At 42.4% G+C, this 72,089-nt stretch overlaps 4 protein-coding genes across 5 annotated transcripts in view; 1 reads left to right on the forward strand and 3 right to left on the reverse strand.

Annotated features, from left to right (window-relative positions):
* Nucleotides 1-260: 260 nt before the first annotated feature.
* On the reverse strand, nt 261-11,878 carry LOC311110956 (NFU1 iron-sulfur cluster scaffold homolog, mitochondrial-like). Its single transcript, XM_084153604.1, has 8 exons — nt 11,557-11,878; nt 10,833-10,933; nt 10,514-10,649; nt 9,486-9,552; nt 8,989-9,100; nt 7,539-7,602; nt 3,179-3,353; nt 261-1,637 (listed from the first exon to the last, which is right to left on the reverse strand). Exons 1-8 carry the CDS (start codon nt 11,619-11,621, stop codon nt 1,566-1,568), a joined length of 792 nt encoding a protein of 263 aa, XP_084009730.1. The 5' UTR covers nt 11,622-11,878; the 3' UTR covers nt 261-1,565.
* A 1,371-nt stretch (nt 11,879-13,249) lies between these two features.
* On the forward strand, nt 13,250-26,728 carry LOC311110761 (transmembrane protein 150A-like). The gene is made up of 7 exons (XM_084153324.1): nt 13,250-13,354; nt 16,400-16,447; nt 17,104-17,166; nt 17,500-17,567; nt 19,986-20,116; nt 24,512-24,689; nt 25,194-26,728. Exons 1-7 carry the CDS (start codon nt 13,290-13,292, stop codon nt 25,379-25,381), a joined length of 741 nt encoding a protein of 246 aa, XP_084009450.1. The 5' UTR covers nt 13,250-13,289; the 3' UTR covers nt 25,382-26,728.
* Nucleotides 26,729-39,938: 13,210 nt separating this feature from the next.
* On the reverse strand, nt 39,939-54,354 carry LOC311110957 (eukaryotic translation initiation factor 4E-like). Of its 2 annotated transcripts, none has more exons than XM_084153605.1 (7): nt 54,283-54,354; nt 52,868-52,968; nt 47,533-47,628; nt 47,076-47,139; nt 44,930-45,043; nt 44,407-44,546; nt 39,939-41,517 (listed from the first exon to the last, which is right to left on the reverse strand). In XM_084153605.1, exons 1-7 carry the CDS (start codon nt 54,313-54,315, stop codon nt 41,403-41,405), a joined length of 663 nt encoding a protein of 220 aa, XP_084009731.1. In that variant the 5' UTR covers nt 54,316-54,354; the 3' UTR covers nt 39,939-41,402. The 2 variants fall into 2 exon arrangements, with proteins under 2 accessions (XP_084009731.1, XP_084009732.1); XM_084153606.1 differs by having other exon boundaries at nt 54,298-54,342.
* A 751-nt stretch (nt 54,355-55,105) lies between these two features.
* The window catches only part of LOC311110697 (uncharacterized protein), an 89,456-nt gene continuing 72,472 nt past the window's right edge, over nt 55,106-72,089 (reverse strand). The window contains 3 exon segments of the mRNA XM_084153239.1: nt 55,106-59,745; nt 59,983-60,139; nt 63,706-63,882. Coding sequence (XP_084009365.1) covers nt 58,556-59,745; nt 59,983-60,139; nt 63,706-63,882 — 1,524 coding nt within the window. The 3' untranslated portion in view covers nt 55,106-58,555.

The raw sequence follows: 72,089 nt of genomic DNA on the forward strand, positions 1-72,089 counted from the left end.
CATCTCACAGCAAGAACTGGTGCAATCCATGAGGAGGAGATGCACTGCAGTACTTAATGCAGCTGGTGTCCACACCAGATACTGACTGTTACTTTTGATTTTGACCCCTCCTTTGTTCAGGGACACATTATTCAATTTCTGTTAGTCACATGTCTGTGGAACTTGTTCAGTTTATGTCTCAGTTGTTGAATCTTGTTATGTTCATACAAATATTTACACATGTTAAGTTTGCTGAAAATAAACGCAGTTGACAGTGAGAGGACGTTTCATTTTTTGCTGAGTTTATGTGTATGTGACCAATACAATTTGATTTGATAAATCTGATTGTTTCCAACAACTCAATAAAGACAGCAAAGTAATATCAATAGGTATTTCCACCAGTGTTGGTTTCTGAAAACGAGAGCAATACAATAATACAACGAGATGATTCCATGAATGGGACAAAATAACCATTACATTTTCCTTTGTGATACTAGTATGATTCTGACTTCTGTATCGGCAATATGAGATTGCAGCTGGAACTGTTACAATTGCAATGGTTATACAAGTGAATGGGTGATAGTATCCATTCAAAGAACTTTAATCACTGCACAACATTTATCACAGTATTTCACATAAAGCTTTCTTTGGGAGTATATGTACTGCTATCTATATGATGAATATAAATTAATCTTGGTTAACCCATAACTAAAGTATTGTGTAATTGGTCAGATGCTCGACTAAGTTCATGTCCATACATAGTAGGAGAAGAGACAGAACGAGAATCGGAATGAAGAGCTTGCAATTTACGGGCAAGTCTAAATGGGCCAAATGTCCCCTCTCCTTCCGAAATTCAAAAGATGCCAACACCTGCGAAATTGTGATCTGTCTAAATAACCAGTGAGGAAAAACCCAAGCACTGGAACTAATGCTGCTCATCACCTCACGCATCCCGTTATATCATGACATATCTACGATACCATTTATGTTTACGTAGTCTGTCCACGACAGATTCAATATGAATGAACATGTGCCCATGCCAGAAATGTGATTACTATGTGTAGATTCCTAAACAATGCATTCACAAAGAAATATATACAGCTAAATCCTTTTGTCGTTTTAACTGTGCAATATCTTGTGATCATTTCATATAAACAATTTATCATGCTTGGCCTAGGGATAGATACAAACCATTTCCCTTAACTCATCAGAAAATACTATTTCTTTTCGAAAACATGTAAAGTAAATCAATTTGTAAATCAACCTGCAGAGAAATAAATATCAAATATATAACATGACAGCCGTCTTCAGAGTTTTCAGCCTTCCTAATGGAAGAGATGCAGTATAAGTGTCAGTGTGTAGCCTTGCTTCATTGTAACAGGTGCATATACCGTATTTGAGTAAAGGACAGACAGAAACAACAGCCTACAGAACACTACAGTTGGTCTTTTGAAAGTGCAATGCTGAATATTATTTTAAATCATGAATATTGCACTAGGGTAGTGGAAGCAGTATCTACCTGGTTTGCAAGGCATCTATCTATACAAGAGGCTGTTTATCTATAGGCATGGGGGCTGACAGAAGTTTTATATGTCTCCTAACTTGCGTTCCAACTCGGTGAAAACCTTTGCATTCACATGATCCACTTCATCTTCCACCTACAGAAACCAAACAAAAAGAACAGCTATAACTTACACATTTTGGTGACATTGTTTATACATACTGCATATTTATTTATATACTGGATTCTTGACATAGCTCACTCTACTGCTGTACATATTCGTAGTATATATTGTATAAATTAATCAGGTGTAGATACGTATAGATTGAATTTGGATTCCTGTTATAGTGTTATTTGGGTTGTTCATTGGATTCTTCTGACATTTCTTGATTTTTTAAGGATTTTTTAGGTACTTTTTGTACTTGTTTGACATTTTACTACATTGTTAGGAGCTAGTAACATAAGCATTTCGCTGCGCCCGCTATAACATCTGCTAATCTGTGTACGCGACCAATCAACTTAGATTTGACATAACAAAGCAGATGCTGTTCCAACTTCATGTTTTAGTACTCACTCCATTCCCCTCTAACTCCTTCTCTCTACTCCCCTCTAACTCCTTCTCTCTACTCTCCTCTCTCCATTCCCCTCTAACTCCTTCTCTCTACTCTTCTCTCTCTCCATTCCCCTCTAACTCCTTCTCTCTCTCCATTCCCCTCTAACTCCTTCTCTCTCTCCATTCCCCTCTAACTCCTTCTCTCTACTCTTCTCTCACTCCATTCCCCTCTAACTCCTTCTCTCTACTCCCCTCTAACTCCTTCTCTCTACTCTTCTCTCTCTCCATTCCCCTCTAACTCCTTCTCTCTCTCCATTCCCCTCTAACTCCTTCTCTCTCTCCATTCCCCTCTAACTCCTTCTCTCTACTCTTCTCTCTCTCCATTCCCCTCTAACTCCTTCTCACTACTCTTCTCTCTCTCCATTCCCCTCTAACTACTTCTCTCTACTCTTCTCTCTCTCCATTCCCCTCTAACTCCTTCTCTCTACTCTCCTCTCTCCATTCCCCTCTAACTCCTTCTCTCTACTCCTCGCTCTCCATTCCCCTCTAACTCCTTCTCTCTACTCTTCTCTCTCTCCATTCCCCTCTAACTCCTTCTCTCTACTCTTCTCTCTCTCCATTCCCCTCTAACTCCTTCTCTCTACTCTCCTCTCTCCATTCCCCTCTAACTCCTTCTCACTACTCTTCTCTCTCTCCATTCCCCTCTAACTCCTTCTCTCTACTCTTCTCTCTCTCCATTCCCCTCTAACTCCTTCTCTCTCTCCATCCCCCTCTAACTCCTTCTCTCTACTCTTCTCTCTCTCCATTCCCCTCTAACTCCTTCTCTCTACTCTTCTCTCTCTCCATTCCCCTCTAACTCCTTCTCTCTACTCTTCTCTCTCTCCATTCCCCTCTAACTCCTTCTCTCTACTCCTCGCTCTCCATTCCCCTCTAACTCCTTCTCTCCACTCTTCTCTCTCTCCATTCCCCTCTAACTCCTTCTCTCTACTCCTCGCTCTCCATTCCCCTCTAACTCCTTCTCTCCACTCTTCTCTCTCTCCATTCCCCTCTAACTCCTTCTCTCTACTCTTCTCTCTCTACATTCCCTTCTAACTCCTTCTCTCTACTGCTCTCTCTCCATTCATCCTCTCCTTTCTGCCTCTCACCTGTTCCACGTCATCCACCTCAGGGATGTAGAACTGCAGCATGTTCTGGATGCCATTCTTCAGGGTGACAGTGGAGCTGGGGCAGCCGGTGCATGAGCCAACCAGCTTCAGCTTCACCGTGCCATTCTCAAAGCCCTTAAAGATGATATCACCGCCATCCTCCATCACCGTGGGCCTGTGTGAGACGGGAGGGTTTATCAGTTTAGTTTGTTATTCAACAATATAACAGGTATTATTACAATTGCTATTAAAAACTAGGAGGGAGAGAAGGAGAGGAAGAAGAAGACAAAGTGTTTAAGAGAGGGGAGGGGAGGAGTTTAAGAGAGGGGAGGGGAGGGGAGGGGAGAAATCCTTGACGATAACGATAGTCTATATTTCATATCAACATCACTTCTATCATTTGTTTGTGGAACAACTTCAGTGCCCAAACAATCTGCCAGATTGCATTTTGCTTGAAGAGCTTCTGAGCCAAAACATATTTATCAAGACTGTCAACAAAACATTCCAAGGATGCCTCTAGGGCTCAGATTTCACAAATGAGTCATATTGTACTAGATCAGTGATTTCCAACTCCAGTCCTCCAGTATCCCCAACAGTACACATTTTTGTTGTAGCCCTGGACAAGCACACCGGATTCTACTTGTCAGCTAATCATCAAGCCCTCAAATGGCGGATTCGATTATACTGAGCCGCGGTGCACCGGTCTACGGCCGATGACGTGAGGAAAAGTGGTGAGGGAGGGGCGCCCTGCTCAAATGGAACAGTAATCTGCACCGCTCGGTCATGTTGTCAACAAGGCAGCATGGTGCACTGTCCAGAAACATACAACATCTATTTTCGGAAAGTATTTAGACCCCTTGACTTTTTCCACATTTTGTTATGTTACAGCCTTATTTTGTTGCTGAAGAGACGGGGTACACAAACACGTAGAAATTGCAATAAGTATTTCATTGAGTCAACAATACATTTGTTGATTGATGCATACAGTGCATTCGTAAAGTATTCAGACCCCTTGACTTTTTCCACATTTTGTTACGTTACAGCCTTATTCTAAAATGGATTAAATAAATAAATCTCAATCTAAACAATACCCCATAATGACTAAGCGGAAAACGTTTTTAGAAATGTTTGCAAATGTATTAAAAATAAACAGAAATACCTTATTTACATAAGTATTCAGACCCTTTGCTATGAGACTCGAAATTGAGCTCAGGTGCATCCTGTTTCCATTGATCATCCTTGAGATGTTTCTACAACTTGGAGTCCACCTGTGGTAAATTCAATTGATTGGACATGATTTGGAAAGGCACACACCTGTCCCACAGATGACAGTGCATGTCAGAGCAAAAACGGAAGCCACTCCTCAGTAAAAGGTACATGACAGCCCGCTTGGAGTTTGCCAAAAGGCATCTAAAGACTCTCAGACCATGAGAAACAAGATCCTCTGGTCTGATAAAACCAAGATTGAACTCTTTGGCCTGAATACCAAGCGTCACGTCTGGAGGAAACCTGGCACCATCCCTACGGTGAAGCATGGTAGTGGCAGCATCATGCTGTGGGGATGTTTTTCAGCTGCAGGGACTGGGAGACTAGTCAGGATCGAGGCAAAAATGAACAGAGCAAAGTACAGAGAGATCCTTGATGAAAACCTGCTTCAGAGCTCTCAGGACCTCAGACTGGGGCGAAGGTTCACCTGTCTCTTCACCTGTCTCTGAATGTCCTTGAGTGGCCCAGCCAGAGCCCGGACTTGAACCCGATCGAACATCTCTGGAGAGATCTGAAAATAGCTGTACAGCAACGCTCCCCATCCAACCTGACAGAGCTTGAGAGGATCTGCAGAGAAGAATGGGAGAAACTCCCCAAATACAGGTGTGCCAAGTTTGTAGCGTCATACCCAAGAAGACTCCAGGCTGTAATCGCTGGCAAAGGTGCTTCAACAAAGTAAAGGGTCTGAATACTTATATTTCAGTTTTTAAAAAACAACCCGTTTTTGCTTTGTCATTATGGGGTATTGTGTGTAGATTGATGAGGGGGAAAAACGATTTAATACATTTTAGAATAAGGCTGTAACCTAACAAAATGTGGAAAAAGTCAAAGGGTCTGAATACTTTCTGAAGGCACTGTATGTTTGAATTTTCTGGTTTTCATTGGGAAGACAGATAGTGTTTTTATCAAAAGCAATCACTTTTGCATGTGAAAACACAGAAGCCTACTCATTACTCCACGTGCTTAATGACTTACAGTGCATTAGGAAAGTATTCAGACCCCTTGACTTTTCATATTTTGTTACGTTACAGCCTTATTTTAAATGGATTAAATAAATGTTTAAGGCTGTAACGTAACATAATATGGAAAAAGTCAAGGGGTCTGAATTCTTGCCGAATGCACTGTAACTTTTGTTTTGAACCGACTTCGCCGAGGGCTTTGAACGCTGCACCTGGAGGCAGCCCGGTTCCAAAACAAATGCAATCAACTTTCACCCGGTGCAAAACACGCCTACCCGGTCGCCCGGGCCAGATGAATCGAATCCCCTCAGTGAGTTGAATCAGGTGAGTGTCAGGCTACAACAACAATGTGTGCTGTTGTGGGTACTGGAGTTGGGAAACACTGTACTAGATTGACAAAATGTTGTCAGTGTAACACACTCATCATACTGAGAGAATGTGGGGATTTTTACCTGATCCATGTACAGTGGAGAAAAAAAGTATTTAGTCAGCCACCAATTGTGCAAGTTCTTCCACTTAAAAAGATGAGAGAGGCCTGTAATTTTCATCATAGGTACACATCAACTATGACAGACAAATTGAGGAAAAAAAATCCAGAAAACCACATTGTAGGATTTTTAATGAATTTATTTGCTAATATATTTATTTGAAAATAAGTATTTGGTCACCTACAAACAAGCAAGATTTCTGGCTCTCACAGACCTGTAACTTCTTCTTTAAGAGGCTCCTCTGTCCTCCACTCGTTACCTGTATTAATGGCACCTGTTTGAACTAGTTATCAATATAAAAGACACCTGTCCACAACCTCAAACAGTCACACTCCAAACTCCACTATGGCCAAGACCAAAGAGCTGTCAAAGGACACCAGAAACAAAATTGTAGACCTGCACCAGGCTGGGAAGACTGAATCTGCAATAGGTAAGCAGCTTGGTGTGAAGAAATCAACTGTGGGAGCAATTATTAGGAAATGGAAGACATACAACACCACTGATAATGTCCCTCGATCTGGGGCTCCACGCAAGATCTCACCCTGTGGGGTCAAAATGATCACAAGAACGGTGAGCAAAAATCCCAGAACCACACAGGGGGACCTAGTGAATGACCTGCAGAGAGCTGGGACCAAAGTAACAAAGCCTACCATCAGTAACACACTACGCCGCCAGGGACTCAAATCCTGCAGTGCCAGACGTGTCCCCCTGCTTAAGCCAGTACATGTCCAGGCCCGTCTGAAGTTTGCTAGAGTGCATTTGGATGATCCAGAAGAGGATTGGGAGAATGTCATATGGTCAGATGAAACCAAAATATAACTTTTTGGTAAAAACTCAACTCGTCGTGTTTGGAGGACAAAGAATGCTGAGTTGCATCCAAAGAACACCATACCTACTGTGAAGCATGGGGGTGGAAACATCATGCTTTGGGGCTGTTTTTCTGCAAAGGGACCAGGACGACTGATCCGTGTAAAGGAAAGAATGAATGGGGCCATGTATCGTGAGATTTTGAGTGAAAACCTCCTTCCATCAGCAAGGGCATTGAAGATGAAACGTGGCTGGGTCTTTCAGCATGACAATGATCCCAAACACACCGCCCGGGCAACGAAGGAGTGGCTTCGTAAGAAGCATTTCAAGGTCCTGGAGTGGCCTAGCCAGTCTCCAGATCTCAACCCCATAGAAAATCTTTGGAGGGAGTTGAAAGTCCGTATTGCCCAGCGACAGCCCCAAAACATCACTGCTCTAGAGGAGATCTGCATGGAGGAATGGGCCAAAATACCAGCAACAGTGTGTGAAAACCTTGTGAAGACTTACAGAAAACGTTTGACCTGTGTCATTGCCAACAAAGGGTATATAACAAAGTATTGAGAAACTTTTGTTATTGACCAAATACTTATTTTCCACCATAATTTGCAAATAAATTCATTAAAAATCCTACAATGTGATTTTCTGGGTTTTTTTTTTCTCATTTTGTCTGTCATAGTTGACGTGTACCTATGATGAAAATTACAGGCCTCTCTCATCTTTTTAAGTGGGAGAACTTGCACAATTGGTGGCTGACTAAATAGTTTTTTCCCCCACTGTATCTACAGCAAAACATCATGAGAGTGACACATTCATCATACTAATAGTATGTGGGGATTTTACCTGATACGTGTATCTAAAAGCTCCTTTATCATTGAAACAATTTCATCATCATCTTCAGAGTGACCTAAAACAGGAACACCATGACAACCTTATTAGGCCATGTTCATCATTCCAAAAAACAAACATATTTTAATGATATGTACATGGTTTATCAAGATGACAATACAGTACAGATTGACCCTCAAATAGAGTCCTGCATCGGATTGAATACCCACGGTTACCCGCAAAAAAAATCAGCTGGCGGGTGGAATGAAAACATTCTATCAACCCGCGGGTCGCCTCGCGGTTCAGAACAATTATATTGCGGGTCGGAAACATTTGAAATCAAGATACTATCTTTTTTTACAAACCCAGGAGCTTATTGTGTTGAATTGTGTTGTGAATTCAATTGGGCTATGTGAAAAGTGAGGCAGACATAGCGAAGGCTACCAGCCACGCAGCGAGACAGTGGGGCAGAGAACTGTCCATTAGTAGCCTATTTGTGTGGTGCTGAAACATAATTTGTCCATGTGCAGATTTTATATTCCCTTCCGCCACACGACAATACGTTGCCAAGTTAATTTTCCCTGACTCCTAGCTCACGTGAAAATGGCTAACCTAACAGGAGAAATAATAAGAACGTTTATGATGATGAAATACACCATTGTGGAAACAGGTGCTGCGAGAGTGAAATCCACGGTTTGGAAGGATTTTGTAGTCATCGTGGACAAGGACGACAACAACACGGTAGATGGATACACAGCCTGCAAAAGTGCAAGCAGGTATTTGACGTAAATGTATTTGTTTACAATAATTATGTTAATCATTACATTCATTCAGGCATCCGTTGATTTAGACCAAACGCAGGCCATATCAAGTTTAATCCAGTGCAGCTTTTAAAAGTTTGAGTAGCCAATAGCCTACTAAATAAACATATTTTTGCAGCCTATAGCCTACTCAATTCTGGGAATTGTTTAAGTTTTAATTAAAGTATTTGATGATTTAAACAATATTGAATGTTAAGGAATTGTTTTGTTATGTCGGCTATAGGCTTCCATTAGGTAAGGAGGCTAATTAGAAGGCTCTTTTTTTTTACGCGATTTGAGTTGTCAATGTGCTGCTTCGCATAGTGAAAATGAGAAGATAGGCCTATCGTTCTTAATTCATGGCATGGTTCCCTTTTATCCAAATGTTGAATAGACATGCAGACAAATGAATTCACGCAGGGAGGGTAATAGCCTTAAAGCCTACTACTCTAGTCATAAAAACTATTCAATAAATTGATGTTTTTTGGTGGGTCACGGATCGGCTCTCGGAATAATTCAATGCAGGTGGCGGAGAAAAATATTTTATGATGTTGGATATTGGGTGGGACTGGCGCGGGGCGGGTGCGACTCCAAAAAACGGACCACTGCAGCACTCTACCCTCAAACACTCATATGAAGAAGAGTGTTGTTCCTGTCATACTCACTGCTCTCATGGTGGGTCACCCCCGTGGTTATGGGGTCTCCACTGTCAAAGAACTTAGTGATGGCATCCATGGCATGGTGCTTGATGTCCGTCCACTCCACATCATCATCTGCCTGGCAAGGGCAACACAAAAAATGCAAAGGCCTGGTAAATTAATATGGCTGGGCCCCGATTCCCCACCCCTCTCCCAAAATGTGCACTTGCACACTTTCTTGCATGGATTTAGCAATGGTGAAAACTCCCTCCTGCCAATGCTTATACTAATCCTATGCTTTTAAATCCATGACAAGGAGTGTGCAAGTGCACACTTTGGGAGAAGGGTTGAGAATTGGAATGTAGCCCATGTATTGAATCAGAAAGTTTTCATAACTTTTATTTGTGACACAGTCATTATGGTCTTATGATGGCACACCATATCCCAGAGCAAATGGATAGGGTTGGTAAAAGGAAATGGAAGGTAGATGAGGGTTTAAACTTTAAAGTTTCTTTATTGGGTACCTTGGTCACCGTGATGAAGTCAGGACCATAGAACACACTTTTCACTCCTTCGATTCCAAAGAGGTCCCTGTGAAACCATGGAGCAGCAACCAAGAGTGTTCCATGTCATAAACATTTCATGATGTTAGTATGTACAGTAATATCTATGACCTATAATCCTCATGGTGTGCTCAGAACAAGGTGGAGAGGCTCATTGCACTTTGCTATTGATTTTGACTTGAGGCACGCAAAGAACTGTAACTTAGGCTAATCAGTACAGTAAACCATAACAACTAAGAAATACATTCAGAAATGGGCTTAATTCCTCAAATTTCATTTAATTCCCTCTCCCTTGTAAATTCCATTTATTTTCATTCAAATTCCCGGTCAGTCTTTGAATTCCGAGATAATTCAATTCCTCTCAATTCCAATGTTAGGTAAATTCAAAGAATTCAATTCCCAATTCAATACGCAACAATTCCACAAATTCCTATTTGAATTAAATTCCCTTAGGCTTTCAGGCTGACCATGTCACTGTTAAGACAGCCTAATTATACTGGAAATATAGAAATACAAGTTGAAATGATTTAAAACAAATCCTGCAGTCCTATTTTATATACTAAGTGCATTAATTACATTAACTGGGAAATGTTCAATTCAATTCCAATTCAAACAGTCCAAACAGTCTAATTCAATTCCAATTCCATAACTTGAAGATTGTTGAAATTTGAATTGAATTCAATGTAAATTCTCCACTTCATGAGTTAATTCAAGATTTGAATTGAAATGTCAAATTAAATTGGAATTGACCCCAACCCTGCCTAGAATACACATGATTATCTTCAGCTCAAGTTATTGTACAGCAGTTCATGTACAAGCGTCACTGGTTCTCACACGCTCTGAAAATCAAACAAGCTAATGTTTTAAAATCTAGCTTATTCACACTGTCTGGTTTCGTCATGGTTACTGCTCATTGTTTAGATTCTTGCTACTGTCATATTTCAATAGCTCATAAAAATACAATTCCCCTTTTATCCAACAGTACTAACCTGGCTAAGGAGGAGCACTCTGCAGAGCTTGGAGAGGGGAAATCCAGGGTCCCCACCCCCAACACAGGCTTACCAGGGAGGAACTTCAAGCTCCGTGGGTTTGGAGTGTCCTGTGTCTGAATGGACAAGTGTCGCACTGAAACATAATGGTATGGTCATCTTTCGAGCATATCGTTCCACTAGTAAGTTTATAGGCCTACTCTGAATATACTACAGAAAAACATGACAACCGTAGCCTTTGAATGTGGTTGTTGAAAGTGGTTCTTATGGAGTAAGTAAATGTGAATGAGGTTGTTGTTTTTTTAGGCCAGTTTCTCACCTACGAACTGTGTGGGTCCAGTCCGAGGCAGAAGTTGAACTTTTCTGTAGTTCGGGCCAATGCATTGTGTGTGGAACTGGTTTCTCGTCTTGATTGGAAACCTAGAACAGACAGTACATGTCAAGTCATGTAGTTAGATGGTCCGACATTAATTCAACAGAGTGGGTTTATCGCAGGTTTGTCCTTACAAACATGTCACTTCGGGATGGCCTTAACGACATGAACTTGCGACCTTGTCAACAAGCAAAGAAAAAACGATAAAGCATCTAGCTAGCTACCGATGGTTGTTTAATGACACTGATTAGGCTTGGTGATGCCTCAATGACCAAACTGCAAAACTGAGAAAGATTTTAGCTAGCTAGATTCTCAGAAAGTTAGCTAGCTACTGCAAACTTTACGCAATCGAGTTGTTGATGACAGGTTTAGCAAGCACAACAAGAGCCAGGCAAACTGAGTTTTTGTTATAAAATGCTTTACTTCATGGCCGATCGTGATTGTAGACTTTAATATGTATACAATTTGGGAAATATCTGCTGCGCAACATGATGCGATTAGGCTACACTACAGTAGGTTTGACAATGATGTCGCAGTTAGCTTGGCTAACTAGCTAGGTCAACCTTCGATTCCTAAAGAAAATTGACAGCCAATCGTGGTGAATTCACAGCAATACCTTCATTACGTTGATATACCCAATGAGAAATGTTATGTTAGTAGAAACTCAAACCTAAAATGTGATGTATTTCGTGACTGAATCAACCGTTGAAGACTCCATCTTATGCGGGCAGCCATTTCATTTGTTTTGAAAATGAGGACCCAAGACAGAGCTGTTTTCACATATCCTATTTTAAATAGATTACAATTGCTCCACAATTTGCTTATTAATCGTTAGTTTGATAAGTAAATATTCTTATTCATTACAATAAACAAACATAAGTTCTATATATAGCTTATATATACTCTTGAAGTACGAATATTGGCATCTAAACGGCCAGCCACTACTGAGAACGAATCAATGATCTGTTTGTGCTGTATGCAATGATAAAAGTAAATCAGAATTCTTGCACGAAAATGTATTGGGATTTTGTTGCTGCTACTAGAGCAAAACATAGCCTATCTCATTATTTTGTAAGTATTTAATGTAAATTATCACTGAAGTTGGCCTATGGTTGATAGGTCATATAAATAAGAATCTCTAAATTGGGTAAATAGTATTTGGGGCTGTATTTTGCATCATTCAAATTTGCCACTACAGTTCAGGGAATTTACACCAAGATGTTAGACACACACAGGGATGACAAGACATGCATTCAAGGCATGATTTACACACCCATGTCCAACAAAGCTGCAGTTTTCTCTCTGTATCTCTCTCTCAATTCAATTCAAAGGGCTTTATTGGCATGGGAAACATGTTTACATTGCCAAAGCAAGTGAAATAGATAAAAAACACAAGTTAAATAAACAATTACACTCACAAAATTCCAAAGGAATAGAGACATTTCAGCTGTCATATTATGACTATATACAGTGTTGTAATGATGTGCAAATAGTTAAAGTACAAAAGGGAAAATAAGTAAACATAAATATGGTGTTTGTCTTCACTGGTTTCCCTTTTCTTGTGGCAACAGGACACAAATCTCGCTGCTGTGATGCCACACCGTGGTATTTCACCCAGTAGATATGTGAGTTTATCAAAATTGGATTTGCTTCCTTTTAGGTGGTTGTAGAATTTAACAGATATTTTCTAGATTTTGATCATTAGCGGTTATCGGCCTAATTCTGCTCTGCATGCATTATTTAGTGTTTTACATTGTACATGCATATTTTTGCAGAATTCTGCATGCTTAGTCTCAATTTGGGGTTTGTCCCATTTTGTGAATTCTTGGTTGGTGAGCTGACCCAGGCCTCACAACCGTAAAGGACAATGGGTTCTGAAAGTTAAAGTTCTAGTTTAAGTTTCAAGTTCAGTAAAGGAATCTAAGAAATGTATAAGAGAGCTCTGCACTGCCACTGGGGGAACATGAGTTTGACAGCTATGCAGCCTGTGCAGGGTGTGCTATGTAACTTAAAACAAACAGTGACATAGTGTCAAGAGGGCCCACCCTGTGTTTCCTCACATCTGCCCTCTGACAGGACAAGGTGGTGCTCCCTTCCAAAAGGAGTGCCTATAGTGAGTAAACCATGACATAATAAGTCTCCTCTGCTGCTCTCAAAAGACAGGAATGTTGCCTGGGTGGTGGAATAATACACAGCCGAACTGCTGCAACTGAAGACTGCTGGATAAACTTGAGATTCCACAGTGAAGATGAGGAGCCAGGTGTGTGGATGACTGACTCTGCTGTGGAAGAATCTAGAGGCAGAGATCTTCACAGTGCCAGACTGAGACCGACAGTGTCTGGGCCCGGAGCGTCCCCACTGTACTTCTACTGCTGCTGGTCTCTCTCACCGAACTACCAAGACATGGTCCTCTGGAGTCTACTCCCCATCTCCCTCTCCTTGGTGTCTCTCATTGGAACCTGGGTGACGTAAGTTAAACAATAATATATCTATATTTTCCTTCTAATCTTTTATAAGACCATAGATAACATGTACTTGAGCTACTTGACTTAGATTTCTGTCACATGTAAATATTGTGTCAAATAAAATAAAATAATTCTAAAGTGCAATTAATATGCCAGTATATGTTTTTCCATTAATCTCATCATTCACATGGTCTCCTGATGACTATAGCTAGGTTTCCATCCAATTGGCGACAGATTTTCTTGCGAATATTAAAACATCTACATGAAAATAATATGCGCATTTTCCATCAAATTGACCTGTTGCAGATACAAGTCTGTGTGTGATGACGTAATGCACATAAAAACAACGTTTGCGGTTAAATTCCCATGTAGGGCCTACCGAATAAAAAATACAAGTAAAATGTGTTTCCATCGGATTTTCAACTCTACTGATGGTATTCTCACAAAAATTGTTGGGGGGGAATACAATTACAAATAGATAAGTGGGGCATCACATCAGCTAAACATAGAGGGAAAGGGATATACCCTTCAATGTAAACGTTTTTTATAGCCTATATATAGGCCTATATATAATTGTATTCTGCAATTTAAATTGAAATGTAAGCTAAGCCTTTGTAAATATTTGATGTACACTGAGGTTTATTCAGAGTTCACTTTGGTATATGTGTATGTTTTTATTTATATAACAGTTTTTATTATTTTAAAAGATCAGCTTTTGGAGAGTGTTAGTGGCAAATGTTTACACGCTTCTCTTGAATGTAGGCCTATAAACTGGTCAGGTTCTGCAGAACAGCACTTTTTTTGAGGAGCTTTGCTATTTTGATAAGGTACTGTTTGATACTGTGTTTATAAATCCATGTTATGTACAACGTTATGCACTGAACTTGTATTTGAATGTGAAATGAAAATAATAATTATTTTCCAATAATAATAATAATAATAATAATAATATATATATATATATATATATAGCGAGTGTGCCCACTCCGGTATTGGAACCTGTGCTCTAACCAACAGCATACGTATAGCCTACATTATGAGATTATGATGGACTAAAGAGCAAGATTATTTTTTACTTGTCAAATGGCAGCCAAGCATCGATGATTCACCATAATAATAAAACATCGCTATTTATTGGAATGGAGCATCAAGTTCATCACTTTGCACTTTAACCACCCTGTGAAGTTAGTTAATCATAATTTATTTAATATGTAGCATAAACTGCGTGCTTTCCTGAGGAGTCGTAGTGGTAGGACCACACAACACGTTATCGCTTGACTCCAAGTTTACTTCGATATGATGGTTATTATAACAATATTTGCGCATACAAGCGTTTCCAGAGACTTAATTAATGTTACCTACACACAAGATCCCACATTGTCTAGCATATTTTGTTTAGTCAACATTTGGAAAGTTTACCGAACCCAGAGTGGACACATTTGTTATATAATGCAGCAGTTTTTGTGACAAAACCATCAGTAGAGTTGAAAATGCGATGGAAACCCATTTAACTTGTATTTGTCATTCAGTACATGGGAATTTAACAGCAAAATAATAGTTTATGTGCACTACGTCCTCACGCACAGCCTTTTATCTGCAACAAGTACATTTGATGGAAACATCTCTGGTGGGAAAATGCACATGCTGTTTTTAGAGTATTCACATGAAATTTGATGGAAACCTAGCTATTGAAAAACTCACTTTTATTACAAGCAATAATACAGTATGAGCTGAACATTGATATAGCTCAAAACTTTCTTCTCAGATTTACATTTCTGATTTTTTTTGTGTCAATAGCTAGGTTTCCATCCAATTGGCGACAGATTTGCATGCGAATATTATAAAATCTGTATTAAAATAATACGCGCATTTTCCCACCAGAGATGCGTTTCCATCAAAAGTAACAGTGGTGGCCTCCTGAGTGGCGCAGCGGTCTAAGGCACTGCATCGCAGTGACTACAGACCTGGGTTCGATCCCAGGCTGTGTCATAACCGGCTGTGACCGGGAGTCCCATAGGGCGGCGCACGATAGGCCCAGCGTCGCCCGGGTTAGGGAAGGGTTTGGCCGGCCTGACTTCTGTCGTCAGTTGAACGGTGTTTCCTCCGAAACATTGGTGCGGCTGGCTTCCGGGTTAAGCGGGCGGGTGTTAAGAAGGGCGGTTAGGCGGGTCATGTTTTGGAGGATGCATGACTGGACCTTCGCCTCTCGCGAGCCCGTTGGGAAGTTGCAGCGAAGCGAATTGGATATCACGAAAAAGCTGATAAAATACAACAAACAAGTAATAATACCCTTAGACCACCTTGCAACCATCCCCGTGCTCTGTCACAGAATGTGCTGCATGTGACAAACATAACTTTCAAGAAAGAACACAGAGTATACCTGTAGAAGGGGGGCTCAGTAGCTCAGTTGGTTGAGCATGGCGCTTGCAACGCCAGGGTTGTGGGTTCGATTCCCACGGGGGGCAAGTATGAAAAATTTATGCACTCACTAACTGTAAGTCGCTCTGGATAAGAGCTAAGTAATGTAAATGTAGAGTCAGAGCCAACACCTTAGACCCCACATTACAACGTGCAAAACATAAACCAATTGTTTCATTTAGTACATTGTGAGACGTGATTTAACCTTCATAGTCAGAGGACACTGTACAGTTCTGTATTTTGTTACTTGTTGATCGCTCTAGATGTGAAGCATAAAGGAAAAGGTTCTATGCGTTCATGTTGAGACATTTGATTCAACCTTTGTTTATCCTCAGAGGGCACTGTCAGGGTACTTTCTTATTGACTCTGGTTGACTGCCTGTAAAGGCAACACAGATATGGATGGAGTGGCTTGGTAACAGGGCTGCTAATAATATTCTAACCACCTCCATCTGTGTACTTTTGCTTAGTCACCCACATCAGTTCCTGGTTACTTATTGAACCTCAAGGTTATCAGTGTTCATTAATGGGAGCGTACTGTATATCATATTATACATTTAAAAACCATACATCCTAAGAGAATTAGGCACTTTAATCATATCAAATGAGTGTGTTTGTTTTGTTGTTTCAGGTATGGCCTGGCATACAGCTATGACCATGTGTGTTCCCTCAACAACTGGTGCGTTGTGTTCTGTTTGTGAGATTTCCTACAGACCATTGTGATTGGTTCTTTCAGCCAATTCTATGTCAATGAAATACATCGCATTAATGTAACACAAGCATACAGATGTAGGATATTAATTTGATCACCCTTTTGCAGGATAACTTTCCTGCAGGGCAGGACATGTTAAACTTGTAGTGTATTTGAGGTATAAATAGGCTTTTGAAGTATGTCATTTTCCCTTATGAAAAATGTATCAACCCCTACATAAATGTCCTGCTGTAGCAAACTGGCTCAAATTAAGATCCTACATTTGTATTTCTAAAGCAGTGTTGTTCAACCCTAGTTCTGGAGATCCACAGGGTATGCAGCCTATTTGTTTTAGCCCAGCACCAACACACCTGATTAAACTAATCCACTAATCATCAAATCAAATTTTATTTGTCACATTAACGTGTTTAGCAGATGTTATTGCGGGTGTAGCGAAATGCTTGTGCTTCTAGCTCCGACAGTGCAGTAATCAACTTGATTAACTGAAACAGGTGTGTTGCTGCTATTGGGTTGTAATAAAAGGCTGCACGCAACACCCTGTACCCTCCAAGACCAGGGATGAAGACCACTATAGATAAAGAGAAGGTTAGGAACCATGATTATTTTCCATCCTCTGTTTTCAGGGCCCCTGGGAACCACTGCAGAGACAATACATCAATAGCATGTTGTCAAGTTCCAACCATAAGGTAACCATAGACCACTTAAATCAAGGTTAGGGTCAACTAACAGTATTTCATCTCATTCAGTTAAGAAAATGAAGAAACGTTTTTTGAAATTCCAGTCTAAAATTTTAATTGGACCTCCATTTTGAAGTTTGAGAATTTACTGAGTTCACATGGAATTTGAAATGTAATTATACTTTGAACTAACTCTGTTCAATTCACATCAGAACACTTAGTCAGCTTTCAACAGACATTCCTAGAATGTTCTCTGTCATCTTAATATTATTGTCACTGGGGAATTTCAGTATGGTGTGAAATAATGGTTTCTTACTCATGCTTTGGCCTTGTGTTTTGCAGCTCGAGTGGAACAAGCTTACCAGAAAGCTCATTGTTCACAGCCACCTTTAATGCTGGTTCATTTCTGTGTAAGTTTGTAGCTGTACAGATTGCCCACCCTACAGTATACACTACCGGTCAAAAGTTTTAGAACACCTACTCATTCAAGGGGTTTTCTTTATTTTTTACTATTTTCTACATTGTAGAATAACAGTGAAGACATCAAAACTATGAAATAACACATTTGGAATCATGTAGTAACCAAAGAAAGGGTTAAACAAATCAAAATATATTTTCTATTTATCACATTTCAGGAGAAGACCCAGATGCAGACAGTGTCAAAGTAACAAAAGTTTATTACAAAAACAGGGGGCAGGCAAACGACAGGTCAAGGGCAGGCAGAGGTCAGTAATCCAGATCAGAGTCCAAAAGGTACAGAACGGCAGGCAGTGTCAGGGTCAGGGCAGGCAGAGGTCAATAATCCAGGGTGGTGTGACAAGGTGCAGAACGGCAGGCAGGGTCAGGCAGAATGGTCAAAACCTGGAAAACTAGAAAACAGGAACTTGAGAAAGACAGGAGCAAGGGGAAAAACGCTGGTAGGTTTGACGAAACAAAATGAACTGGCAACAGACAAACAGAGAACATAGGTATAAATACACTGGGGATAATGGGGAAGATGGGCAACACCTGGAGGGGGATGGAGACAATCACAAAGACAGGTGAAACCAATCAGGGTGTGACAATATTTTAGATTCTTCAAATAGCCACCCTTTTCCTTGATGACAGCTTTGCACACTCTTGGCATTCTCTCAACCAGCTTCACCTGGAATGCTTTTCCAACAGTCTTGATGTAGTTCCCACACTTGTTGGCTGCTTTTCCTTCACTCTGCGGTCCGACTCATCCCAAACCATCTCAATTTGGTTGAGGTCGGAGGATTGTGGAGGCCAGGTCATCTAATGCAGCACTCCATCATTCTCCTTCTTGGGAAAATAGCTCTTACACAGCCTGGAGGTGTGTTGGGTCATTGTCCTGTTGAAAAACAAATGATAGTCCCACTAAGCCCAAACCAGATGGGATGGCGTATTGCTGCAGAATGCTGTGGTAGCCATGCTGAGTAAGTGTGCCTTGAATTCTAAGTAAAGCAAAGCACCCCCACACCATCACACCTCCTCCACCATGCTTTACGGTGGGAAATAGACATGCAGAGATCATCCGTTCACCCGCACCGCGTCTCACAAAGACACAGCGGTTGGAACCAAAAATCTCCAATTTGGACAGATTTCCACCGGTCTAATGTCCATTGCTCGTGTTTCTTGGCCCAAGCAAGTCTCTTCTTATTATTGGTGTCCTTTAGTAGTGGTTTCTTTGCAGTAATTCGACCATGAAGGCCTGATTCACACAGTCTCCTCTGAACAGTTGATGTTGAGATGTGTCTGTTACTTGAACTCTGTGAAGCATTTATTTGGGCTGCAATTTCTGAGGCTGGTAACTCTAATGAACTTATCCTCTGCAGCAGCGGTAACTCTGGGTCTTCCATTCCTGTGGCGGTCCTCATGAGAGCCAGTTTCATCATAGCGCTTTATGTTTTTTGCGACTGCACTTGAAGAAACTTTCAAAGTTCTTGACATTTTCTGTATTGACTGACCTTCATGTCTTAAAGTAACGATGGACTGTCGTTTCTCTTTGCTTATTTGAGCTGTTCTTGCCATAATATGGACTTGGTCTTTTACCAAATAGGGCTATCTTCTGTATACCCCCCCCACACACACACACACACCTTGTCACAACACAACTGATTGGCTCAAACACATTAAGAAGAAAATACATTCCACAAATTTACTTTTAAGAAGGCACACCTGTTAATTGAAATGCATTCCAGGTGACTACCTCTTGAAGCTGGTTGAGAGAATGCCAAGAGTGTGCAAAGCTGTCATCAAGGCAAAGGGTGGCTATTTGAAGAATCTTAAATATAAAATATATTTTGATTTGCCTAATACTTTTTTGGTTACTACATGATTCCATATGTGTTATTTCATCGTTTTGATGTCTTCACTATTATTCTATAATGTAGAAATAGTCAAAATAAATAAAGACCCTTGAATGAGTAGGTGTTGTAAAACTTTTGACCGGTAGTGTACATACACAGGTCCTACTGGATCTCAATGCACTATGCAGATGTCTGTACTGATACAAAGATGACAGTATTAAGGATATGTACTCATAATATACTTAGATGTAATTTTACCCCAAGGTCACCCTTAAAACGGTTTGGTATGTCAGATTTCCTATCAAACGTGTTGTTTGTCCTGCTGAGGAAACATCTACCAAAACTAAAGTTTTAACAAGTTGATTGTTATTGTTGTGTCATTTAATTATAATCATATAATCACATTGTTTTAGATCAGATGTGATGTTGCACCTATTGTTTATACATGTAATAAACATCTTATGAACATTTGATCAATTACACTATGTTATAGATGCATTATAATAACTATTTTTTTAGTTATGGTGTTCTGTATCTTCCACCATGCTCACATCATGGAGAGGAACAGTGTCCACTCCATGCTCAGTAGAATCGCCCTGGTGTTTGGTGGAGTGGCAGCCGTCGGGGCCTTTGTGGCTGGGAACTGCAACGTAAGTACTTCCTGCACATGCAGGGGTGTCATGCAATACAATATTGGGGTGAGCTTTGACAAGTATATGTGTTTTAAAGAGCAAACGAGGGTGTACAGTACATGATACTGCCAAAACGAATTCTGCTCGTAGACAGAGACATCGAGCAAGTAAAGTAAACTCTCTGACACAGAGTCCCCTCAGGGTGTCTGTCGTCTTGGTCGACAGGGAGAGAGTGAGTGAAGCGTAAGGACACATTTAGGAGTCTGGCACGCGAGGTTAAACCGAACTTCACAGGTATGAAAAAAAAAAACTTCAATCCAGGAGTAGGTTAGGGAAAGACAAAAAGGTCTATCAAGTTTAAAGTGTACTTTGAATTGGCACTCTACTGACACTGACAAGGTGTGTTAACAATATCTCCTGAGGTGCGGTTCAATTAAATCTTGAATTATGAACAAAGAGAGGAGTGGCAGCAAAGCAAACAAACATCTATGACACGTTTGGTAGGTTTGTTAATGTGTGCAGACATACCTACGGATGGCAGAACATCAGTGGAAAAGTACAATAGACATGTCAATGTGTACCTTTTTGATATTTTTTGTGTGTGGGTATTTTACCCCCTTTTTCGTGGTATCCAATCGCTGCAACTCCCGTACGGACACGAGAGCCGTGCGTCCTCCAAAACACAACCGAGCCGCACTGCTTCTTGACACAATGCCCGCTTAACCTGGAAGCCAGCCGCACCAATGTGTCGGAGGAAACACTGTACACCTTGCGACCGAAGTCAGCGTGCACTGCGCCCGGCCCGCCACAAGAGTCGCTAGTGCGCGATGGGACAAGAACATCAACCCCTCCACTGCCGGTCAAACCCTCCCTTAACCTGGACGACGCTGGGCCAATTGTGCGCCGCTCCTTTTGGTCTCCCGGTCGCTGCAACAGAGCCTGGACTCGAACCAGGATCTCTAGTGGCACAGCTAGCACTGCGAAGCAGCGCCTTAGACAACTGCGCCACTCTGGAGGCCAATGTGTATCTTTTTGACATTATTTCATAGACGTAGACAGATAATTCACCACAAAATCAAAGATTGTCAGATGTTTTCTTCAGAAGAAGATCATGCAGGGAGTCTCTTGCCTTTTGTCTCTTCTTTGGGAACAGCCCAGCTAGCACATTTGGTTCCTTGGAAGTTGTGGAAACGTATGTTTTTGGTTTCACATTGGTTGGCCATATGTTTCCTGACCGGGAAAATTGAAAGTTTTTTAAACGTTCTGAGAACAGAAGTACAAATTTTGCCTGTTCTGGGAACATTTAATTTTAGGTTGCAGGGAGGTTCTGAGAACGTTTTACTCTGGTTCCTTGAAAGTTTTCCTGGGAGGTTTTATTAACGCTCTGTGAACTGAAATTATAGGTTATTTGGAGGTTTTTAAATAACTCCCTTAAAACTTTCAACTAAAAAGGGATTAAATTAGATTTTTTTTCTACAGATCTACATAACCTACTCCACATTTTCAAAGTGAAAGAAAGTTATAGAACATTCCAGAAATATCATAATTGGATAGGTCTCCACCCCCCTGAGTTAAAACTTGGTGGAAGCACCTTTGGCAGCCATTACAGCTGTGAATCCTTTTCATTAAGATTCTACCAACTTTGCATAACTCTTAAGGCAACATATACAGTGGGGAAAACAAGTATTTAGTCAGACATTTACATTTTACATTTTAGTCATTTAGCAGACGCTCTTATCCAGAGCGACTTACAGTTAGTGATTACATATTTTTTTTTTTATACTGGCCCCCCGTGGGAATCGAATCCACAACCCTGGCGTTGCAAACATGCTCTATCAACTGAGCTACATCCCTGCCGGCCATTCCCTCCCCTACCCTAGACGACGCTGGGCCAATTGTGCGCCGCCCATGAGTCTCCTGGTCGCGGCCGGCTGCGACAGAGCCTGGATTCGAACCAGGATCTCTAGTGGCACAGTTAGCACTGCGATGCAGTGCCTTAGACCACTGCGCCACTCAGGAGTCAGCTACCTATTGTGCAAGTTCTCCCACTTAAAAAGATGAGAGAGGCCTGTAATTTTCATCATAGGTACAAGTCAACTATGACAGACAAAATGAGGAAAAAAAATCCAGAAAATCACATTGTAGGATTTTTAATGAATTTATTTGCAAATTATGGTGGAAAATAAGTATTTGGTCAATAACAAAAGTTTCTCAATACTTTGTTATATACCCTTTGTTGGCAATGACACAGATCAAACGTTTTCTGTAAGTCTTCACAAAGTTTTCACACACTGTTGCTGGTATTTTGGCCCATTCCTCCATGCAGATCTCCTCTAGAGCAGTGATGTTTTGGGGCTGTCGCTGGGCAACACAGACTTTCAACTCCCTCCAAATATTTTCTATGGGGTTGAGATCTGGAGACTGGCTAGGCCACTCCAGGACCTTGAAATGCTTCTTACGAAGCCACTCCTTCGTTGCCCGGGCGGTGTGTTTGGGATCATTGTCATGCTGAAAGACCCAGCCACGTTTCATCTTCAATGCCCTTGCTGATGGAAGGAGGTTTTCACTCAAAATCTCACGATACATGGCCCCATTCATTCTTTCCTTTACACGGATCAGTCATCCTGGTCCCTTTGCAGAAAAACAGCCCCAAAGCATGATGTTTCCACCCCCATGCTTCACAGTAGGTATGGTGATCTTTGGATGCAACTCAGCATTCTTTGTCCTCCAAATACGACGAGTTGAGTTTTTACCAACAAGTTCTATTTTGGTTTCATCTGACCATATGACATTCTACCAATCCTCTTCTGGATCATCCAAATGCACTCTAGCAAACTTCAGACGGGCCTGGACATGTACTGGCTTAAGCAGGGGGACACGTCTTGCACTGCAGGATTTGAGTCCCTGGCGGCGTAGTGTGTTACTGATGGTAGGATTTGTTACTTTGGTCCCAGCTCTCTGCAGGTCATTCACTAGGTCCCCCCGTGTGGTTCTGGGATTTTTGCTCACCGTTCTTGTGATCATTTTGACCCCACGTGGTGAGATCTTGCGTGGAGCCCCAGATCGAGGGAGATTATCAGTGGTCTTGTATGTCTTCCATTTCCTAATAATTGCTCCCACAGTTGATTTCTTCAAACCAAGATGCTTACCTATTGCAGATTCAGTCTTCCCAGCCTGGTGCAGGTCTACAATTTTGTTTCTGGTGTCCTTTGACAGCTCTTTGGTCTTGGCCATAGTGGAGTTTGGAGTGTGACTGTTTGAGGTTGTGGACAGGTGTCTTTTATACTGATAACAAGTTCAAACAGGTGCCATTAATACAGGTAACGAGTGGAGGACAGAGGAGCCTCTTAAAGAAGAAGTTACAGGTCTGTGAGAGCCAGAAATCTTGCTTGTTTGTAGGTGACCAAATACTTATTTTCCACCATAATTTTCAAATAAATTCATTAAAAATCCTACAATGTGTTTTTCTGGATTTTCTTTCTCCAATTTGTCTGTCATAGTTGACGTGTACCTATGATGAAAATTACAGGCCTCTCTCATCTTTTTAAGTGGGAGAACTTGCACAATTGGTGGCTGACTAAATACTTTTTTTCCCCACTGTATCCTTCGTTTTTGTCAAAATTGCTCAGGCAATTTCTGAGGCTGATAACTCTAATGAACATATCCTCTGCAGCAGAGGTAACTCTGGGTCTTCCATTCCTGTGGTGGTCCTCATGAGAGCTAGTTTCATCATAGCGCTTGATGGTTTTGCAACTGCACTTGAAGAAACTTTCAAAGTTCTTGAAATGTTCCATATTGACTGACCTTCATGTCTTAAAGTAATGATGGACTGTCGTTTCTCTTTGCTTATTTGAGCTGTTCTTGCCATAATATGGACTTGGTCTTTTACCAAATAGGGCTAACCCTACCTTGTCACAAGACAACTGATTGGCTCAAACACATTAATAAGGAAAGAAATTCCACAAATTAACTTTTAAGAAGGCACACCTGTTAATTGAAATGCATTCCAGGTGACTACCTCATGAAGCTGGTTGAGAGAATGCCAAGAGTGTGTAAAGCTGTCATCAAGGCAAAAGGTGGCTATTTGAAGAATATCAAATACATTTTGATTTGTTTAACACTCTTGTGATTACTACATGATTCCATATGTGTTATTTCATAGTTTTGATGTCTTCACTAATATTCTACAATGTAAAAAATAGTAAAAATAAAGAATGTTCTCTGTCACCGAAACATATCCACCATTGAAGAATTTGAGTATTGTGTGACAAGTGCTTTGGCTTTGTGTTTTGCAGCTCGAGTGGAACAAGTTACCTAGAATAGCTAAACGTTAACTTGTCTTAAGCCTCTCCTCCAGCCAGGGTAACTGATTACCTGATACTAATTGTAACCTGTCTGTCCTCTCTCCTCCAGCCCGAGTACCTGAAGCTGGCCCATTACCTGGGGGCTGCGGTGAGCTTCCTGTGTATCTGTTTCTACAGTCTGCTCCTCACGGTGCTCACAAGGAAGTGTGTTCTGACCCGGATGGAGTGGTTCCTCTACCCAGCACGGGTCATCTCTACTGGGGTCCAGATCATCGTCACCATTGGCTGTATCCTTTCACCTGCACTGATTAACATTATAACCCTAACCCCTGAACCCAGACCTTTATAACTAGCGATGTTGTGGTAAAAAAAAAAGGTGCTTAAATGCTAAAGTAAAGTAACTCTCCCTATACTTTCAATACATTATTCCGCAAAAAGTGGGTAAAAAAGGTTTACCCTTCACTACATAACTGCTTATAACAACACAATGCAAGAAGAGTGTCCGCTTCCATACTTCTTCAACTTCAACAGGCCCTGAAAGGCACAGTTCTAGGTAGTAGGGGATAACAAGATACTGAACCTTAACAGTGAGGATGCCTATCTGTGTGTTTATCTGTTTACTGATGCGAAATGTTTTAATTTCTTCAACGTCTTTTGCCTTGTAGAGATTGTATTTCCTTGTTCCTTGGAACATATGCGTAGGTTCCTATAAACATAAACTCGATGAGGGTATGCCATAACCTGTCACCCAACAACTTCTGTTCCCCTTTCTTGACCTCTGACCCCTCTAGACACCATCTTGTTTGTACAGGAGGAATACATGTACAAGCACTCAGCGGCCGTGTTTGAGTGGATAATGAGTGTTAACCTGGAGCTGTTTGAGCTCAGCTTCGCTGTGGAGTTCTGTTTTTTCTCCTCCTCCATGTTGTCCACGCTGCTGGGGAAGAGAGATGAGGAGAAGCCTATCCTTCTGGCCTGAGGAGAGAAGATGCTGCTGGGCTGGCTACTGTAAGAGACACTGGGGTCTAGTTCATTAGGCATGAAATTGAAAAAAAAACAGTCCGAAACAGAGAGAGACTAGCTGGACTTCATTGTCATTTTAAAACATTTTGTTATGGTGTGCCCTAATGACACGACCCAGTAGTTTGCAAACTTTTCTGTGTTGTGACAGATCTAAAGCTTGTGGAATTGGACCAACCAAGTAAAGGGAACAATTGTTTGTAACCAGGACCCAGTCTGACTGCGATCAAAAACAAATCAGCTGAATAGGCCACGACCCACCGTTTGGAAAACACTGACGTAGGGGCATCATGAGGATCATATATTTGATCTTTGACTTTGCTCCTGGACCAACTCACATTTTTTAGGATTATTTATTTATCAAAACATTTTTTATCAGGGCTGACATTGTTCTTATGCAGCCCCTAAAGACAAACAGAAAAAGGAGTTCTTCCTGTCACACCAAATCAATGTACTTCGTCTTGGGGAGTATATCTGGATGCTTTCAAAAGGGAAAACTGTTGATCCTACAATCTTCTTAGCCACTGATGAACCAACACCAGAATACCTCAGCATTTGAGTAGTAGTCACTGTAAGCACTAAAGTCATTATTTCTGTTCCCATGTCCTGAATTGATCAAAGTGAAATGTCCCATTTGATGGGCCATGGAGAATGTTCAATGACGTTGTTAGCTCTTTTTTCAATATGTTGTCTATATGTTTAAACATGATATCTTGGTGGCATTACTGTGCTATTGAAGTATACCAGGTAACAACAACATAATTACTTGTTGTATAAAAATGTAATTGTCTGCATAGTAAAGTACTGAAGTGTAATGTTGCGATGGAATCTGAGCCCAGTGATCTCTTTTGACAGCCTTAACATTAAAAAGATGATCAAGTAGCTGATTTGTTTCTGAGTGGCAAGATGAGAAGCCAGTGATGATTCTAAACCTGCCATGGAACAGGGGGTGTAGTGGGAAGGATGCAGGCCTTTAGGTGTGGCCGTTGATTAATGAAAAGCTGTCTTTGTATTTGTGATAGATCATTCTGAAAATAACATATGTCTTAGCAAGGCGTCATACTTTGTTCCTTTGTTCTTCCTCTTTCTTACTGATGTATCGGTGTCCTTTTCTACAGTGGTCCTATTCAGGGCTTTTGTGCAACAACATATCATGGGACTACATGATTACATCTTCGCATTTCCCACTGGGCATTTTAGTAAACTTAAATAAAATAATGAACAAACCTGTTTGAAAAGCTAAAACTAAAATGATACTATTATCTTTGACTCCAAAACGAACAAAAAATGAACAAATAAACAATATGAATTATGTTCCGTTTTCGTTTTTTTCTTTGGCGGGGGGGGGGGGTTCTGATTGGGTTTTCAAGCTTATGAATCTGGAAGGAGATTGACTTTATCAATTTAAAGGTAGACTCAGCAAGATCAGCACCTCAGATATTGTGCGTGTTTGAGTGGTAAGGCTCAAGTTGAAGAATAAAGTCAGGGGGAGGTGCACATGCGACAGCCGAAAGTCAGACACTAATGTGGTTTTCCAACAGCAAGGCTCAGATCAACATGGCAGTGTTGCCATTGTTTATTAAAAGGTTTTCTTGATTATATACTGTTCATGTTTATAACCCCCACAAACTGAAATCATAATATATTAATATTATATGTGTACACATTGCTAGATTTTGCTCATACACAATCACACAGAGTATTGGATCATTTGCACGGGTGCGCTTCACGCTGCTACAACGCGGGAGCTACAGGACCAAAACAGGGGAGAAGTTTAGCCTCACGTTTCAACGTCTCCTGGTTGTTGAGGAAATTGACCCACTACTACTGTTTAGTTCGTGCATCTACGTCATCTCGCTGAGTCTACCTTTAAACCTAACCTATAATATAATATTCCATTAGGCAGACGCTTTTATCCAAAGCGACTTACAGTCATGTGTGCATACATTTTTACGTATGAACTGACCCATCACCTTATGCATTACTGCCCCATAGTTGCAAGAAGTGACATCCCCAAAACACATAAATTGCTCCTAGCATCCCAGTCATAGTCTACTTTCTGTCCCTAACACTAAAACTGAAACTAAATAATATAAAAAACGAAATATTTATTTGTATCAAACTTAAACAAAATAAAAATGAGTGAAGTGGATCTGAAACTAACTGAAACTAAACTGAATTTCAAATAAAATCTTAAAACTAACAGAAATAAAAACATAAAAACACAAAACTAAAATAACCTTGGTTTCCACATCAACACACCTCGCTCCAGGGTCTGACCTATTTATGTAATGCTTCAAAGGACACAGTACCCTGTTAATACCTGGTGCTAGGAGACAGTAGCTCTGTAGTGGAAAAATAGAGTGAACAAATGTGAACGATGATGAAGGCCAGTGAGGAAGATGCGTCTAGCAACTTGTTGACGCCAGCCTGGCATGTTGATTGAATATGGCATTGTCCGGATGGATGGCTGTATATTTGCATCTCACAGGAGAGCCACATGATCCCCCCCATGGCAATCTCCAGGAGTAGACGTTCTCACGGAAGTCCTGGGGTCACTGATGCCAGGAGAGGTGTGGTGACTGATGACAACTTGAATTGACGAAATGAACGTTACTGTGTGAATTAAATTGTCATGTTTGGATTGTTTCAAGAGTTCATAAAGAGCTTTGAATTTTGATATGTCTTATTGCATTGTATGTTTTCTGGTTGATGTATTTTTGAAGTGACTGGATTGAAATTGTATGTTGGGTTGACTGGTTATCAGGCACATTCCTGTTGTCCGGTCATAACATTCAAATTTAGTTGATTAGATACTAATCTGGGTGTGTAGTTCCTGCCTTTTGTTTTACTAGCAAAGTGCTAAGAAACGTTAATTCAGGTTGGGGGTGCATTCCTGCTTGAATTTGGTTAAAATGCTACCAAGCTCCTTTATGTATCAAAATGTATGCACTCACTAACTGTAAGTCGCTCTGGATAAGAGCGTCTGCTAAATGACTAAAATGTATCAGACACACATAGCCTTGTTTTTTTATATACAGTGGTGTGAAACTGGCTTCCAGTTGAGGCTCGCATCTACTACAAGACCATGGTGCTTGCCTACGGAGCTGTGAGGGGAACGGCACCTACTTACTTTCAGGTTCTGATCCTACACCCAAACGAGGGCACTACGTTCATCCACCTCTGGCCTGCTAGCTCCCCTACCTCTACGGAAGCACAGTTCCCGCTCAGCCCAGTCAAAGCAATTTGCTGCTCTGGCACCCCAATGGTGGAACAAGCTCCCCCACGACGCCAGGACAGCAGAGTCACTGACCACCTTCCGGAGACACGTGAAACACTACCTCTTTAAGGAATACCTGGAATAGTATAAAGTAATCCTTCTACCCCCCCCATAAAAAAAAAATGTGGTTGTCCCACTGGCTATCATAAGTTGAATGCACCAATTTGTAAGTCGCTCTGGATAAGAGCGTCTGCTAAATGATGTAAATGTAAATGAAAAAGTGTTTGCCCCCTTCCTGATTTCTTATTTGTTTGTATGTTTGTCACACTTAAATGTTTCAGATCATCAAACACATTTAAATATTAGTCAAAGATAACACAAGTAAACACAAAATGCAGTTTTGAAATGAAGGTTGTTATTATTAAGGGAAAACAAAATCCAAACCTACATGGCCCTGTGTGAAAAAGTGTTTGCCACCCTGTTATAACACAACTCAACTGTGGTTTATCACACCTTAGTTCAATTCCTCTAGCCACACCCAGGCCTGATTACTGCCACACCTGTTCTCAATCAAGGAATCACTTAAATAGGACCTGCCTGACAAAGTGAAGTAGACCAAAAGATCCTCAAAAGCTAGACATCATGCCGTGATCCAAAGAAATTCATGAACAAATGAGAAAGAAAGTAATTGAGATCCATCAGTCTGGAAAAGGTTATAAAGCCATTTCTAAAGCTTTGGGACTCCAGCGAACCACAGTGAGAGCCATTATCCACAAATGGTGAAAACATGGAACAGTGGTGAATCTTCCCAGGAGTGGCCGGCCGACCAAAATTACCCCCAGAGCGCAGCGACGACTCATCCAAGAGGTCACAAAAGACCCCACAACAACATCCAAAGAGCTGCAGGCCTCACTTGCCTCAGTTAAGGTCAGTGTTCATGACTCCACCATAAGAAAGAGACTGGGCAAAAATGGCCTGCATGGCAGAGTTCCAAGACGAAAACCACTGCTGAGCAAAAAGAACATTAAGGCTCGTCTCATTTTTGCAGAAAACATCTTGGATGATCCCCAAGACCTCTGGGGAAATACTCTGTGGACTGACGAGACAAAAGTTGAACTTTTTGGAAGGTGTGTGTCCCATTACATCTGGCGTAAAAGTAACACTGCATTTCAGAAAAAGAACATCATACCAACAGTAAAATATGGTGGTGGTAGTGTGATGGTCTGGGCCTGTTTTGCTGCTTCAGGACCTGGAAGACTTGCTGTGATAAATGGAACCATGAATTCTGCGGTCTACCAAAAAATCCTGAAGGAGAATGTCCGGCCATCTGTTCGTGACCTCAAGCTGAAGCGAACTTGGGTTCTGCAGCAGGACAATGATCCAAAACACACCAGCAAGTCCACCTCTGAATGGCTGAAGAAAAACAAAATGAAGACTTTGGAGTGGCCTAGTCAAAGTCCTGACCTGAATCCTATTGAGATGCTGTGGCATGACCTTAAAGGCAGTTCATGCTCGAAAACCCTCCAATGTGGCTGAATTACAACAATTCTGCAAAGATGAGTGGGCCAAAATTCCTCCACAGCGCTGTAAAAGACTCATTGCAAGTTATCGCAAATGCTTGATTGCAGTTGTTGTTGCTAAGGGTGGCCCAACCAGTTATTAGGTTGTAGGGGGCAATCACTTTTTCACACAGGGCCATGTGGGTTTGGATTTTGTTTTCCCTTAATAATAACAACCTTCATTTCAAAACTGCATTTTGTGTTTACTTGTGTTATCTTTGACTAATATTTAAATGTGTTTGATCTGAAACATTTAAGTGTGACAAACATGCAAAAAAAAAAAGAAATCAGGAAGGGGGCAAACACTTTCACACCACTGGCTGTGTGCTTTGGGTCGTTGTCCTGTTGGAAGTTGAACCTTCGCCCCCAGTCTGAGGCCCTGAGCACCTTGGAGCAGTTTTTCGTCAAGGATCTCTCTGTACTTTGCTCCGTTCACCTTTCCCTCAATCCTGACTAGTCTCCCAGTCACTGCCGCTAAAAAACATCCCCACAGCATGATGCTGCCACCACCATGCTTCACCGTAGGGATGGTATTGGCCAGGTGATGAGCGGTGCCGGGTTTCCTCCAGACGTGACGCTTGGCATTCAGGCCAAAGAGTTCAATCTTGGTTTCATCAGACCAGAGAATCTTATTTCTCATGGTCAGAGTCCTTTAGGTGCCTTTTGGCAAACTCCAAGCGGGCTGTCATGTGCCTTTTACTGAGGAGTTGCTTCCGCCTGGCCACTCTACCATAAATGCCTGATTGGTGGAGTGCTGCAGAGACGGTAGTCCTTCTGGAAGGTTCTCCCATCTCCACAAAGGAACTCTGGAGCTCTGTCAGTGACCATCAGGTTGTTGGTCACCTCCCTGACCAAGGCCCTTCTCTTCCGATTGCTCAGTTTGGCCGGGCAGCCAGCTCTAAGAAGAGCCTTCGTGGTTCCAAACTTCTTCCATTTATGAATGGAGGCCACTGTGTTCTTGGGGACCTTCAATGCTGCAGACATTTTTGGTACCCTTCCCCAGATCTGTGCCTCGACACAATCCTGTCTCGGAGTGCTACGGACAATTCCTTCTACCTCATGGCTTGGTTTTTGCTCTGACATGCACTGTCAACTGTGGGAACTTATATAAACAGGTGTGTGCCTTTCCAAATCATGTCCAATTACATTTACATTTTAGTCATTTAGCAGACGCTCTTATCCAGAGCGACTTACAGTTAGTGAATACATCTTTTTTTTTTTATACTGGCCCCCCGTGGGAATCGAACCCACAACCCTGGCGTTGCAAACGCCATGCTCTATCAACTGAGCTACATCCCTGCCGGCCATTCCCTCCCCTACCCTGGACGACGCTGGGCCAATTGTGCGCCGCCCAATCAATTTAATTGACCACAGGTGGACTCCAACCAAGTTGTAGAAACATTTCAAAGATGATCAATGAGAACAGGATGCACCTGAGCTCAATTTCAAGTCTCATAGCAAAGGGTATTTCTGCTCTTTATTTTAATAAATTTGCAAACATTTATAAAAACCTGTTTTCGCTTTGTCATTATGGGGTATTCTGTGATTGATGAAAACATTTTAAAAAATCCATTTTAGAATAAGGCTGTAAGGTAACAAAATGTGGAAAAAGTCAAGGGGTCTGAAACACACCTCTCTTGTCGTGTCGTGTGTTGTCCTATATTTTATTTATTTTTAATCCCAGCCCCCGTCACAGCAGGAGGCCTTTTGCCTTTTGGTAGGCCGTCATTGTAAATAAGAATTTGTTCTTAACTGACGTGCCTAGTTAAATAAAGGTGAAATAAAATAGAATAAAAAAATTCCAATAATTTAGTAGGTCTATTGATAGTTGTTAATTACACTATACACATACTTGGATACCACCTTGACATCTCTGATCTGCTTGCCTCAATAAATGAATGCTAGAACATTAGTCTCCAGGATTAGCTTCGTACAGTGGGGAAAAAAAGTATTTAGTCAGCCACCAATTGTGCAAGTTCTCACACTTAAAAAGATGAGAGAGGCCTGTAATTTTCATCATAGGTACACGTCAACTATGACAGACAAATTCAGAAAAGAAAATCCAGAAAATCACATTGTATGATTTTTTATGAATTTATTTGCAAATTATGGTGGAAAATAAGTATTTGGTCACCTACAAACAAGCAAGATTTCTGGCTCTCACAGACCTGTAACTTCTTCTTTAAGAGGCTCCTCTGTCCTCCACTCGTTACCTGTATTAATGGCACCTGTTTGAACTTGTTATCAGTATAAAAGACACCTGTCCACAACCTCAAACAGTCACACTCCAAACTCCACTATGGCCAAGACCAAAGAGCTGTCAAAGGACACCAGAAACAAAATTGTAGACCTGGACCAGGCTGGGAAGACTGAATCTGCAATAGGTAAGCAGCTTGGTTTGAAGAAATCAACTGTGGGAGCAATTATTAGGAAATGGAAGACATACAAGACCACTGATAATCTCCCTCGATCTGGGGCTCCACGCAAGATCTCACCCTGTGGGGTCAAAATGATCACAAGAACGGTGAGCAAAAATCCCAGAACCACACGGGGGGACCTAGTGAATGACCTGCAGAGAGCTGGGACCAAAGTAACAAAGCCTACCACCAGTAACACACTACGCCGCCAGGGACTCAAATCCTGCACTGCCAGACGTGTCCCCCTGCTTGTCCAGGCCCATCTGAAGTTTGCTAGAGTGCATTTGGATGATCCAGAAGAGGATTGGGAGAATGTCATATGGTCAGATGAAACCAAAATATAACTTTTTGGTAAAAACTCAACTTGTCGTGTTTGGAGGACAAAGAATGCTGAGTTGCATCCAAAGAACACCATACCTACTGTGAAGCATGGGGGTGGAAGCATCATGCTTTGGGGCTGTTTTTCTGCAAAGGGACCAGGACGACTGATCCGTGTCAAGGAAAGAATGAATGGGGCCATGTATCGTGAGATTTTGAGTGAAAACCTCCTTCCATCAGCAAGGGCATTGAAGATGAAACGTGGCTGGGTCTTTCAGCATGACAATGATCCCAAACACACCGCCCGGGCAACGAAGGAGTGGCTTCGTAAGAAGCATTTCAAGGTCCTGGAGTGGCCTAGCCAGTCTCCAGATCTCAAACCCATAGAAAATCTTTGGAGGGAGTTGAAAGTCTGTGTTGCCCAGCGACAGCCCCAAAACATCACTGCTCTAGAGGAGATCTGCATGGAGGAATGGGCCAAAATACCAGCAACAGTGTGTGAAAACCTTGTGAAGACTTACAGAAAACGTTTGACCTGTGTCATTGTCAACAAAGGGTATATAACAAAGTATTGAGAAACTTTTGTTATTGACCAAATACTTATTTTCCACCATAATTTGCAAATAAATTCATTACAAATCCTACAATGTGATTTTCTGGATTTCTTTTTCTCATTTTGTCTGTCATAGTTGACGTGTACCTATGATGAAAATTACAGGCCTCTCTCATCTTTTTAAGTGGGAGAACTTGCACAATTGGTGGTTGACTAAATACTTTTTTTCCCCACTGTATCTAGCCTCTTAATAACTGCACAACAGTGCAAGATAGACACATGTTCATTAGAGTCATACTGAGTCGATGATGCAATGATTCGCTATCTTGCTATATCCTCCAGATGCACAGGTCCTGTTGCATTTATTCCCATAATAATGGAGTCAGATTTATAAATGTAGATTATTATTCAAAATTTCTACAAAACTACAGCCGTTAATACCTGGTGCTAGGAGTCAGTAGCCTGTTAATACCTGGTGCTAGGAGATAGTACCCTGTTAATACCTATTGCTAGGAGACAGTACCCTGTTAATACCTGGTGCTAGGAGATAGCAGCCCTGTTAATACCTGATGCTAGGAGACAGTACCCTGTTAATACCTGATGCTAGGAGACAGTACCCTGTTAATACCTGGTGCTAGGAGACAGTACCCTGTTAATACCTGGTGCTAGGAGATAGCAGCCCTGTTAATACCTGATGCTAGGAGACAGTACCGTTAATACCTGTTGCTAGGAGACAGTACCCTGTTAACACCTGGTGCTAACATGCATCCTGATCATATCTTCATTCTGGATCGTGCTCACATTTTCAGACAGGTGTAGTTGATTAAAAGATGCATTGTGATCAGATCTTATAAGTGTAAACGGACAAGATCAGGACGCATGTTAGCAGCAGATATAAATGGTGCTATAGTGTGTAGGCCAGGGGTGTCAAACGTCCGGCTCGCGGGCCGGATCAGGCCCGCAAACGGGTTTAATCCGGCCCGCGAGATGATAAAAAAAATAATAATAATAATAATAATAATAATTTTGTAAAGTATAAAAATGCGCTGCAATTTTTCAATAAAATAAACTGCTGTTCCAATTGCGTCCACTGGATGGCGCAATAGCAATTGTGTTAAGCAAGCAAACTGTTTATACCGGGGCAGAGCAAGTAGGTCAAGCACGTGCAGCCAATGAGCTACTTTGTTTTGCCCGCAATATTTATTAGGGCTTCTACTTTTAACATTATGTGCTTTGGCACCCTCATTGCCCCAATATGTCTCTGTCAAAAAAGAGAAAAGTGGACGCAGAGTGCAGAGTGTTCCAAGAAAAATGGTCATCCTATTTATTCACGGAATTGAATGGGAAAGCTGTATGTTTGGTGTGTTCAGCGCATGTTGCAGTGCTGAAAGAATATAACCTTCGTCGCCACTATGTGAGTCTTCATGCCGACAAATATGACAACTTTCAAGGACAGCGGAGATGAGAGAAGGTGAATGAACTGTTGGCGGGTCTGAAGAAACAGCAGTCTGTGTTTACTCACAGCCGAGACATCAGTGACGCTGCAGTGAAAGCTAGCTACCTCATTGCTAATGAAATCGCAGTGGCTTCAAAACCATTTAGTGAGGGTGAATTTGTAAAAACATGCATGATGAAGGCAGCGGAGATTGTGTGCCCTGAAAAGCGGCAGGCTTTTGCAAATATCAGCCTGACAAGAAACACAGTTGCAGACAGGATTTCCGATCTTTCAGTGGATTTGGACAGCCAGTTGAAGCAAAAAGTAAAGTCATTTATTGCGTTTTCGGTTGCAATTGATGAAAGCACGGACATTACAGATGTTGCACAACTGGCCATTTTCATCCGCGGAGTTGATGACACATTGACCGTCGCCGAGGAGTTTGTGGAGTTGGTGCCGATGACAGATACAACGACAGCAGCTGATATTTTTACCGCACTCGTCGGCGCGCTGGACAGGGTCGGAGTGGACTGGTCCCGCGCTGTCAGCCTGGCTACAGATGGTGCGCCCTCAATGATCGGGAAAAAAGCAGGCGTTGTGACAAAGTTCAGAGAGAAAGTGCAATCTGCAAATGGAGGACGTGATTTTTTGACTTTTCACTGTATTTTGCACCAGGAGGCTTTGTGTTGCAAGTCATTAAAGATGGATAACGTCATGAAGGTGGTCATCCAAACTGTTAATTTCATCCGATCCAGAAGCCTGAATCACCGTCAGTTTGACAGCCTTCTCAGAGAGAAAGACCACATCTATGGCCTGCCATACCACACTGAGGTAAGATGGTTAAGCCGAGGTGCTGTGCTGAGGCGTTTCTTTGATTTACGAGAAGAAATTGAACAGTTCATGGAAGAAAAGGGCAAACCAGTGTTAGAATTTCATTCCGCAGAATGGATGCAGGACCTTGCATTTATGGTGGATGTTACAGAGCACCTGAATAACTTGAACAAACAGCTGCAAGGGCGCAACAAAGTTGTCACGCAGTATTATGACAGCATACGTTCTTTCAAGTTGAAGCTGTCATTGTGGGAGACGCAACTTGCCGGTGGTGATGCAGCTCACTTGCCCTGTCTGAAAAATGTGTGCGCGACCCAACATGTGGCAGACATGAAGCGGTTCAAAGATAAAATAACGGGACTGTTAAGGGAGTTTGAGCAACGCTTTCAGATTTATGTTTATATGTTTTTATGTTGATGTGCTATTGTTTTTAATTGATTTTATTTAATTTGTATATTTAACCTATTCTTGACTCTGTGGTTCTTGCACTTGTTTGGGGAACAGGATTTCATTATTTTTATCTACATTTCTGCCTGAGAAATGACACCCTGATATAGTTCTGTGATCTGTGAATCACTGAGGCATTGTGTGTTTGTGTGTTCTTTGTCCTCAGAACTTTCAAATAACTTGAGGTGTTTTATGATTAATAGTGATGTTGTGCTTTTGGACACTGTCCTCAGGCTCCAGCTTTATGTTGATGTGCTATTGTTTTTAATTGATTTTATTTTATTTGTATATTTAACCTATTCTTGACTCTGTGGTTCTTGCACTTGTTTGGGGAACAGGATTTCATTATTTTTATCTACATTTCTGCCTGAGAAATGACACCCTGATATAGTTCTGTGATCTGTGAAACAGTTCTGTTAATCACTGAGGCATTGTGTGTTTGTGTGTTCTTTGTCCTCAGAACTTTCAAATAACTTGAGGTGTTTTATGATTAATAGTGATGTTGTGCTTTTGGACACTGTCCTCAGGCTCCAGCTTTATGTTTATATGTTTTTATGTTGATGTGCTATTGTTTTTAATTGATTCTATTTTATTTGTATATTTAACCTATTCTTGACTCTGTGGTTCTTGCACTTGTTTGGGGAACAGGATTTCATTATTTTTATCTACATTTCTGCCTGAGAAATGACACCCTGATATAGTTCTGTGATCTGTGAAACAGTTCTGTTAATCACTGAGGCATTGTGTGTTTGTGTGTTCTTTTTCTTTAGAATTTTCAAATAAACTTGACGTGTTTTATGATTAATAGTGATGTTGTGCTTGTACTATTTTGGACACACTGTCCTCAGGCTCCAGCTTTATGTTGTATGTTGATCGTATTAAAACAAAGAAAACAATCTGAAGTTGTTGTTTTTAAGTTATATATACCATGATTTTTCCGGTCCAGCCCACTTGGGAATAGATTTTCCTCCATGTGGCCCGAGCTAAAATGAGTTTGACACCCCTGGTGTAGGCCGTTATAACGGTGTGTGTGTAGGAACGCTGCAAGGTTTCTCCTGTGTACTTGTAGCTTAATGTACACAACTTCAAAGACAGAGCTCTGAAGAAGTCAGTAAAAAAGGATGTCAACATAGATCAAGGGAGTCTTCTAAGTATAGTCGTTCCTTAGATATACTGTGGGTTGGGGTCAACCCTAATACTGTATATCAATGTTGCAAGGCAGGGGAGTTTGTTGCGTTCACAAAAACGTCCCCCTTGCCTCACTCATAAGTGGCAAGATGTGGAAACAAGTACCGATGTCTCTTCACACTTGCTCAACTGTCTGAGGAAATGTGCAAACATAATGTAAAAAACAAATGCATATCTCTGGAACACAAGTATCAAGTGTTCTTAGAACACAGGTATGACTCATATCAGTGTTGTTAAGTGCAGACAGTAGGTATTGTCCCACCATTACCATGGCATTGTGGGGTGTTGACAGGCGTTGGCTCCCAGGTGGTATTTGCATAAGGACAAGTGTGTACTGTAGGTCAACAGGTAAGTCAGGTGGAGTTTGAACCGGAGAGGTTTGGGAAACCTTGTCATAGTGTTGTTGACTCTAGCCTTGGACGGATAGCTGCATGAATGTAGGGGCTTTGAAGGAATAAGGACTGTTGGGTGTGTGCACTGACAGAGGATTACTTGATGTTAATTTGCCTGCTATGTACAAAGCGTGCATTCTAAATCCATATTTTAGTACAGATGATGTTTATACAGTATCATGTTGGTGTGGTTCCCGAGTCTCCTACAGGCAATGAAGAACTTGACCATCTGGAAAAACTGTATCTGAAATACACCCTTTAGCTCACTACTGAATTCTAAATGAACCCCTAGTACCTAAGCACTTGTTTAGCTGCTACATGTTGGGATAGGTGTGTAAGCAATATGGCAACAAAAAGAAAAAGCCACCCAGTCAATCATACTACACTGCTCAAAAAAATAAAGGGAACACTTAAACAACACATCCTAGATCTGAATGAATGAAATAATCTTATTAAATACTTTTTTCTTTACATAGTTGAATGTGCTGACAACAAAATCACACAAAAATGATCAATGGAAATCAAATGTATCAACCCATGGAGGTCTGGATTTGGAGTCACCCTCAAAATTAAAGTGGAAAACCACACTACAGGCTGATCCAACTTTGATGTAATGTCCTTAAAACAAGTCAAAATGAGGCTCAGTAGTGTGTGTGGCCTCCACGTGCCTGTATGACCTCCCTACAACGCCTGGGCATGCTCCTGATGAGGTGGCGGATGGTCTCCTGAGGGATCTCCTCCCAGACCTGGACTAAAGCATCCGCCAACTCCTGGACAGTCTGTGGTGCAACGTGGCGTTGGTGGATGGAGCGAGACATGATGTCCCAGATGTGCTCAATTGGATTCAGGTCTGGGGAACGGGCGGGCCAGTCCATAGCATCAATGCCTTCCTCTTGCAGGAACTGCTGACACACTCCAGCCACATGAGGTCTAGCATTGTCTTGCATTAGGAGGAACCCAGGGCCAACCGCACCAGCATATGGTCTCACAAGGTGTCTGAGGATCTCATCTCGGTACCTAATGGCAGTCAGGCTACCTCTGGCGAGCACATGGAGGGCTGTGCGGCCCCCCAAAGAAATGCCACCCCACACCATGACTGACCCACCGCCAAACCGGTCATGCTGGAGGATGTTGCAGGCAGCAGAACGTTCTCCACGGCATCTCCAGACTCTGTCACGTGCTCAGTGTGAACCTGCTTTAATCTGTGAAGAGCACAGGGCGCCAGTGGCGAATTTGCCAATCTTGGTGTTCTCTGGCAAATGCCAAACGTCCTGCACGGTGTTGGGCTGTAAGCACAACCCCCACCTGTGGACGCCGGGCCCTCATGGAGTCTGTTTCTGACCGTTTGAGCAGACACATGCACATTTGTGGCCTGCTGGAGGTCATTTTGCAGGGCTCTGGCAGTGCTCCTCCTTGCACAAAGGCGGAGGTAGCGGCCCTCCTACGGCCTCCTCCACGTCTCCTGATGTACTGGCCTGTCTCCTGGTAGCGCCTCCATGCTCTGGACACTACGCTAACAGACACAGCAAACCTTCTTGCCACAGCTCGCATTGATGTGCCATCCTGGATGAGCTGCACTACCTGAGCCACTTGTGTGGGTTGTAGACACTGTCTCATGCTACCACTAGAGTGAAAGCACCGCCAGCATTCAAAAGTGACCAAAACATCAGCCAGGAAGCATAGGAACTGAGAAGTGGTCTGTGGTCACCACCTGCAGAACCGCTTCTTTATTGGGGGTGTCTTGCTAATTGCCTATAATGTCCACCTGTTGTCTATTCCATTTGCAGCATGTGAAATTTATTGTCAATCAGTGTTGCTTCCTAAGTGGACAGTTTGATTTCACAGAAGTGTAATTGACTTGGGGTTACATTGTGTTGTTTAAGTGTTCCCTTTATTTTTTTGAGCAGTGTACTATATCCTATCCTTTGAGAGCTACAAGTAGGCGGGGCTAAGGATCATCTGCATTTCAACACAGGGAAAGAGCAGATACTGTATGATGTTCATACATTAGGGTTCCTAAAATGTTATTAAACACTCCTCCAGGCTTTGTAAAGATCTGATTATCTATACAGAGCTGACCGGTGCATTATCTGCATATTGAATACACCACCATAACACTATAGAAAGTGACACTAAACTGACAACACAGGAAAGGAGACGGCGTGGTTCTGGTTTTAATGCAAAGCACTTAACCTTTACTTGAAAGAAGGTAATATACATTAAGATACATTATGAGCAAAATCATTTAACGATGGATAGAGAGGAAGATATCCTTTCTTCTCCACTCGCACCAGCTCCAGAGAGTAGTGCGAAATGTTATACCGTTTTTCGTAGGAAGAAAACGGTGAGAAGCAGACCTAAAACTTGTCCAGGCATCTTTACTTGCTATGATAAACTGTAAAAAATGTTCTATATTAAGCAGTAGTCCATGTCGTTAACCTCCTCAATAACAATAACAAAACGGAAAAGATATTGTAAGGAAATTGAGTTTTTTTATGGTTGCCCTCCAACTAAGTAGTTCAACCTCAATGTATATATCATAAATAAATAGGGAAATGGGGGGCAGAAAGAAATTATAGCTCAACATAGTTTTACAAGCAAAGAATCCTCAATCCCAGCATGGCTGGAACTTTACGAGATCTTTCTTCCAAAATATCCACATTTAAGACCGTGTGACCACTACTATTCTTTTACAAACATTTTGTTGTTGTTGATACTGTTGTCTTTTCTGTAGCAGGTGCATCTGCAATCCCTTCTCATGCCAAACACCTCCAAGTAAAGCAGGTTAAAACGCTGGCTGCCCTTTAAAATCTGCTGAGTAAATTAATCTTGTCTACTTTTTCTATCGTGGGTGGTTGGTGAGATACGCTTTTCATAACAGAAAGTGATAGTAAACTCTGCATGAGAAAAGAAATGGGTTTACAGCGAAGGAAGGTGTCTGTTTTTTAACCAAGCCTTAAACGACATATCTTCTCCTCAGCTACGCTAGTAGTGGGGAAGCCACTGGTATTATTAGTCACATATACTCACCAATTCTAAAATTAAGTCATTTAGTTAATGATCTTCTAGCTCAAATCCCAACAGCTTCAGCTGATCTCCTTTTCCTCCGGACAAGATCCGTCAGTTAGCCAGCCGGCCAATCAAGTGTTAGGGAGGCGGCTCTAACTTCGTACACGTTTGAACAATTCTCTCGTCTGTAAAGAGGAAGGACACTAACAGTAGTTGACAACTGAAAAGTATGAATCTGTTGGGGGTGCAGTGAGCTGGGACGATAAACTGAAAAGTATCAACACCGACCAAACCGACCACTTATCGTGGACATTTGGCCGATATCGTTCATTACGATAACCTATAGGACCCTACTAGAGAAATGTGAAGTTTGAAATTAAATACGTTTGCTAATATGGGTGACTGTTAATGGGACAATTGATAGCTATAACATTCAAAGTAGTAGTTGTAGGGGTAATATAAAAAATAACTGTGGTGCACATTAATGTTATAAAGTTATTATTCAATTTATCGTTATCGTGATAATTCAGTCAATTTATCGTGATATGTATTTTGGTACATATCACCCAGCTCTAGAGGGTTTGTAGTTGAGTTGGGGTGGGTGCTGTTGATCAGACTGAGTACATGTTCTTTGTGGTGGAACCACTCTTGCTAGATGTGTCATCATGTGACTGGTAGCCAATCAGGAGCTTGATGGGGATACTCAGGCGCTCTTTATACTGTTGTCTGGAGAGAGAGAGAGAGAAAGGGGGGAGGGAATGATGAATTGGTTCTCAGTACAGTCTTACATGCATTGTTGCCACCTAGTGGTGACCTAGAAACATTGCAGTGCTGTCCTCAAAACAGATGGCATTTCTGCCAACTAAACCCTTTCTGCACTCCCGGGGTAACTTGAAGGAAAACCTTGTGACCATGAATGTTTAGGAAACCCTGTCCTAGATCATCAGTCCTACTCTGAGAGGCTTTATGTATACAAGCCCTGGTGTTTTCATTGTCCCTTCAAACTTCACAATTCTCTCAATGTGCCCAAATTGCATTTTGTGTGTGCGCACGCGAGATTCTCAATGAGATTTTCTCGACTCCTCGCATCCTCTCTGTCCTCTCCTTACCTCCTTTTGAAAAAGGTCAAAAGTAAGCAAGGAGAGGAGGTGAAAAGGAAACAAATGCACTTGTGTGAAATGATGACACTAGCATGTCATCAGGCAAATTACATTTACCGGGGTGGAATCCCAAAATACATGTAAAAAGAAATGTAGCTAGTTGTACTATAATTTTTTTTTTAAATAAATAAAACAAGTAGCGCATGCTTTCTCCTCCCGCCCGCCCGCCTGGTGTTCAACCTTCCCAAGTTCTCCCATGTCACCACTCTCCTCCGAACACTCCACTGGCTTCCAGTCGAAGCTCGCATCCACTGCAAGACTGGCGCTTGCCTACGGAGCAGCAAGAGGAACTGCCCCTCCCTACCTTCAGGCTATGCTCAAACCCTACATCCCAACCAACCCGAGCACACCATTCTGCCAACTCAGGTCTCTTGGCTCTCCCACCCCTACGGGAGGGCAGCTCCCGCTCAGCCCAGTCAAAGCTCTTGTCTGTCCTGGCAGCCCAATGGTGGAACCATCTTCCCCCTGAAGCTAGGAAAAAAATAAAGCTTGCACTTCTCTTTTCCTATTAGAACTCTTTGCTGATCCCTTCTTTATTGAGGAAAAATGTACTTACTATGACTGTAATGTGGTTGTCTCACCTAGTTAGTTATCTTAAGATGAATGCACTGTAGGTCGCTCTGGATAAGAGTGTCTGCTAAATGACTGAAATGTAAAATCAACACCTGTTTCAAAGGAATCTGAATTTAAAAACCCTCTTCCGCGGTAGGATACACTTGAGAATCCTCCAATCGAGGATAGAAAGAAAATCCTCAGCTCACTTATTAACATACTGACACGCCTATATACAGTGGGGGAAAAAAGTATTTAGTCAGCCACCAATTGTGCAAGTTCTCCCACTTAAAAAGATGAGAGAGGCCTGTAATTTTCATCATAGGTACACGTCAACTATGACAGACAAAATGAGAATTCTTTTTCCAGAAAATCACATTGTAGGATTTTTAATGAATTTATTTGCAAATGATGGTGGAAAATAAGTATTTGGTCAATAACAAAAGTTTCTCAATACTTTGTTATATACCCTTTGTTGGCAATGACACAGGTCAAACGTTTTCTGTAAGTCTTCACAAGGTTTTCACACACTGTTGCTGGAATTCTGGCCCATTCCTCCATGCAGATCTCCTCTAGAGCAGTGATGTTTTGGGGCTGTCGCTGGGCAACACAGACTTTCAACTCCCTCCAAAGATTTTCTATGGGGTTGAGATCTGGAGACTGGCTAGGCCACTCCAGGACCTTGAAATGCTTCTTACGAAGCCACTCCTTCGTTGCCCGGGCGGTGTGTTTGGGATCATTGTCATGCTGAAAGACCCAGCCACGTTTCATCTTCAATGCCCTTGCTGATGGAAGGTGGTTTTCACTCAAAATCTCACGATACATGGCCCCATTCATTCTTTCCTTTACACGGATCAGTCGTCCTGGTCCCTTTGCAGAAAAACAGCCCCAAAGCATGATGTTTCCACCCCCATGCTTCACAGTAGGTATGGTGTTCTTTGGATGCAACTCAGCATTCTTTGTCCTCCAAACACGATGAGTTGAGTTTTGACCAAAAAGTTATATTTTGGTTTCATCTGACCATAATGACATTCTCCCAATCCTCTTCTGGATCATCCAAATGCACTCTAGCAAACTTCAGACGGGCCTGGACATGTACTGGCTTAAGCAGGGGGACACGTCTGGCACTGCAGGATTTGAGTCCCTGGCGGCGTAGTGTGTTACTGATGACAGGCTTTGTTACTTTGGTCCCAGCTCTCTGCAGGTCATTCACTAGGTCCCCCCGTGTGGTTCTGGGATTTTTGCTCACCGTTCTTGTGATCATTTTGACCCCACGGGGTGAGATCTTGCGTGGAGCCCCAGATCGAGGGAGATTATCAGTGGTCTTGTATGTCTTCCATTTCCTAATAATTGCTCCCACAGTTGATTTCTTCAAACCAAGCTGCTTACCTATTGCAGATTCAGTCTTCCCAGCCTGGTGCAGGTCTACAATTTTGTTTCTGGTGTCCTTTGACAGCTCTTTGGTCTTGGCCACAGTGGAGTTTGGAGTGTGACTGTTTGAGGTTGTGGACAGGTGTCTTTTATACTGATAACAAGTTCAAAGGTGCCATTAATACAGTTAACGAGTGGAGGACAGAGGAGCCTCTTAAAGAAGAAGTTACAGGTCTGTGAGAGCCAGAAATCTTGCTTGTTTGTAGGTGACCAAATACTTATTTTCCACCATAATTTGCAAATAAATTCATAAAAAATCCTACAATGTGATTTTCTGGATTTTCTCTCTCTCAATTTGTCTGTCATAGTGGACGTGTACCTATGATGAAAATTACAGGCCTCTCATCTTTTTAAGTGGGAGAACTTGCATAATTGGTGGCTGACTAAATACTTTTTTCCCCCACTGTATGGTGACGGAGGAGTGGGGGATGGACTTTTACCCAATTTACAAAAGGCAAGAGATGTGACCTACCCTATCGCCACAATGGCTTCCTTGTTCTGACAATTCCCGGTCCAGATGGATATTTTATCTCCCTTGGGTCTGACGTTGACTACCGCTCCACAGACGTCTTCACTGGCCTCGTCAAACGACTCGCCGATTAAACACAACAGCTGCAACACACACAAATCTAGTACATGATACTCTGGAATGAATAACATGTTATTTACCTGTTAAGTCACCGTCTAGCGACCCATCCTTTACAGAAGATTATTCGACAACACTCCGGTAGTATAGTCATGAAGAGTTGCAGCAGGGTTGTGTTCTTCAAAGAGAGGAACACTGACTGAACGATGGAGGGAAAACCTGGACCATTGCAATGTTTTTGTTGTGTGCCTTAATGAACACTACACAGCCCAGGGTCAAATTCATTAGGGTACACAACTGGAAACATTCGATAACATTTTGCAATGGAAAACAAAAGTGAGCCTTTCTTGTTTCGGTCCAGTTTGCTTCCTAATGAACATGACCCAGGTTTAGGGATAGTGATGCTTACCGTCTCCATCCAGTAGCGGTCGAGGTCGATTTGTCTCTGCTGTTTACTGAGGGTCATCAGCCACCTCCCACCCAGCTTGTTCTTGTCATCCTCCCACATCGGCTTCACCCCATCCTGACACACAGAGTGGTGGGGGAACGTTAGCTCAAAGCTTGATCCCAACGTACAGTGCATTCGGAAATTATTCAGACCCCTCACTTTTTCCACATTTTGTTACCTCATCAATACCCCATAATGACAAAGCGAAAACAGGATGAGATGTGTGCAAATGTATAAAAAAATACAAAACAGAAATACCTTATTTACATAAGTATTCAGACCATTTGCTTTGAGACTCAAAATTGAGCTCAGGTACATCCTGTTTCCATAGATCATCTCTGAGATGTTTCTACAACTTGATTGGAGTCCACCTGTGGTAAATTCAATTGATTGGACATGATTTGGAAAGGCACACACCGGTCTATATAAAGGTCCCACAGTTGACAGTGCATGTCAGAGCAAAAACCAAGAAATGAGGTTGACGGAATTGTGTTGAGGATTGTGTCGAGGCACAGATCTGGGGAAGGGTATCAAAAACATTCTGCAGCATTGAAGGTCCCCAAGAACACAGCGGCCTCCATCATTCTTAAATGGAAGAAGTTTGGAACCACCAAGACTCTTCCTAGAGCTGGCCGCCCGGTCAAACTGAGCAATCGGGGGAGAAAGGCTTTGGTCAGGGAGGTGACCAAGAACCCAATGGTCACTTTGACAGAGCTCCAGATTTCCTCTGTGGAGATGGAAGAACCTTCCAGAAGGACAACCATCTCTGCTGCACTCCACCAATCAGGCCTTTATGGTAAAGTGGCCAGACAGAAGCCACTCCTCAGTAAAAGGCACATGACAGCCTGCTTGGAGTTTGCCAAAAGGCAACTAAAGGACTCTCAGACCATGAGAAACAAGATTCTCTGGTCTGATTTAAAGAAGATTGAACTCTTTGGCCTGAATGCCAAACCACGCACCGCTCATCACCTGGCCAATATCTTCCCTACTGTGAAGCATGGTGGTGGCAGCATCATGCTGTGGGGATGTTTTTCAGCAGCAGGGACTGGGAGACTAGTCAGGATTGAGGGAAAGATGAACTGAGCAAAGTACAGAGAGATCCTTGATGAAAACCTGCTCCAGAGCGCTCAGGACCTCAGACTGGGGCGAAGGTTCACCTTCCAACAGGACAACGACCCTAAGCACACAGCCAAGACAACGCAGGAGTGGCTTTAGGAAAAGTCTCTGAATGTCCTTGAGTGGTCCAGCCAGAGCCCGGACTTGAACCCGATCTAACATCTCTGGAGAGATCTGAAAATACCTGTGCAGCGACGCTCCCCATCCAACCTGACAGAGCTTGAGAGGATCTGCATAGAAGAATGGGAGGAACTCCCCAAATACAGGTGTGCCAAGCTTGTAGTGTCATACCCGAGAAGACTGGCGGCTGTAATCGCTGCCAAAGGTGCTTCAACAAAGTACTGAGTAAAAGGTCTGAATACTTATGTAAATTTGATATTTCAGCTTATTTTTAATTAGAAAAAAAATCAAAAAAACTGTTTTTGCTTTGTCATTATGGGGTATTGGTGTAGATTGATGAGAGAAAAAAAAAAAAAATCAATTTTACAATAAGGCTGTAATGTAACAAAATGTGGAAAAGGGGATGGAGTCTGAATACTTTCCAAATGCACTGTACATCCTGGGCCCGTATTCATAAAGTGTCTTACTGTAGAAGTGCCGATCTAGGATCAGTTTAGCCTTTTAGATCATAATGAATGAGATTATATGGATAAGGGGGACCTGATCCTAGATCAGGGTTTCCCAAACTCAGCCCTTGGGACCCCAAGGGGTGCACCTTTGGTTTTTTCCATAGCACTACACAGCTGATTCAAATAATCAACTAATCATCAAGCTTTGATCATTTGAATCAGCTGTCCAGTGTTAGGGCAAAAACAAAAATGGGGTCCCAAGGACTGAGTTTAGGAAACCCTGTCCTAGATCATCAGTCCTACTCTGAGAGGCTTTATGCACACAGGCCCTGATGTTTTCATTTAATGTTATTAACTTGACAACGTACAGAACAGCGACATGTCTTCTGAAGGGATACTGTTTGTTTCAGAAGTCCACTTACCTTAAATAAGCAGTAGTCACAGCCGAAGCCTAACTTACTGGGCTGCTGTATGTGGTTATATAATCTACAACACACAACCAAGAGGCACACTTAAACACAGGCCTACAGATATACAAGAATATTACACACTATGATTATGAAATGATAGTGAGACAATTGATAGTTCTATGCCATTCTCCATTTTTATTTTTTGGAGAGAAGTCATGAGGCACAACATTCAGGGCACAGATAGCAATATATGGCATAGAACTGCCACAGTCCTTTACTTCACATAACAGAAACGTGTGTCCATACTGTAGAATGCATTTCTAGCTACAAATGAACATTATGCCCTGCTGAACAGAAATTGTCAATTTTTTCCCACACCGATTGTCACGATAACATCATAGGATGGAGAGGAAGAAGGGGTGGAGGAAGAGGATGATGAGGAAGAGCGAGAAAGAGGAAGAGTACTCACGCCCAGAAGTCTTCCACTGTGTCAAACTTTGCGATGAGACGGAGGTTCTCTGTCCAGCTTTTGCTCTTGTCGTTTTTGAAATACCACAGGGCCCATCTGAAGTGAGAGGACACAGTCAGAGATTCCCCATCGCACTCCCCGGTCCGCACAGACAGACAGAGGCTTCTATTTGTCTTTAGTGAGCGAATCTTACCTTCTGCACCTATCAGAGTGACCAGTCAATGTGTGTGTCTGTCTGTCTGTCCCGGTCAACAGCAGTAACAGTTATGGAAAGTTATGTATTGATGTTCATCAGCCAAACCAAGGATTAATTCTAAGAAAACATAACAGTACATTTAATGAAGCTTCCAACAGTAGACCTACAAATCAATGAAGCTTCCAACAGTAGACCTACAAATCAATGAAGCTTCCAACAGTAGACCTACAAATCAATGAAGCTTCCAACAATAGACCTACAAATCAATGAAGCTTCCAACAATAGACCTACAAATCAATGAAGCTTCCAACAGTAGACCTACAAATCAATGAAGCTTCCAACAGTAGACCTACAAATCAATGAAGCTTCCAACAGTAGACCTACAAATCAATGAAGCTTCCAACAGTAGACCTACAACCAATGAAGCTTCCAACAGTAGACCTACATTTAATGAAGCTTCCAACAGGAAAACGACCCTAAGCACACAGCCAAGACAACACAGGAGTGGCTTCGGGACAAGTCTCTGAATGTCCTTGAGTGGCCCAGCCAGAGCCCGGACTTGAACCCGATCAAACATCTCTGGAGAGACCTGAAAATAGCTGTGCAGCGACGCTCCCCATCCAACCTGACAGCGCTTCAGAGGATCTGCAGAGAAGAATGGGAGAAACTCCCCAAATACAGGTGTGCCAAGCTTGTAGCGTCATACCCAAGAAGACTCGAGGCTGTAATCGCTGGCAAAGGTGCTTCAACAAAGTACTGACTAAAGGGTCTGAATACTGATGCAAATGTAATATCTCCGTTTTTTTATTTTTAATACATTTGCAAAAATGTCTAAAAACCAGTTTTTGCTTTGTCATTATGGGGTATTATTGTGTGTAGATTGATGAGGGGGAAAAAACGATTTAATCCCGAATAAGGCTGTAACATAAAATGTGGAAAAAGTCAAGGGGTCTGAATACACTATGTTATTGCCTATTTGTTCTTTTCCCCATTGTGTACAACAGCAAGTGTAAGTAATATAAGTATAAGTAACATGCATATAAATGTTGAATAGAAGAACAGAGAACCAGGCAGTCATCCACCCTGCTACAAACACTTCCCTTTTTCACCAGTCCTACCATTATTATTTCATCTGTTTCCCAGGAAGGGAATAGCGTAGTAGGGGAGGGAGGGATGGTAGGAGGGAGGGAGGGGTGGATAGGGCATGGACTGAACCCTGTGCCCCCCCCCATGCTAAATTTATACCCACGCCCCACCTGGACACTTCCTGAAAATACCTGTGCTTAGTTATCACACTGACTATCAGTAGAGCAGTTGACTAGAGGAAGCACTCTAGTGTTGCCCCACTGATAAATATGTTATTATTACACAAGACCAGTGTTGAGACGAGAAAACACCTGGCGTGACTCGTCTGGTGAACCAGAGTGAGGTCATAGACGTGTAAACAAACACTAATGTGTCATAGTTGAGGTAAAGCCTGTGGATTATGGAATGGTCTACACTATTGTTGTTGGGGTCCTGAAGAACATACAAAACAAACGGGATGTTGAGCCACGTACCGTAAACACAGTCTGTTGAAGTCCAGAACTCCCTACAACAGAGTCATACAGTGTGTGTGTGTGTATTGAGTGACTCCAGACTTCCTAGTCCCTAGTATCACCCAGAAAAACAAAAAGGAGGAAGAGGTTGCGCAAGGTTTCGGTTTGTTTTTTCTCTGGCAGCGGCGTAACATTCAGAGAGCTGCGAAGTACCAACACCAAAACCAATGCAGATCAAAAAGAGGCTGATGTGGTGGGCATGGCAGGCGGCGTAGGCACGGCTGAATTTTGGAGGACCCCATCTTGGCAGTGTAAAGGATTTTTAAGCCAATTTCCTGCAATTATAAAAATGTCTCCATGGAGCTGAGCATGTTTTGCAGTTTTAAAGCTAATTTCCTGCAATTCTATGTATTTTGCCATGGCGAATGCAGTGTTATTTTGCTTTCCAATTCTCCCTGTATCTTTTATTTAGGTAATTGTTGGTTCTCAAAGATTATATTATTTAAAAAACTATAGGTCCATTATCTTTTCTATATACTTTATATCTGCTTTTAGTCATCTACATTGTATTTATATACAGCTGCGGAAAAAATTCAGAGACCACTGCAAAATTATCAGTTTCTCTGGTTTTACTATTTATAGGTATGTGTTTGGGTAAAAATAACATTTTTATTTTATTCTATAAACTACTGACAACATTTCTCCCAAATCCCCCCCCCAAAATATTGTCATTTAGAGCATTTATTTGCAGAAAATGACAACTGGTCAAAATAACAAAAAATATGCAGTGTTGTCAGACCTCGAATAATGCAGAGAAAATAAGTTAATGTTCATTTTTAAACACAATACTAATGTTTTAACTTAGGAAGAGTTCAGAAATCAATATTTGGTGGAATAACCCTGATTTTCAATCACAGTTTTCATGCGTCTTGGCATGCTCTCCACCAGTCTTTCACATTGATGTTGGGTGACTTTATGCCACTCCTGGCGCAAAAATTCAAGCAGCTCGGCTTTGTTTGATGGCTTGTGACCATCCATCTTCCTCTTGATCACATTCCAGAAGTTTTCAATGGGGTTCAGGTCTGGAGATTGGGCTGGCCATGACAGGGTCTTGATCTGGTGGTCCTCCATCCACACCTTGATTGACCTGGCTGTGTGGCATGGCGCATTGTCCTGCTGGAAAAAACAATCCTCAGTTGGGGAACAATGTCAGAGCAAACGGAAGCACGTTTTCTTCCAGGACAACCTTGTACGTGGCTTGATTCATGCGTCCTTCACAAAGACAAATCTGCCCGATTCCAGTCTTGCTGAAGCACCCCCAGATCATCACCGATCCTCCACCAAATTTCACAGTGGGTGCGAGACACTGTGGCTTGTAGGCCTCTCCAGGTCTCCGTCTAACTATTAGACGACCAGGTGTTGGGCAAAGCTGAAAATTGGACTCATCAGAGAAGATGACCTTATTCCAGTCCTCTACGGTCCAATCCTTATGGTCTTTTGCAAACCTCCGCCTGGCTCTTCTTTGCTTCTCATTGATGAAGGCCTTTTTTCTAGCTTTACACGACGACTTCAGCCTTGCCCCTAGGAGCCTGTTTCGAACCGTCCTCGCCGTGCACTTCACCCCAGCTGCCGTTTGACATTATTTTTGTAGGTCACTTGATGTCATCCTACGGTTGTTGAGTGACATTCGAATGAGTTGGCGGTCATCCCGGTCAGTAGAGTGTCGTTTTCGCCCTCTGCCGGTCTGTAGCTTTGTTGTCCCCAATGTCTGCTGCGTGACCTTGTTCTTATGAACCGCCGTCTTTTAAATTTTAAGGATGGAAGCAACCTGACACTCACTGTATCCCTCTGCCAGTAAAGCCAGAATTGAACCCTTCTTTTCCTCACTCAAAACTTTCCTTTTCAACTATTTTGGCATGGTCAATAGTTATTTTTTGATTAATATTACTTTTGAGGTACTATTAGCAATGTTTTTGCCATCCAGCTGGTCCTATTGCAAGAGGATAGTGATGACCACAGCAGTGGTTTTTATACTTTTCCTCATTAAATAAGATTTGGTTCATGTGATCACCTAATCAGTACCTAATTCAGTAGAATGAGGTGTGCCTGTGTTGGAATTCAACAGACACTGGAATGGAATGGCTGTCATACATGTAGAGATGCTGATTTAAGATAAATTTGCAGTGGTCTCAATTTTTTCCACAGCTGTGTGTATATATATATATATATATATATATATATATATATTATTTTTTAAACTGTGGACTTAGGTGGCCCAGAATAAAGCTTAGCCCAAGGATGTCAATGGCAGAAAAATCCCTGCGAACAGAATCTGAAATCCACTGGTCTAGGATCAAGTTTTTCAAACAGTAAAAAATACCAGAACTATGGAGTTTTAAATCATCAGAATGACCCAGAATCGGTGGTTAGGGAGGGACAGCATCCACCTGAGAGGCAGGGAAAGGACAGACAGAAAGGTCTAGAGTGGGTCTACGAGGCAGTGTTTTATGTCAGCAGTTCTACCCGGCCCAGTGTACTGCCTACAGTAGTGTATGGCCTGGCTCCCTATTGAATAGACAGCCACTCGATGGGATGTGCCAGAACAGACAAAAGTGGTGACATCACAATGTCAATGTCACATCTGTAGAGAGCAAGTTTGATCAGCTTTGTTCTTCATCTAGGTTTAGGGTTAAAGCTAGCTGTGAGCATGTGAATAGAAATATGGATGGAAACATTCTGGGAAGCACCAAAGCGTTTTTGGCCTAGTGAGCGTGACCCTAGTATCCCCATCTGGGTTGTGTTCATTTGGGCACACAATAATAACATGTTTTAAAAGGTTTCGCATCAGAAGTCCAGTTCTGTTTCAGTCATTTCCCTTACGTTTGGTACCTAATGAATGAACATGACCCTGGGATTTATTCACTAGGAACCAAACGGAAGCCAACAGAACGAAACGGGGGAGGGACCTACCTGAAATTGTCTAATAGAAACTCTAGTTTTCGTTGAAGTACCCCAGGGATGTAATCATCAGTCCAAACAGTTGCGTTTTTCAACGAAAACGAGTGTTTCAATTGGACAAATTCAGGCAGCTCCCTCCCTGTTTTGTTCCATTTTCCCCCTTGTGAATATACCCCTGGTGTCAACGCTGAGCAGCAGATGTGTTGTAATCAGCAGCCAGTTGTCAGCAAAGTGGAAATATTGTACCAAACAAGCACTGCTTCCAGCCCAAACATCTAAAGGACAGACTTATAAGTCATCTACAAGTCTTACACAGCAGAGAGAAAGTCTCAACTATTTGGTGGAGATTCCACTGTAGTAAGTAATGGGCTACAGTGGCAGAGTAAGTAGCCTCTCTGTATTCACCTATGGTGAATAATATGGCAATCACAGGCAGAGTAGATTCAATGAGGAGACATTATCTCTTCTAATCCTATCTGCTATGCTATATAAACCTGGAATTCTGCAAAGTAATAGCCTATGTTTCAGGCTACCTGTGTCACTGATTATAGCATGTACTGACTACCACACTACCAGAAGTTGTCTCAAGGGAACATTTACTAATTGTAATGCACAAAAGCAGACAGACACACAGTATCCATACTTGTTTTGCAGGGGGTGTTTGATGTACTGCTCAGAACCAGTGACCACAGGTGGTGCAGTGGGGATTACTTCAGGTTGGGGCTCTTCTGTTTCAGGTGCTTTCTGGATGGGATGACACAGCAAAAACATTCACCAGTAACGTTACAATATTAGCTGTTTGCAGGAAATCTGACATCCTTAGACCCATCCTGCCAATAGCTCCTAACATACACAATCATATCAAAATAAAGGCTAATCATGGATACTAACTACTACTGACACTAAAACAATACTACACTTGCAGGTATTCTATCCATGTCGGACTACATTTCAACGTTTTGATTAAAGATAAAACTAAGTTTTGAAAGGTCAGTATCTGCCATTTCTACTACTGAATGATACATTCAATGCCTCTACATGTATACTGAATATATACCAACATCTCTGTAGGAGATGCTGAAGATCTAGCTAGACTTCCACTTTTGAAAGATCTAGAACAAGGTGATGTGAGGTGACATTGGCTAGTCGGCTCTGTGTTTTGTCAATGTGGTTAGTTAGCTACGTTTTCTGCTCACCCGAGACTAAGCCAAACGTTTGTGTAGTTAACTATTACTACTAGCTGCTACTACTACTACTAGAGAGCCACATGTGATTGAAACTAGCTACTACTCGGTAGCTAGCTCCTAAGTAGTTAGTTAGCTAGCTAGACCGTCCATATGCTTAATCTCTGATTAATTGATTCGCCGCAAGTCATGCGCCTGCTGGATGGGGCGGATGCCAAGAAGATAGCTAACTACTTCAGTTGACTGGATGACTCACTCCCTAATAACTAGTTAACTAAACCCCTTTTGACGTTAACCACTACAGTAGCTAGTTAAGTAGCTAATTCAATCATGTCCGACTGTTGTATAGCTAATATAGGCAACTAACGTAGCTAGTTAACTAATTACAACTAGTAATTCGGTCAATTTATGCAGATTCAAATGAGCAAGCCCCATGGCAGCAAGTTAGTTAACGTTAGCAAGCTAGCTAGCTACAGGTAGTAAGGTAACGTTAACGTACAATCTAGTTAACACAGCACGGACACACGTGTCCAGATGTCACACTTTTTTTAATCGTGTAAATAAAACCAATCACAAATAAGATCAATATATTTGAAAGGACACAAAGTAATAGTGTAATATATTGAATCAATGAACCAATTGGGAACTACCTAGCAATGTCCAGTCACTCCCTGCCAACAGTCTCCAATGCCACCCCACAAATCCATCGCTAGCATTGCTGAGCATGTTGGAACCAGACACCCGCGCTTTCACAGATGCCGGAGAAAATATTCCGTTAAAACCTGGTAGATTTAACCCCTATAAGATTAAACTTAACGAAGTAAAAACAGGATGGGTTCTACATTCAGTTTTTAGTCGTCAAATGTCCATATACCTCGATCTCGCTTACCGGCTCCGAAGTCGCCATCTTGCCTGTAAAAATTATCCTGTCCGTTCGAAGCTGGTGCGTCACGAATCACTCAAAAATATACGGAAGCCTTTTTAGTTCAAGAGCATGTGAATGGCGGAAAGCCCACTATCTCAGACAGTAGACTTTTCGCACGCAGGTCTATTATCACTATTAATTCCAATTATAATAATACAAATCTTTCAATCTCCACTACAGACTGATTGCAGACTGAAATCACTGGCCTCTTTAAGAAATGGAACACTAGTCACTTTAATAATGTTTACATATCTTGCACTACTCATCTCATATGTATATACTGTATTCTATAATATTATACTGTATCTTAGTCCATGCCGCTCTGTCATTGCTTGTCCATATATGTATATATTCTTAAATTCCATTCCTTACTAGATTTGTGTGTATTGGGTTTATGTTGTGAAATTGTTAGATATTTCTTGTTAGATATTACTGCACTGTCGGAGCTAGAAGCACAAGCATTTCGCTACACCCGCAATAACATCTGTTAAACACGTATATGTGACAAATGAAATTTAATTTGCGAAATATTTTACTGTGACAAAGGAATGGACCCGGGGAATAAGGTAAGCTATCTTTTTTGTTCTACTGGTTACCTTCTATTCCCAAAAGTAAATTATTGAGGGTCTACACACATATCTAATCAGGGGTCTTGCCATCTGTTATCTGTTGTGTCTAAAGCAGTTATTCTATCACACACACGTCGTATTATAGCTTATATACTTTGAAGTCGTTTACTGTCAATAAAGCAAAAAGACACACAACAAGTCCAAAATATAAATACATATTTATTTCAAAATCACCAGGGGGTAGCTAGCCATTGACAGGAATGCTGAATTTAGTATTTTCTCAAAACTGTAAAATTGATATACATCTTAGTTATGTACAGTAATTTTGTCAATCAGTTTCAAAATAGCAAGACTGTTCGTTATCTACAAACCATGAATAGTACAGTAAAACTGTCAGTTTCACATGAAATGTGTATTTTATACAGTTTTATTCCACATGAAATGTGAATTTTATACAGTTTTATTCCACATGAAATGTGTATTTTATACAGTTTTATTCCAATAAAAACCATTGAGTTTTAAAATGCTGGTGCTAGTTTTTCCTCCTTGATCTACACGTAGGTTACCACAGTTTTCAAGTCACACATAATGGTAGAACCAAGAAATCTTCAAGTGAAGCAATTACAAAAGTTTATTATCTTACAAACTGTCTTATGTATAGCTGGAAACGTTTTAAAGTGACTGTTTTCTACCACATCAGTAACTTTCAACGGCCTACATTCAATATATTGTAATAGACTATATATGTACTGCAGCTACTTTGTATTAAATGCATTAAATCTATGTGTCAACGTTTATCTCAGAGGAAAAATCTAAGTATATGGTTTGACTTTGTCAATCTGTTGACGACATTATTGGAAGAAAGAGAGTTGTGTTAGGAGACTGTGTATGCCCTAGTTGGGTTGAAGCCTGGGTAAATGAACAACCTCACACCTGAGAAACAAAGAGAAAAAAAACAGAAAAAAATATGACAAAAGTCAAACAAAAACATATCTCCAGATCTGTGTATTAGTCAAATGAAAGCACCAGTGACATTTGCTTAATCTGCATTGAGCTGCATTAGATCCAGCCTATACTGAGACAGATCAATACAACAGATACCTAGTCAATTGTAATATTAGTGAATGGGCCCATTATTACATGGTTATGATGGACTAACGTGAGCATTGATGAATACCCAACATGGTTGCCCCTATCAAAAGCAGGTTTATACTGTATATTGAAGAGGTCTACTGTCTGACTCAATACGTGATAGACCTAGAACTTATGATGAAAAATGTATGCACTCACTAACTGTAAGTCGCTCTGGATAAGAGCATCTGCTAAATGACTAAAATGTAAAATGTAAATGTAAATGAAAAGATGCAGAGAATTGATGCTACTCTAACTCTGATCAAGTTGACCAATGACAAAATTGAAGTACTGTAGTCCATAATGCATTCAGGACAGAGACGGTAGAGCACAAAGCTATGGCATGCCCATCCAGAAGGGAAACAGTAAATGCTAGTCATGCAAAAAGCATCATAACATCACCCTTAGAATATACACAGGCTTTGTCAGTGCAGAATCACATTTTGACGAGTTAGCACCATCAGAAAGTAACTAAATTCGACACTGAAACAGTATGCCACAAGCATCGAGGTCGATTCCATTTCAACAGCCTTTTATCCAGGGTTTAAAATGAACTTGAATGAATAAGGTTGAATTGGAAAATTCTCTTAGAATATTACAGTTATTTTATGAAATGACACGAGTTGACCCCAACCCTGTATGCCACATTCAGAACCCCATGTGAAACAGTTATGTAAATGGTATGTAAACAACGTTTTAACAACGTTTCAAAACTGTTACAGCACCAGAAACGATCTGAGGAGTGTTGTATTCTGTCAGAGCAGCTTCACCCAGAAAGTAAAGATGAGGCAATGAGAAACAACAAAGGGTTTGGTTGGTTTTCTCTCCACTTGTATAATGTATTTATACCCAGCATAAGGACAAACATAACTGTCAATCAATGCCCTAGTCAGTTAAAAAGAGAGGATAGAGATGTTGTTAGCGCCTGTAAGAAACATACAGTAATATAGTCACCATTTCTGAACAGGTTTTATGTGGTCTTTTTAGTGTCTGTATCAAAAACAGACATGTCCTATTTAAAACACTCTGGAAGTTCAGACAGTGAACCAGACCTGGGTTAAAATACTATTTCAAATATCTCAATTACTTTCACATACATTCAAAGTAATATTTTGAAAGACAAGTAGTTGTATTTGGAAATTTGGAAAGTATTTGAAAATACTCAAATACACTGACGCAAATACATTCCCATGCATTTAACCCAGGTATTTGAAAATAGTATTTTACATAGGTATTTGAAAATACTCTCAAATACAATTTGGTAGACTATTTGTTTTTTACAATCAACCATTCAAATACTCAAATAAAAGTACTTATTTTGGGCTGTGTATTTTCAAAATACTCAAATACACAGAAAAAAGCATTTTAAATACCAGATACTCAAATACACATGTATTTGAACCCAAGTCTTCAGTGAACATACCGTACATGGTTATCCAGATTTATATAAATGAAGTGTCGTTGACAACAAGCACCACAATCTTTATATGCAGCATTTCATAATTGCTTAGTAAGCCTGTTTTTTTTGTGAGACTGATATGTAATTTATAATGTTAAAAATTCATTGTTGAATTAAATCATTCTACAAAAAAAAAAAAAAAGGTTTCACACAAGCTGTCAGATATATCTCTCTATCTGTACATATTGGAACGGGACCTTTTTCAAGTTATGAAAAATAAAAAAGTGCTTTTTCAATATGTCATCATATATCTGTACGCTTAACAAAAAGACAAAAATGATCCAGCCCAAAACAAGGTAGTAAAGTTCCTTCATGACCACCAATAGAGGAATGGAAAGAGAAGGAAAAGCACCATGCTACATGGGTACATTATTTTCGCATAAAACTAGAGTAAATGTGTGTAGTCTAGTCTTACATACTGTGTAATATGTGGTCTGTTTATCGAAAGTTGCTGCTACAAATGGCACCATTATATGATCAATCATTGATAAAACTCATTTTGTTAAAAGAGCACTCTTGGCTGAAACAAAGACCATAGAGACTTGACATGAGTGTTTACTAGTGTAAAATGCTAGATGACAGCAACATTGCAGTAAACAGGCTTGCATCAAGAAATAAAATAAAAAAATATATTTAAAAAAATGATCAGAATAAATAATCACATCTTGTTTGTTCTTATTAATCAAGTTGTATTTAAAACCAATTAAAAAACATATTTAAAATTGGTTCTGAGCACCATCTCTTTACATGAAAAACCAGACCCCAAAAATCATCATCAAACACTAAAACTCACAGTTAAAACCTCACAAACGATAGTCTTCCTCATCACTTTAAAAGCAGAGACGAAGAGAAACAAAAATAAACAGACAGACGTTTGGAAAAAGTAACACAACGAAATAACACATAAAAACGAGAGTAGAAGTGTAAAGTTGATTGAGGTAAGGCAGTAGCACAGGGTGGTGTGTGTGTGTGTAGGGTGGTGTGTGTGTGTGTGTTCAAATGTAATCGCTGTATGTGTCTGTGTGTGAGTGTGTGCTTGTGTACGTGTGTGTACATAACAGTATCATGTCCAGCGGTTGTAGGGGCCCGTGACCTGTGTCAGAGCGTAAGGGGACACAGTGACCACCCCATCCCGCGGGACAGTCACCACCTGCCGGGTAGGAACCTTCAACACCCCCTTCTTCTCCTCCGGGCCCTCCTCCTCTCCCTCCTCCTCAGGCTCCACACTCTCTCCCCCGTCCCCCTTCCCCCTCTCCCTCTTCCTCTTGACAGGGCTAACCTCTTCCAGGTCCAGGCCCATCCCCAGCCTCTCAGCCTCCTCCTCCCTCTCCCGCTCCCTCCGGGCCATCTTGGCCTCCCACATGTGCAGGCCGTGGTCGGGCTCGTTGAGGGACTTGTGCTGGTAGAAGACCAGGGAGATGCGGGTGGGGTGGCTGCGGTCGGGTCGGAGGATGGGGGTGGTGGCGTGGAGCTCTCTGCGGGCGCACTCGATCAGGATGGAACCGTGGGAGGGAGCTACCGCCACCCCGCCGATGTCACTGTCCAGGAAGTTGTGCTCACTGTCTGACCACACCTCTTCCTGTTCCTGTTTGACCTCTTCTGGGTTGGGGAAGAGAGGGGGAGGGGCCTGAGGGGGGAGATGAGGGGGATGGGGGGCACCGTGGGGGAGGTCATGACCTCCATGACCTTTAACCCCGTCCCTGACCCCCATCTCCTCCGCCGCCCTGAGGAGCCCGTTGAGTCTGCTGTGGAGGCCCTCTGGGTGGGGTAGGGGGAAGGAGAAGGAGGAGGAGGATGGAGGAGGATTGTTGTGGCCGTGGGGGGGTCTGAGGAGAGGGGAGCAGTGCACCTCGTTGGGCTCCATTTCAAACTTCCTGGGGGGGTAGTTGCCAGGGGTCCCACATCCCTCAGGGTCCGCCAGCTGCTTTCTACTGAGTCCTGGGGAGTAACCATTTACAGCCGCTCCCATTGCCTCGTAATGGAGGGGGGAACCATTGCACTGGGCCCCTGGTGGCCCTCTGTCCCTGTACTGGGGGACAGGCATGCCGGGACGATGGGGGGAAAGAGCCTCTATCCCTGGGGTGGATCTTCCTGGAGGAGTGGGGTAGGTGGAGGTGCTGTGGTGGTAAGGGCTGGGGGAGTTAGACTCTGGTGCATAGGCACCCACACTTCCTGTTGTGTAAGAGCTGTAGAAGGACTGAGGCTCTGTTTTGAAGGAGGAGGACTGATCCGCTGAAGAAGTGCTTTTGGTACCTGTAAGGTGAAATATACAAACCAGGATCAAGCTTTTTCTTGTAAGAGAAATTCAGAAAATCAATCAACCAATTTATCAATCAATCAATCAATCAATCAATTAGTAAATCATGAATAAATCAATTAATCTACCAACCAACTGATTAATCATTCATTCAACCAACCAACCAATCAACCAACCAATTAACCAACCAACCAACCAACCAACCAACCAACCAACCAACCAGAGGTCTCTACCTTTGTTGGTGCTCTCTGTCTTGACCTTGCCCGGGGTTAGTGGACTCTGTCCAGGCTTCCTGTCCTGAGCTGCAGCTTGTTTGTCAGCCTGGGCCTTCAGCTTGGCCTCCTGCTTCCTCTTACGGGCTGATTTGACCGGCTCAGCCAGCAGACGCACCTGGTGATGATATAGACATGGTCATTTAGTAAAAGCTTTTAGTAGATGTTTTTATCAAGTGGTTTGAAGTAAACACATAAATACAGCACACCCCACTGGAACAGACATCATTTACAGCACATCCCACTGGAACAGACATCATTTACAGCACATCCCACTGGAACAGACATCATTTACAGCACATCCCACTGGAACATACATCATTTACAGCACATCCCACTGGAACATACATCATTTACAGCACATCCCACTGGAACAGACATAATTTACAGCACATCCCACTGGAACATACATAATTTACAGCACATCCCACTGGGCACAGATTTCATTTACAGCACATCCCACTGGAACAGACATCATTTACAGCACATCCCACTGGAACAGACTGTCACACCCTGGCTCTGGGACTCTATATGTTGAGCCAGGGTGTGTTCATTCTATGTGTTTATTTCTATGTTGGTAATTCTGTTGTGTTTATTTCTATGTTGGCTAGAGTGACTCCCAATCAGAGGCAACGAGTGTCAGCTGTCGTTGGTTGTCTCTGATTGGGAGCCATATTTATACTGTCTATTTTCCCTTTATGTTTATGGGTTCTTGTTCCGTGTTCGGTCATTGTTACCGTGGACTTCACGAGTTGTTTCTTGTTTTGTTGATTGTGTTCTATTATCACTAAAGATAATAAAGTTAAACATGTTCGTTCATCACGCTGCGCCTTGGTCTGTTCATTACGACGATCGTGACAGAAGAACCCACCATGCAACGACCAAGCAGCGTGTCCAGGGGCAGCTCTTGGGCTGGACATGGGAGGAAGCGCCGGGAGAAGAGACGGTGGAGGCGCGCCGTAGAGAGGAGCAGGCAGCCTGGACATGGGAGGAGATATTGGACGGTAAAGGGTCCTGGACTTGGGAGGAAATCCTGGCCGGGATGGATCGCCGGCCATGGAGTGAGACAGTGGAGAGGCGCCGTAGAGAGGAGCAGCGGCGCCAAACGGGTCAACGTCGGACAGGCGAGAGGCAACCCCAGAAAATGTTTAGGGGGGGGCACACGGCATGGACGACGGGGCTGACGGAGGCAAAAAAGGGGCGGATTCAGAAGGCCACCAGGTTACGGATACACCGCCCTGTACGTCCTGTGCGGATGCCTCACACAGAGTGTGTGAGGGTAGGCATTCAGCCAGGACGGGTTGTGGCCGCTCTTCACTCCAGGTCTCCTATCCGTCTCCACAGCCCGGTTCGGCCTGTCCCTGCTCCACGCACCAAGCCTACGGTGTGCGTCGCCAGCCCAGTCCGGCCAGTCCCTGCTCCACGCACCAAGCCTACGGTGTGCGTCGCCAGCCCGGTCCGGCCTGTCCCTGCTCCACGCACCAAGCCTACGGTGTGCGTCGACAGCCCAGCCCGGCCTGTCCCTGCTCCACGCACCAAGCCTACGGTGTGCGTCGCCAGCCCAGTCCGGCCTGTCCCTGCTCCACGCACCAAGTCTACGGTGCGCGTCGCCAGCCCGGCCCGGCCTGTTCCTGCCACTCGCACCAAGTCTACGGTGCGCGTCGCCAGCCCGGCCCGGCCTGTTCCTGCCACTCGCACCAAGTCTACGGTGCGCGTCGCCAGCCCGGCCCGGCCTGTTCCTCCACTCGCACCAAGTATACGGTGCGCGTCGCCAGCCCGGCCCGGCCTGTTCCTGCCACTCGCACCAAGTCTACGGTGCGCGTCGCCAGCCCGGCCCGGCCTGTTCCTGCCACTCGCACTAAGCCAGGGGTGCGAGACGTCAGCCTGGTAAGGCCTGTTCCTGCTACTCGCACTAAGCCAGGGGTGCGAGACGTCAGCCTGGTAAGGCCTGTTCCTGCTACTCGCACTAAGCCAGGGGTGCGAGACGTCAGCCTGGTAAGGCCTGTTCCTGCTACTCGCACTAAGCCAGGGGTGCGAGACGTCAGCCTGGTAAGGCCTGTTCCTGCTACTCGCACTAAGCCAGGGGTGCGAGACGTCAGCCTGGTAAGGCCCGTCCCTCCTCCACGCACTAAGCCAGGGGTGCGAGTCGTCAGCCTGGTAAGGCCCGTTCCTCCTCCACGCACCAAGCCAGGGGTGCGCGTCGTCAGCCTGGTAAGGCCCGTTCCTCCTCCACGCACCAAGCCAGGGGTGCACGTCGTCAGTCCAGCACAACCCGTGCCTGGGTCACCAGCACATCCCACTGGGCACAGACATCATTTACAGCACATCCCACTGGAACAGACATCATTTACAGCACATCCCACTGGAACAGACATCATTTACAGCACATCCCACTGGAACAGACATAATTTACAGCACATCCCACTGGAACAGACATCATTTACAGCACATCCAACTGGGCACAGACATCATTTACAGCACATCCCACTGGAACAGACATCATTTACAGCACATCCCACTGGAACAGACATCATTTACAGCACATCCCACTGGAACAGACATCATTTACAGCACATCCCACTGGGCACAGACATCATTTACAGCACATCCCACTGGGCACAGACATCATTTACAGCACATCCCACTGGGCACAGACATCATTTACAGCACATCCCACTGGGCACAGACATCATTTACAGCACATCCCACTGGGCACAGACATCATTTACAGCACATCCCACTGGGCACAGACATCATTTACAGCACATCCCACTGGGCACAGACATCATTTACAGCACATCCCACTGGGCACAGACATCATTTACAGCACATCACACTGGGCACAGACATCATTTACAGCACATCCCACTGGGCACAGACATCATTTACAGCACATCACACTGGGCACAGACATCATTTACAGCACATCCCACTGGGCACAGACATCATTTACAGCACATCCCACTGGAACAGACATCATTTACAGCACATCCCACTGGACACAGACATCATTTACAGCACATCCCACTGGAACAGACATCATTTACAGCACATACCACTGGGCACAGACATCATTTCAATGTCTAGTTTGGATTTACATTTGGTTGAATTTCACCATTTAGGTTAAAAGTTGGGTGAAAAAAATACGGAATTCCTTTACGTTGATGACTTTTTGCAAATCCAATCAGTTTTCCATGTGGATTCAACATCATCACATTGATTTTTTTGTTGTTGAAATGACATGGACACAACGTTGATTCAACCAGTTTTTGCCCAGTGGGATGTGACTCGTGCAAGATCAAACCCAAAACTCTCCTATTGACATGGCCTTGACGCCAACTAATTTAAATCCCGAAGCGTGCAAGGGTGACCAACCCTCCTCCTGGGGAGCAACTGGAGGTTGATTAGTAGAATAAAGTGTGTTAGAGCAGGGCTGGAACAAAAGCCTGCATACCCAGTAACTACAAGTGGAATATTGGCCACCCTGTGTAACAGCCCCAGCCTCCTGGTTCTCCTGGTCGCTACAGGGGGTAAGAACCGATTTAGGGTGAAGTTGTCCCTAGATGCTGATCTCTCGGGTCAGTTTCGCATTTTCTCCACTAATGGTTACTGTTAGGATTAGGGAAGAGGAAGCTGCTCCTAGATCTGTATCTAGGGGGAACTTAGGAAAGCGTAGGAACCTACCTCTCTGGGGAAGGCTGACAGCACCTGCAGGGCTCCAGTCTGGATCTTGTCCCACTGGCCATGGACACGGCCAAACTCATCCCTCTGTGAGATCTTATAGAGGGGTAGGACGTGGAGTTGTTCGTCCTCAGGGATGTTACGCACCGCACGGTTGTCCTCCTTGGTTAAAGTGCAAACCTGCAGGAGGGTCAGACAACAATACATTTTACATGAATGGAAAAGACTAACACAATATCTGGGAGTTTATAGTATCTTGGTTGAAGTGAAAACACATGAGGTTACCAAAAGGGGCATGACATCTCATATCAATTTTTGTTTCCATTATGGACACATTTTAATGATTTGATAGTGACATTTGTGTTTCCGCTATGGAAACCTTTAAATATTTGATACTGTCATTTGTGTAAGATACACTAACTCTCAATGGTGTTGTCCATTAACACCACACTAACTCTCAATGGTGTTGTCCATTAACACCACACTAACTCTCAATGGTGTTGTCCATTAACACCACACTAACTCTCAATGGTGTTGTCCATTAACACCACACTAACTCTCAATGGTGTTGTCCATTAACACAACACTAACTCTCAATGGTGTTGTCCATTAACACCACACTAACTCTCAATGGTGTTGGCCATTAACACAACACTAACTCTCAATGGTGTTGTCCATTAACACCACACTAACTCTCAATGGTGTTGGCCATTAACACAACACTAACTCTCAATGGTGTTGTCCATTAACACCACACTAACTCTCAATGGTGTTGTCCATTAACACCACACTAACTCTCACTGGTGTTGCCCATTAACACAACACTAACTCGCAATGGTGTTGTCCATTAACACAACACTAACTCTCAATGGTGTTGTCCATTAACACAACACTAACTCTCAATGGTGTTGTCCATTAAAATACTGGCACAAGAAGCAAGTGTGTGTAAGTATCTGTGTCTGTGTTTCTCTCTGTGTGCGCGAGTGGCGAGTGTGTGTATATACCAACAATGATGAGACAGCCTACAGGGAGGAGGTTAGAGCCCTGGCGGTGGTGCCTGGAAAATAACCTCTCCCTCAACGTCAACAAAACAAAGGAGCTGATCGTGGACTTCAGGAGACAGCAGAGGGAGCACGCCCCCATCCTCCTCGACGGGCCGCAGTGGAGAGGGTCAAAAGCTTCAAGTTCCTCGGCATGCACATCACTGAGGACCTGAACTGGTCTCACCACACCGACATTGCAGTGAACAAGGCGCAACAGTGACTCTACAACCTCAGGCAGCTTAAGAAATTCCCTCAAAACTTCTACAGATGCACCACTGAGAGCATTCTGTCAAGGCTCCATCACTGTCTGGTACGGCAACTGCACCGCAATCGAACACATGGCTCTCCAGAGTGTGGCCCAGTCAGCCCAACGCATCACTGGTGGTACGCTGCCTGCCCTCCAGGACATTTAGAGCACTCGGTGTCAAAGGAAGGCCAAGAAGATCATTAAGGACCTCAGTCACCTGAGCCACGGACTGTTCACTCGCCTACCGTCTGACAGACAGAGACAGTACAGGTGCATCAGAGCCGGGACTGAGAGACTGTTGAACAGCTTCTATTACCAGCCCATCAGAGTGTTGAACAGCTTCTATTACCATCAGACTGTTGAAAAGCTTCTATTACCAGACCATCAGACTGTTGAACAGCTTCTATTACCAGACCATCAGACTGTTGAACAGCTTCTATTACCAGACCATCAGACTGTTGAACAGCTTCTATTACCAGACCATCAGACTGTTGAACAGCTTCTATTACCATCAGACTGTTGAACAGCTTCTATTACCATCAGACTGTTGAACAGCTTCTATTAACATCAGACTGTTGAACAGCTTCTATTACCATGCCATCAGACTGTTGAACTGCTTTTATTACCAGCCCATCAGGCTGTTGAACAGCTTCTATCACCAGACCATCAGACTGTTGAACAGCTTCTATTACCATCAGACTGTTGAACAGCTTCTATTACCATCAGACTGTTGAACAGCTTCTATTACCATCAGACTGTTGAACAGCTTCTATTACCATCAGACTGTTGAACAGCTTCTATTACCAGACCATCAGACTGTTGAACAGCTTCTATTACCATCAGACTGTTGAACAGCTTCTATTACCATCAGACTGTTGAACTGCTTTTATTACCAGCCCATCAGACTGTTGAACAGCTTCTATTACCAGACCATCAGACTGTTGAACAGCTTCTATTACCATCAGACTGTTGAACAGCTTCTATTACCAGACCATCAGGCTGTTGAACAGCTTCTATCACCAGACCATCAGACTGTTGAACAGCTTCTATTACCATCAGACTGTTGAACAGCTTCTATTACCATCAGACTGTTGAACAGCTTCTATTACCATCAGACTGTTGAACATCTTCTATTACCATCAGACTGTTGAACATCTTCTATTACCATCAGACTGTTGAACAACTTCTATTACCATCAGACTGTTGAACATCTTCTATTACCATGCCATCAGACTGTTGAACAGCTTCTATCACCAGACCATCAGACTGTTGAACAGCTTCTATTACCAGACCATCAGACTGTTGAACAGCTTCTATTACCATCAGACTGTTGAACAGCTTCTATTACCATCAGACTGTTGAACAGCTTCTATTACCATCAGACTGTTGAACAGCTTCTATTACCATCAGACTGTTGAACAGCTTCTATTACCATCAGACTGTTGAACAGCTTCTATTACCATCAGACTGTTGAACAGCTTCTATTACCATCAGACTGTTGAACAGCTTCTATTACCATCAGACTGTTGAACAGCTTCTATTACCATCAGACTGTTGAACAGCTTCTATTACCAGACCATCAGACTGTTGAACAGCTTCTATTACCATCAGACTGTTGAACAGCTTCTATTACCATCAGACTGTTGAACAACTTCTATTACCAGATCATCAGACTGTTGAACAGCTTCTATTACCAGATCATCAGACTGTTGAACATCTTCTATTACCATCAGAGTGTTGAACAGCTTCTATTACCATCACACTGTTGAACAGCTTCTATTACCAGACCATCAGACTGTTGAACAGCTTCTATTACCATCAGACTGTTGAACAACTTCTATTACCAGATCATCAGACTGTTGAACAGCTTCTATTACCATCAGACTGTTGAACAACTTCTATTACCAGATCATCAGACTGTTGAACAGCTTCTATTACCATCAGACTGTTGAACAACTTCTATTACCAGATCATCAGACTGTTGAACAGCTTCTATTACCATCAGACTGTTGAACAACTTCTATTACCAGATCATCAGACTGTTGAACATCTTCTATTACCATCAGAGTGTTGAACAGCTTCTATTACCATCACACTGTTGAACAGCTTCTATTACCAGACCATCAGACTGTTGAACAGCTTCTATTACCATCAGACTGTTGAACAACTTCTATTACCAGATCATCAGACTGTTGAACAGCTTCTATTACCATCAGACTGTTGAACAACTTCTATTACCAGATCATCAGACTGTTGAACAGCTTCTATTACCAGACCATCAGACTGTTGAACATCTTCTATTACCATCAGACTGTTGAACAGCTTCTATTACCATCAGACTGTTGAACAGCTTCTATTACCAGACCATCAGACTGTTGAACAGCTTCTATTAACATCAGACTGTTGAACAGCTTCTATTACCATCAGACTGTTGAACAGCTTCTATTACCATCACACTGTTGAACAGCTTCTATTACCAGACCATCAGACTGTTGAACAGCTTCTATTACAATCAGACTGTTGAACAACTTCTATTACCAGATCATCAGACTGTTGAACAGCTTCTATTACCATCAGACTGTTGAACAACTTCTATTACCAGATCATCAGACTGTTGAACATCTTCTATTACCATCAGAGTGTTGAACAGCTTCTATTACCATCACACTGTTGAACAGCTTCTATTACCAGACCATCAGACTGTTGAACAGCTTCTATTACCATCAGACTGTTGAACAACTTCTATTACCAGATCATCAGACTGTTGAACAGCTTCTATTACCATCAGACTGTTGAACAACTTCTATTACCAGATCATCAGACTGTTGAACAGCTTCTATTACCAGACCATCAGACTGTTGAACAGCTTCTATTACCAGACCATCAGACTGTTGAACATCTTCTATTACCATCAGACTGTTGAACAGCTTCTATTACCATCAGACTGTTGAACAGCTTATATTACCAGACCATCAGACTGTTGAACAGCTTCTATTAACATCAGACTGTTGAACAGCTTCTATTACCATCAGACTGTTGAACAGCTTCTATTACCATCAGACTGTTGAACAGCTTCTATTACCAGACCATCAGACTGTTGAACAGCTTCTATCACCAGACCATCAGACTGTTGAACAGCTTCTATTACCATCAGACTGTTGAACAGCTTCTATTACCATCAGGCTGTTGAACAGCTTCTATTACCAGACCATCAGACTGTTGAACAGCTTCTATTACCAGGCCATCAGACTGTTGAACAGCTTCTATTACCAGACCATCAGACTGTTGAACAGCTTCTATCACCAGACCATCAGACTGTTGAACAGCTTCTATTACCAGATCATCAGACTGTTGAACAGCTTCTATTACCATCAGACTGTTGAACAACTTCTATTACCATCAGACTGTTGAACAGCTTCTATTACCAGACCATCAGACTGTTGAACAGCTTCTATTACCAGCCCATCAGACTGTTGAACAGCTTCTATTACCATCAGACTGTTGAACAGCTTCTATTACCATCAGACTGTTGAACAGCTTCTATTACCAGACCATCAGACTGTTGAACAGCTTCTATTACCAGCCCATCAGACTGTTGAACAGCTTCTATTACCATCAGACTGTTGAACAGCTTCTATTACCATCAGACTGTTGAACAGCTTCTATTACCAGACCATCAGAGTGTTTAACAGCATCTATTACCAGACCATCAGACAGTTGAACAGCTTCTATTACCATCAGACTGTTGAACAGCTTCTATTACCATCAGAGTGTTGAACAGCTTCTATTACCATCAGACTGTTGAACAGCTTCTATTACCAGACCATCAGACTGTTGAACAACTTCTATTACCATCAGACTGTTGAACAGCTTCTATTACCATCAGACTGTTGAACAGCTTCTATCACCAGACCATCAGACTGTTGAACAGCTTCTATTACCATCAGGCTGTTGAACAGCTTCTATTACCAGACCATCAGACTGTTGAACAGCTTCTATTACCAGGCCATCAGACTGTTGAACAGCTTCTATTACCAGGCCATCAGACTGTTGAACAGCTTCTATTACCAGACCATCAGACTGTTGAACAGCTTCTATTACCATCAGACTGTTGAACAGCTTCTATTACCATCAGGCTGTTGAACAGCTTCTATTACCAGACCATCAGACTGTTGAACAGCTTCTATTACCAGGCCATCAGACTGTTGAACAGCTTCTATTACCAGACCATCAGACTGTTGAACAGCTTCTATCACCAGACCATCAGACTGTTGAACAGCTTCTATTACCATCAGACTGTTGAACAGCTTCTATTACCATCAGACTGTTGAACAGCTTCTATTACCATCAGACTGTTGAACAGCTTCTATTACCATCAGACTGTTGAACAGCTTCTATTACCATCAGACTGTTGAACAGCTTCTATTACCATCAGACTGTTGAACAGCTTCTATTACCATCAGACTGTTGAACAGCTTCTATTACCAGACCATCAGACTGTTGAACAGCTTCTATTACCATCAGACTGTTGAACAGCTTCTATTACCATCAGACTGTTGAACAGCTTCTATTACCATCAGACTGTTGAACAGCTTCTATTACCATCAGACTGTTGAACAGCTTCTATTACCATCAGACTGTTGAACAGCTTCTATTACCATCAGACTGTTGAACAGCTTCTATTACCAGACCATCAGACTGTTGAACAGCTTCTATTACCAGACCATCAGACTGTTGAACAGCTTCTATTACCATCAGACTGTTGAACAGCTTCTATTACCATCAGACTGTTGAACAGCTTCTATTACCATCACACTGTTGAACAGCTTCTATCACCAGACCATCAGACTGTTGAACAGCTTCTATTACCAGACCATCAGACTGTTGAACAGCTTCTATTACCATCAGACTGTTGAACAGCTTCTATTACCATCAGGCTGTTGAACAGCTTCTATTACCAGACCATCAGACTGTTGAACAGCTTCTATTACCAGGCCATCAGACTGTTGAACAGCTTCTATTACCAGACCATCAGACTGTTGAACAGCTTCTATCACCAGACCATCAGACTGTTGAACAGCTTCTATTACCAGCCCATCAGACTGTTGAACAGCTTCTATTACCATCAGACTGTTGAACAGCTTCTATTACCATCAGACTGTTGAACAGCTTCTATTACCATCAGACTGTTGAACAGCTTCTATTACCATCAGACTGTTGAACAGCTTCTATTACCATCAGACTGTTGAACAGCTTCTATTACCAGACCATCAGACTGTTGAACAGCTTCTATCACCATCAGACTGTTGAACAGCTTCTATTACCATCAGACTGTTGAACAGCTTCTATTACCATCAGACTGTTGAACAGCTTCTATTACCATCAGACTGTTGAACAGCTTCTATTACCAGACCATCAGACTGTTGAACAGCTTCTATCACCATCAGACTGTTGAACAGCTTCTATTACCATCAGACTGTTGAACAGCTTCTATTACCATCAGACTGTTGAACAGCTTCTATTACCATCACACTGTTGAACAGCTTCTATCACCAGACCATCAGACTGTTGAACAGCTTCTATTACCAGACCATCAGACTGTTGAACAGCTTCTATCACCATCAGACTGTTGAACAGCTTCTATTACCAGACCATCAGACTGTTGAACATCTTCTATTACCATCAGACTGTTGAACAGCTTCTATTACCAGACAATCAGACTGTTGAACAGCTTCTATTACCATCAGACTGTTGAACAGCTTCTATTACCAGACCATCAGACTGTTGAACATCTTCTATTACCATCAGACTGTTGAACAGCTTCTATTACCAGACCATCAGACTGTTGAACAGCTTCTATTACCATCAGACTGTTGAACAGCTTCTATTACCAGACCATCAGACTGTTGAACAGCTTCTATTACCATCAGACTGTTGAACAGCTTCTATTACCAGACCATCAGACTGTTGAACAGCTTCTATTACCATCAGACTGTTGAACAGCTTCTATTACCATCAGACTGTTGAACAGCTTCTATTACCAGGCCATCAGACTGTTGAACAGCTTCTATCACCAGACCATCAGACTGTTGAACAGCTTCTATTACCATCAGACTGTTGAACAGCTTCTATTACCATCAGACTGTTGAACAGCTTCTATTACCAGGCCATCAGACTGTTGAACAGCTTCTATTACCAGACCATCAGACTGTTGAACAGCTTCTATCACCAGACCATCAGACTGTTGAACAGCTTCTATTACCATCAGACTGTTGAACAGCTTCTATTACCATCAGACTGTTGAACAGCTTCTATTACCATCAGACTGTTGAACAGCTTCTATTACCATCAGACTGTTGAACAGCTTCTATTACCATCAGACTGTTGAACAGCTTCTATCACCAGACCATCAGACTTTTGAACAGTCATCACTGGCCGTCTACCAGGTGATGCAAACACATTCACACAAAACACGCACACACACAAGCTATCAAACACACACACACACATACACAAACACACACACATAGCCAACGCTAATGTCCCATGTTTTTATATTGTTATTCATTTTTGTCTTTGGTCTTTTTTATTTGTCATTTCTTTTTTGACCCCTTTTTCTCCCCAAGAGGTAGTTACAGTCTTGTCCCATCTTGTCCCATCACTGCAACTCCCGAGAGCCATGCGTCCCCCGAAACATGACCCTGCCAAGCCACATTGCTTCTTGACACACTGCCTGCTTAACCCGGATGCCAGCCGCCATTGTGTTGGAGGAAACACTGTAGAGCTGGCGACCGAAGTCAACGTGCATGCGTCTAGTCGCCACAAGGAGTCGCTAGAGCACGATGGAACAAGGACATCCCAGCCGGCAAAACCCTCCCCTAACCCAGACGACGCTGAGCCAATTGTGCACCGCCTCATGGGTCTCCCAGTCGCGACACAGCCCGGGATCGAAACCGGATCTGTAGTGACGCCTCTAGCACTGATCAGTGCCTTAGACCGCTGCGCCACTCGAGAGGCCTAATGTCCCATGTTATAGAGACAATAAACCACTGGACACTCCCGGTTTACACTGTGTATTTAAATACTGTATTCTCGAC

Source organism: Coregonus lavaretus, assembly GCF_964263955.1.
Source record: "Coregonus lavaretus genome assembly, chromosome: 36".
Classification (NCBI taxonomy): Eukaryota; Metazoa; Chordata; class Actinopteri; order Salmoniformes; family Salmonidae; genus Coregonus; species Coregonus lavaretus.

What these genes read in the sequence shown, in the direction of transcription:
- LOC311110956 (XM_084153604.1), bottom strand. Translation starts at nt 11,621, where the DNA reads ATGGCTGCCCGCATAAGATGGAGTCTTCAACGGTTGATTCAGTCACGA. An exon ending in GGTGACCCACCATGAGAGCA is followed by an intron (nt 7,603 to 8,988) that starts GTGAGTATGACA and finishes TTCCTGTTTTAG; the next exon opens with GTCACTCTGAAGATGATGAT. An exon ending in AGGTGGATGACGTGGAACAG is followed by an intron (nt 1,638 to 3,178) that starts GTGAGAGGCAGA and finishes TGGTTTCTGTAG; the next exon opens with GTGGAAGATGAAGTGGATCA.
- LOC311110761 (XM_084153324.1), top strand. Translation starts at nt 13,290, where the DNA reads ATGGTCCTCTGGAGTCTACTCCCCATCTCCCTCTCCTTGGTGTCTCTC. An exon ending in CTCATTGGAACCTGGGTGAC is followed by an intron (nt 13,355 to 16,399) that starts GTAAGTTAAACA and finishes TTGTTGTTTCAG; the next exon opens with GTATGGCCTGGCATACAGCT. An exon ending in GATCATCGTCACCATTGGCT is followed by an intron (nt 24,690 to 25,193) that starts GTATCCTTTCAC and finishes TGACCCCTCTAG; the next exon opens with ACACCATCTTGTTTGTACAG.
- LOC311110957 (XM_084153605.1), bottom strand. Translation starts at nt 54,315, where the DNA reads ATGGCGACTTCGGAGCCGGTAAGCGAGATCGAG. An exon ending in AGCCGGTAAGCGAGATCGAG is followed by an intron (nt 52,969 to 54,282) that starts GTATATGGACAT and finishes CATCCCATCCAG; the next exon opens with AAAGCACCTGAAACAGAAGA. An exon ending in ACCGCTACTGGATGGAGACG is followed by an intron (nt 44,547 to 44,929) that starts GTAAGCATCACT and finishes TGTGTGTTGCAG; the next exon opens with CTGTTGTGTTTAATCGGCGA.